This window comes from Garra rufa, chromosome 6, assembly GCF_049309525.1.
Source record: "Garra rufa chromosome 6, GarRuf1.0, whole genome shotgun sequence".
Lineage (NCBI taxonomy): Eukaryota > Metazoa > Chordata > Actinopteri > Cypriniformes > Cyprinidae > Garra > Garra rufa.
In genome coordinates, this window is record NC_133366.1 from 24,651,708 (window position 1) to 24,723,796 (window position 72,089).

General features: G+C 36.9%; 2 protein-coding genes across 2 annotated transcripts; one reads left to right on the forward strand and one right to left on the reverse strand.

Moving 5' to 3' along the window:
- Positions 1-6,810: 6,810 nt before the first annotated feature.
- chmp2bb (charged multivesicular body protein 2Bb) lies at positions 6,811-17,680 on the reverse strand. Its single transcript, XM_073841836.1, has 6 exons — positions 17,523-17,680; positions 16,980-17,071; positions 14,659-14,853; positions 13,820-13,922; positions 12,829-12,935; positions 6,811-8,108 (listed from the first exon to the last, which is right to left on the reverse strand). The coding sequence occupies exons 1-6, from the start codon at positions 17,554-17,556 to the stop codon at positions 7,995-7,997; spliced, it is 645 nt and encodes a 214-aa protein (XP_073697937.1). The 5' UTR covers positions 17,557-17,680; the 3' UTR covers positions 6,811-7,994.
- A 1,574-nt stretch (positions 17,681-19,254) lies between these two features.
- On the forward strand, positions 19,255-28,575 carry creb1a (cAMP responsive element binding protein 1a). The gene is made up of 8 exons (XM_073841837.1): positions 19,255-19,366; positions 20,725-20,823; positions 21,010-21,156; positions 22,120-22,220; positions 24,647-24,786; positions 24,914-25,096; positions 25,310-25,463; positions 27,403-28,575. Exons 2-8 carry the CDS (start codon positions 20,734-20,736, stop codon positions 27,545-27,547), a joined length of 960 nt encoding a protein of 319 aa, XP_073697938.1. The 5' UTR covers positions 19,255-19,366; positions 20,725-20,733; the 3' UTR covers positions 27,548-28,575.
- Positions 28,576-72,089: the final 43,514 nt, after the last annotated feature.

A 72,089-nucleotide genomic window follows, 5' to 3' on the forward strand; every position in this document is an offset into this window, starting at 1 on the left:
TTCCGCCACATTATCATTACATTATCCCTTACTTATTCAGTGGCAGAAACTGGCTTCCATGTGAGGGAAAGGACATTTTCAGTTTTTTTTTTTTTTTTTGGAATAACTATTACTTTAAATACAGCTAATTTGTTGGGGTTTTCTGATACAGCAAAACTGTCTCAAGTAACAGGGTGAGTTTGACAAATGCACATATGCCTCTATGGACCATCAGTTTTGACAATGTTATAAAATATAGCCCAGACACAAAACATTGGCTGTGCTGTCTGCTAAAAGGTTTTTTATGAGATCAAACAAGGATTTCTACCTCAAGTTGTTGCCAAAAAGGCATTAGCTGTATATGTTGCTCATATTTCAATGTCTAACAGTTGTTCATTGTTTTTAGGGTATGAAAGGTTCTTGCTTAGTCAACAGGAGTAACATGCCAGTTATTGATTTGTTTTCTCATTTCAAAAGGGAAATGGCTATTAGCCAACACAAATTATTTAAATGAGCACAATTTGTCTCGGAAAAACTGGGGGGGAAATGCTAATTAGAAATTCGTAGAAGTTGCATGCAAAACAGCCCAAATTGCTTTAAATAATAAATTCAAAGGAACAAACACATGGTTGCTGTTCTGCAGAAATGTAATTTAACCATTATCCATTCCTCTGGATAAGTAGAGGTGTGTGCAGTAAGTGAATTATTAGGAGTGTTTTGTTCAACATTAATTACTTTTTTCCCCACTAGGCTTTTTGTCTCTCTCACTTAGTGGCATCACATTGGCGCACCCCCTCACAGCCCTCATTGAAATGCTTGTGATGACACAGCCTATTATAACAAACTCTTTAAGACTGAAGATGTCTGATGCATGTGACCCCTATGACTCAGAATTTCCTGTCATTTGGAAGACGTTTCATCTGCTGCAAACTAAACGTTCTACAAGACCATTTAAAGGAAATCTTTGCATGTTCTTCTGTTAAAAATGGAAAAAGTCAAACGTTTACATACACCTTCCCGAATCTGCAAATTGTTAATTATTTTACTGAAATAAGAGGTATCATACAAAATGCATTAGTACTGACCTGAATAAGATATGTCTCATAAAAGACGTTTACATATAGTCCACAAGACAAAATAATAGTTTAATTTATAAAAACAACCCTGTTCAAAAGTTTACATACACTTGATTCTTAATGCTGTGTTGTTGCCTGAATGATCCACAGCTGTTTTGTTGTTGTTGTTGTTGTTTAGTTATTCATGAGTCCCTTGTTTGTCCTGAACAGTTAAACTGCCAGCTATTCATCAGAAAAATCCTTAAGGTCCCCCAAATTCTTTGTTTTTTCTGCAGTTTTGTGTATTTGAACCCTTTCCAGCAGTGACTGTATGATTTTGAGATCCATCTTTTCACTCTGAGGACAACTGATCAATTGTCCTCAGTGTGAAAAGATGGATCTCAAAATGGGGACTCATATACAACTATTACAGAAGGTTTAAATGCTCACTGATGCTTCAGAAGGAAACATTATGCATTAAGAGCCAGGGGTGTAAACTTTTGAAAGGAATGAGGATGAGTAAATTTTTCTTATTTTGCCTAAATATCTTTTTTTTTTTTCCATTTAGTACTGCCCTTCAGAAGCTACAGAAGATACTCACATGTTCCCCAGAAAACTAAATAAGTTAAATTAACCCTGATCTTCAAATTTCAAAAGTTTTCACCCCCCCTTCCTTCATGCATCTTTTTTTAACTTCTTTCCCCTTAAGACCAATGTCTGATCAAATTCATGTATTTTGAATTGTTTTTACTGCAAAACAAATTTGATTGAAAGGAGAAGTTCACTTCCAGAACAAAAAATGACAAAGAATTTATTCAGCCCCTTGTCCTCCAAGATGTTCATGTCTTTCTTTCTTCGGTCATAAAGAAATTATGTTTTTTTCGAGGAAAACATATTAGGATTTCTGTCCACATAGTGGACTTCTATGGTGCCCCCAAGTTTGAACTTTCAAAATGCAGTTTAAATGCAGCTTCAAAAGGCTCTAAATGATCACAGGCGAGGAAGAAGGGTCTTTTCTAGCTAAACAATCTGTTATTTTCAAAAAGAAATTGACAATTTATATACTTTTTAAACCTCAAATGCTCATCTTGTCTAGTTATGTGTGAACTCTGTGTATTCTGGTTCAAGACAGTTGGGGTATATTGAAAAACTCACATCTCATTTTCTCCTCCAACTTCAAAATTGTCCAACATCGCTGCAGAAGTACCAACCCTGTGTTTACAAAGTGAACATGCAAACAAGATCAAACAGCCTTTATAAAAAAAAAAAAAGGTAAGACAGCGATGTAGGATGATTTTGAAGTTAGAGAAGAAAATGAGATGGGAGTTTTTTGACCAACCCTAACTGTCATGAACCAGAATACACATGCGAGTTCAAGCAGAGCTAGACAAGATGAGCATTTGAAGTTAAAAAAGTACATAAATTGTAATTTTTTAGAAAATAACCAATCGTTTCGGTAGATAAGACCATTTAGATCATTTAGAAGTGGCATTTAAACTACATTTTGGAAGTTCAAACTCGGAGGCACCATAGAAAGTCCACTATATGAGAGAAATCCTGAAATGTTTTCCTCAAACAAACACAATTTCTTTAGGACTGAAGAAAGAAAAACATGAACATCTTGGATGACAAGAGGGTGAGTACATTATCCATAAATGTTTGTTCTGAAAGTGAACTTCTCCTTTAAGGACTAAGGGTGGGTGCAGTTTTTACATTAACAAATAAATATGAGATAAATATCAAAGCGATGTGGCTTATTAACTATTAATTGCAGATTAAATATGAATCAAGTTTTGAACCAAAATATTTCATGTAAAACATGCAAAGGGCAGAGGATTTGTTTCTCTGCAGCCTGAGATATGGCCATTTTCATGACATGAGATGGACTTTTATCTCTTCATATTGACACAGAAACATCTATCCATCATTTCTGTCTAGCTTTTGATTGTTATTTGGGATGAAGAACCAACCGCCTCCGGTGCCTGAGTGAATGATATAGATAGAAATAAAAATGTCAACTTATGAAGAAAAGTCAATATCAATTGCTTCTGCCAAACTGTCTGCAGAATCAGTTTGTAGCCTTGGGCCTGACTGACCATGACTACCCAGAAGCTGCACAGTTAAACTTCACACCAGTTCTGTTTTATGTCGACATCCCTGTTACTCTGTTTAATCACACTGCAGAATGTCATACACTCGCAATTGTGAGTCATAAAGTCAGAAATGCGAGATATAAACATGAAATTCTGAGAAATGAAGACAGAATTGTGAAATACAAAGTCACTATTATGACTTTTCTGAAAAAAAAAAGTCACAACTGCAAGATATAAACGCATACTTCTGAGTTTATATTTCACAATTCTAACTTTATTTCTCAGAATTGTGAGCTTATGTCTCACAATTTTACTTTATAATTCGCAATTGCATGTTTATATCATGCAGTTCTAAAAAAAAAAAAAAGTCAGTATTGCGAGTTCATATCTCACAATTCTGAGAAAAAAGTAAGAATTGCAAGTTTGTATCGTGCAATTCTGAGAAAAAAAAAAGTCAGAATTGCAAGAAAATGTGAGATAATAATCACAATTACCTTTTTTATTTTTTTTTATTCAGTGGCGGAAACGGGCTTCCATATGAGGGTGAGGACGTTTTCATACTGCGGAATATCAAAAAAATAAATAAAAACAGTAAAAGACAGAGTGCAAATGTTAACATGCAGTTGAAAGTTAATTTAAATGTACCTTTGGACTTTGAGTGGGATTCTTCTTCATGGCTAGTCTTGGCATGACCTGAATGAGATGGAATATTGAAGTATTTGCGAGTGGGAGGCCAGCGTTTGCCTCTGAGTCACGCGCACTTGTCATTGCGGCTCCAGCCGTTCAAAGAGGCTGGAAGGATTGTACTATGCGCATCTTGTGTCTCTCTGTGAAATGGAGTGAAAATGTGAGGGTGACACATTTTTCAGTAATCCTCAAAGGACTCCTACACTAGTGGCAGTTTTTGGGTTTGAAGTCAGTAAGCTGTTAAATTGAGATAAATGCTTTCGAACGACCGTAACCAAAAAAGTTTATACCATCTCAAACTCAAGTCTCCCAACTATTGTGTTTTTTTTGAAATGCAGGATTAAGGTCAGAGAAATATTTTTTCTAAACATATCCTAAGGAATATGTAAAAGACCATATCCCTTTAAAGATGGCAGTATACTGTCAATTCCGACCCACTGGAGACTTCAGTCACTAGAATTCTGGTGATATAAGGCTGAGAAATATGATCACAAATAATATTATTAACATTTCACAAATTTTCAGACATTTTACACACATACATTTAGATAAAACCACTGTTGAAGACAACGCTGATCTTAAAGGGATCATCGGATGTAGTTCGGGATCTGCGCTTTCCTTTCAAAAATGAAAGTAATGTTAATCCTATGCGTGTTTAGCGGCTCAGATGTTGGGAGTAAATGACAACTGCCATTTTCATTATTACATCCAACAACGAAACGCCTCAATCGCTCAATCTGAGACATTCTTGTCTTCCCCTGCACCTGAGTTGACACAATGGTGATCGGAGTCGGACTGTTTCAACTCGGTGAGAGCGGGTCTAAGGTAAGGCGCTCATGTCAATCAACTATCATGGGAGCAGCCTCTGTCTGACCTGATTTTAAAAAGGGGATATTACTTACAGCATTTATTAATCTTTGTTAATGTTAATTTCAACATTTACTAATACATTATTAAAATCGTGTTAACATTAGTTAATGCAGTGTGAACTAACATGAACAAACAATGAACAACTGTATTTTAGTTAACTAACGTTAATGAAGATTAGTAAACACAGTAACAAATGTATTGCTCATGGTTAGTTCATGTTAGTTAGTACATTAACTAATGTTTAACTAATGAACCTTATTGTAAAGTGTTACCAAAATGATCATTGTAGGATGGTTGTGTACACAAACTGCCAACACACATTAATGTTTAAACAACATGTAAAAGTGAGTTTTGCATCTGATGACCCCTTTAAATGTGTTACTGAATGCCAAGACAACAAATATAATTTTTTATACAGATCAATGTACCTTACCGTTTAAAATTCGGGTCAGTAAGATTTATTTATTTTTAAATCTTAAATATTAAAAATGCAAAAAATGCTTACCAACGCTGCATTTATTTGATTAAAACTTTAAACCGTAATATTTTGAAATATTATCACAATTTAAAATAACTTTTTTCTATCATAAAAAGTTTTAAGATGCAATTTATTCCTGTGATGACAAAACTGAATTTTTAGCAGCAACATGAAATCACTCTAATATGTTTTGCTGCTCAAAAACATTTCTTAATGTTGAAAACAGTTGTGCTGCTTAATAATTTTGTAGAAACCCAATATAAACCCAATATACCCCAACACTGCCATTCAAATGTTTGGGATCAGTAAAATTTAATTTTTATATTTTTTTAATATTTATATTTTGAATAAATGCTGTTCTTTTGAGCTTTTTATTCATCAATGAATCCTGAAAAAATATAACAATTTCTAAATAAATACTTTGCAGGGCAACTGTTGCAACATATAATCCAATATAGATCCAATACAGATCATTCTAATAATAAATCAGTATATTAGAATGATTTCTGAAGGATCATGTGACACTTAAGACTGAAGTAACAGCTGATGAAAATTCAGCTTTGCATCACAGGAATAAATTAAATTTTAAAGTATATTACAATAGAAACCATTATTTTATATTGTAATAACATTTCACAATATTACAGTTTTTTCTATATTTTTGATTAAATAAATGCAGCACTGATGAGCATAAGAGACTTTCTTTAAAAACATTACAACTGACCCCAAACTTTTGACTGGTAGTGCAATTAAAAATAACAGTTTTCTATTTTAACATACTTTAAAATATAATTTATTCCTGTGAAGCAAAGTTGAATTTTTTATTACTCATCATTACTCCAGTCTTCAGTGTCAAATGATCCTTCAGAAATCACTCTAATATACAGATTTATCATTAATGCTGCTGCTTTTTCAAACCTGTTTACTTTTTTTTTTCAGGATTCTTTGATAAATAAAAAAAATTAAAAGAACAGTGCTTATTCAAAATAAAAATGTTGTGTTACAATATACACTACTATTCAAAAGTTTGTGGTAGATACATTTTTTCATTCTTTTTTAAAAGAAATTCATACTTTTATTTAGCAAAGATGTGTTAAATGAATACAATTGATAATAAAGACTTACATTGTTAGAAAAGATTACTATTTTAAATAAATACAATTATTTGGCTAAACTTTTTTTTTCCCCATCAAAGAATGAAAGAAAAAAGTATTACAAGTTCCAAAAAAATACTAAGCAGCAAAACTGTTTCCAGCACTGATAGTAAATCAGAATATTAGAATGATCATGCGACTGGAATAATGGCGGATTAAAATTCAGCGCTGTGTCACCGAAATAAATTACATTTTAAAGTATATTCAAATAGGACACCAGTATTAGAAATAGACATCTATTGTAATGTTAAAATATTTAAAAGGTCACTTTTGATTAATTTTATGCATCCTTGTAAAAAAAAAAAAAAAAAAAAAAAGTATTCAACAAGGCTAACTTTAACTGAACAAACCCAACTTTTGAACAGCAGTGCAGCTTTCTTATAAATGCTTAACAAGTGTAAATATTTAACCATGTTTTGGCTCTGCCCTCTAGTGGTAAACTGACATTTAAACAAATATCTTCCCACTTGTCTATAAAAACAAAACACAAAGGATTGAGATATCATTAAAAACTTTATTTATGGTTAACGGGGTATACAATTCCCTTATATCTGAACAATACCTGTCAGTGAACAAATTCTAAAAAGGAAAATCATCACCCATATTCCAAAACTCTCACTGTAGATTAAGCAATAAACTAATCAACCTTCCATGCCTATATTATTTACAATCCTTACAATATATTGCAGTGCATAACCAACGTCAGCCTAAATACAACTTCTGTGGATAATTCCAAAATCAAGCTCAGTATGCCACTTTTACATGCCACTCAAAATAACAACCCTTACGTTGGTCAAACCCTGACTAGCTAGGAACCTTCCGAGCATCTCTAAAGTCAGAATAACTAACTTGATCAATGCACTCACACAACCTCAAGAGAAAACCACACACACTGTCAACCCGAGACCTCAGGCACATGAGAAATCAAGGAGAGCAACCATCTTGAGACATCACAGGAGGATAAACAATGTGTTCAACCTTACGATTTGGCATCGCCCTCTAAAAAGCAACTGAATAAAATATGCGCACTCAAAATATCCAAAATTAACCTAGAAGACAAACCGAATCATTTCCTATTCATAAACAGAGCGAAGGTGAGAACAGGAAACTAAAGTGTGACTCACACAAGTGTTTTGTCATGCGCCGGGAGAACAGCAAGGTACCGGGAGGACAAGACGAAACGCGGCTGAAACCCCGTCACGTCTTATGTTTACAGAGGTAGAGTTCTCCTGTCAAACTTGTTTACACCAACGTGATTTTCTGAGTTATCGATCAAAGAGACAGAAGTTGTAGATTTCAGGGGAACGCATCCGCCTTAGTCTGGAAGGCATTGTATGTGTTCATTTACAACATGTGTATTCAAACATTTTATTGTTATTTTCGTCATCCTAATGCCAGATGAAACGTGAAAGAGTCCTAATCAACCTTGATAGTCATCTCTCATTGTCATAAATAAATAATGAAAATAAAAAAAAATGCATTTGCCATCTGTGGCATGTTATCCCAGAGTAGGCAGGTCCGTGACTGTGAAAGTTAGCTTTTGGACTGTCCGTTTATCAGCATCTGTGTCTATGTGTTTGTATTGAGTATGGATGCATTCTAATGTGTTTGTGTGTTGCTGTCGCCTCCTGTTGCCAGGCAATAATCAGGTGTTAGTGTGCATGTGTGTGTATGAGCACTAGTCCACTCCAAGAGCTTTGAGCTGTCTCTCAATCTCCTCATCTGATATCCCATCTGCTTTGGATGTAGCAGCGCTTGGTTGCTTTCGGCCAGCTGAAGGGGCATGAGCCATCTGCAGGGGAAACAAAAAACCCATTATGGATAAAAATACGATGTGATGGTGCATCTGCAATCCAAGACTTAATAGTCATGACACTATACTGCATAGGCCGAAGGGTACAGAAAACATTAAACATCTATGGATCCTGTTCCTTAAAACTAAAAATGTATGAATGTTTACACACCGAAATTGAGATTAATTTGTGATCAATAAGTTCACAGTGTAGGGGTGGCCGATATACTGGTAGACTTAATTAACCGGTAGAAATTTGTTGTCACAATGCCCATCCTGCAAGTATCCTCGTGAATACAGTAATTTAGGTCTTAAGTGAAAGCGAACAGCTGAGAAAGAAAACACGTGTAACAGTATTGGATCTGGGCAGCTCTTAAAGTAATAGCAGTCTAATATTTCTGCTGCTTGTCATTCATGACAACAAATGAGAGAAATCTCACACTGCTCTTGACTAAATCACTTTTGTAACTTTGACAAGAAGTAATATATACATTTAGGTTAGTATTAGTTTCTTATATTGAAATTTCTATGGTATTATAAATTGAGATATCATAAAGACCTTATTTAAAGCAAAAATTACTATTGTGATATACAGTTGAAGTCAAAAGTTTACAAACACCTTGCAGAATTTGCAAAATGTTAATCATTTTACCAAAATAAGAGAGATCATACAAAATACATGCTAGTTTTTTTTTTATTTAGTAGTACTGATAAGATATTTCACATAAAAGACTTTACATATAGTCCACAAGAGAAAATAAAAGTTGAATTCATAAAAATGACCCTGTTCATAAGTTTACATATGCTTGATTCTTAATACTGTGTTGTGCCTTGAATAATCCACAGTTGTTTTTTTTTTTTTTGTTTTGTTTTTTGTTTAGTCATAGTTGTTCATGAGTCCCTTGTTTGTCCTGCAAAACTCTTCAGGTCCCACAAATTCTTTGGTTTTTCAGCATTTTTGTGCATTTGAACCCTTTCCAACAATGACTGAGGACAACTGAGGGACTCGTATGCGACTATTATAGAAGGTTCAAATGCTCACTGATGCTTCAGAAGAAAACACAATGCATTAAGAGCCAGGGGTGTAAACTTTTAAACAGAATGAAGAATAAGTTTTTCTTATTTTGCCTAAATATCTTTTTTCCCAATTTAGTACTGCTCTTCAGAATATACTTACATGTTTCCCAAAATACAAAAGTAAAACTTACCCTGATCTTCAAATTCAAAACATTTTCAACTCCCGGCTCTTAATGCACTGTGTTTCCTTTTGAAGCATCAGTGAACATTTGAACCTTTGATAATAGATGCATATGAGTCCCTCAGTTGTCCTCAGTGTGAAAAGATGGACCTCAAAATCACAGTCCTTGTTGGAATGGGTTCAAATACACAAAAATGCTAAAAAAAACAAAAACAAAGAATTTGTGGGACCTGAAGGAATTTTCTGAAGAACAGCGGGCAGTTTAAAGGTTGTATCAGCGATTTCTAGCCTAAAACATAAAGTGTCAATTTCAGCTGACCAATCAGCGTCAGGGGTTTGGTGTTGTGGACTTTCCTACTGGTGCAGGGATGTGAGGGAGGCGGAGCGAAAGTCCACAACACCAAACCCCTGACGCTGATTGGTTGGAACACTGTTTGTTTATCTGTGGAAAGGTTGGTAGTGCCGATTGTTTTTTTGGCATATCTCGGACCCTAGGCTGACCAGAGAGACGCGGTTTTTTCACAGACAATTTATGGGGCAGGCAGCGAGCCGATCGTGATGAAAGGTCAGCTGAATTTGACACTTTATGTTTCAGGCTAGAAATCGCTGATACAACCTTTAACTGTTCAGGACAAACAAGGGATTCATGAACAACTATCACTAAACAACAAAAAACACAGCTGTGGATCACTTAGGCAACAACAAAGTTTATACTACAGGGCCGTTGAATGCTTGAATCTGATTGGCTGACGAACGTTCTAGAGGTGTTTATTATATTCAGGGAAACGCACGGCGAACGTAGTTCCAGGCAGCTTTAGACCGCAGTGCATGTCTATATCACTTCGCCATACGATTTCAGTTATTTCAAAGGTCCTTACAGCCCAAAACAGCAAAATAACTAAAACCCACAATGACACTGGCCAAACTAATAAATACAGTAAACATCAGGATAAAAACGACAGATTATTTCCATGTTTTTTCCACAATATATTACGTTTTATTATGTACGGAAAGCACAAACTCTATTTCTCTCACCCTCTCTCACTCACCTCACAGACGCACACACATAACGTTACAGTTTGCACTCGCATTAGCATTCGCGCTAATGTTGTTAGCGCTGCTCCGACGATTAACAACTTAAAAACGACATGACAGCTCTCACACGCGAGGTAACAACGGCGTGGTCTTGAAGAAAATGAACTTAAAGTTTAACTGTTAGTAGAGACGATGCTGCCAGTCACCCTTGAGAGACACAGACGTGAGAGAGGTAAAGTCATACACTTAGTTTCTCTCCCTCACTCTTTCCGTCTGTCTGCTTGTCTGTCTGTTTGTCTGTCTAAAAACTTCATTATTAACGGCATTATTTTGCTATTAACAGCCCAAGCGTCGTTACTAGTTCTAAAATGACGTTTTGGAACTAGCAACGAAGCTGTTGAATGAGCTGCGTAAGAAATTAATCCTACTCACAATAGCGTTTTAAGGATAAAAACGGGACGAATGTCTAGAAATATATCATTTGATCGATGTCTTGAGGTGTGGTAACTGTAGTATAAGCGGAATAATTGACTTCGGGCCGTAGAATTCTACGAAAATAATGCACACCTCGGGTGTGCATTATTTTCTAAGAATTCTATGGCCCATCGTCAATTATTCCTTACATATACTGTGTATAGAATATACTGTGAAAGTGTATGTAAACTTTTGAAAAGGGTCATTTTTATTAATTCAACTATTTTTTTTCTTGTGGACTATATGTAAACGTCTTATGTGAAATATCTTATTCTGGTCAGTACTAAAAAAAAAAAGACATGTATTTTGTATGATCCCTCTTATTTTGGTAAAATAATTAACATTTTGCAGATATCGTTAGCATGAAATAAAATCACTACAATTGTGATATAAGATTTTGGTCATATTGCCCACCCCTAGTTCACATTTTAAATTTAGTGTTGTCTAAAAATGACTGGCACTTTGGCACCAAGTCAATACTGAAATGTTAACAACATTAATGAGACCAGCTTTTTTGCAGTATTCAGTACTGACTTAATTTGGGTCCTGCACACAGGCTGCTGCTTTTAAAACTTGCGGTGTGTATTGGTGTGAGCGCTCTGTAAAGTTTTCTATTTATGTGTTTTTGCAGTTAGGCCACTCACAGCGCATGAACACAAATTCGGTGTTTAAGTTAGTCAGAATCCACTCAAAACCACACAAATCAACAGTGTTTTGTTTAGCGCAAGCTTACTGACAGCTTCAGTGATTCTAACAGGAGTTCTCTTTTTTTAGCTTTCTGTATTTAACCCATGCACAACTTGAATAAAAGTTTTATTATCCATGCTGTAGGGATGAGCAAATCTGTTTTATTAAGATTTAGCTGTGTATGCTCTCAGGCGAGAGTGGAGAACATAAGGACACATTTGCAAAGAGTAAAGAATAGCTGTACAGATGATGTTGTTCAGAATACCCTTACTATTGAGATGGTTTTATATAAAGTTTACATGAAAAACTTGACTTGAACATTTACATAACACTTGTATGCAAATCATATTTCATTAAATTCACAGTGGTACATTTAGGGATTTCATAGTTACATGAACTTTATGGCTGCACGATATAAATGAAAAAAGTGATATGTGGTAAACTCGCTGGATGATTTGATGGCTATATATGATGTGATATAAGATTAGTAAGTCAAAACAGGTTTTTTTTTTTTTGTTCAAGATTGATATCTCTCCATTCCAGCTGAAGAAAATCTCTCGAAGCAACAGTAAATCCTGTACTGAAGTGACGTTCTATACAATGCATTATCTAGGATTACTGTAAATTAAACTTAAACTGAATGAAGGCTTAATCATAGGCTTATTTAAATTATGTGGAGATTGGAGCTTTGACTCCCTTTTCAACATGATCTTTTCTCATTTTGCTTCTTTAAATATAGTTGCATATCAATCTGAAAAAGCAAGCCTTCTGAACAAAGTGCAAACTTGAACCACTGGATAGTTGCTTTGATGATGTTTGGGAAGAGGGTTAAATCTAACCATGCTTGCAGACTTTCTTTCTACAGTTTTCATGCTCAGACAGAATAAAGAGGTTCAGCTTATTTCTATGAATAGCCATTGTGGTCTACAGGTTTTGTAACCACTTCGGATTAGGCATGGTCATCACTTTTATAGCCAAATGTGTTCAACACAACTGAGGTACTTCCTCATTTTGGCCTTATTTGAATGCAAAAACTCTTGTATGTTCAGTTGTAGGTTCTCTGCTTAACACTAGCATCACTGCTGCTTAGCTGCCATATGATACATATATGCCAAGCATATGCAATGTATTTTTTTCTCTGCATCTCCTTAAAGTCTACGGATTAATGCACTGAAATCATATTGCAATGCATAATGTTTTTTTTTATTCCATATACTGTGGAGCCTTAATGGACATTTGTCCTTAATGAAAATGGGTTTCAACACTAATGCACTACAGTAATAAGTCTGTTTATTGATTGATGCCCATATCCCTTTCAGTTCTTACCTTTCCTGAGATCTCAATTCCAATTTCATCCAACACCTGATTCACAATATCCTGAGAGTCTTCCTCATCACCAGAATCCTCAAAGATCTCATCCAGTGTGTCATTCACTGTAAACAGACAAAACAGAAAAAGGGTATAAAAAAAACATGCACTACAATCAAATTATGTTGGGGTTTGTTAAAAAAACTATATGGATATGTACAAAAAAGTATATACATCCATCTCAAGTTGGCTACAGGTGAAATGTCAAAAAGCATTGCACACATTTGCATTACACAGCCGTTCAAAAGTTTTTGCATCCATAAAGCAAGTCTCTTATGCTCACTAAGGCTGCATTTATCTGGTAAAAAGGTGAAATATTATTATTATTTAAAATAATTATTTCCTATGTTAATGTATTTTAAAATGTAATTTATTTCTGTAATGATAAAGCTGAATTTTCAGCAGCCATCCAGTCTTCAGTGCCACATGGTCCATCAGAAATCATTTTAAAATGCTGATTTTCAGCTCAAGAAACATTTTTTTATTATTATCAATGTTTTTGCTGCTTAATATTTTTGTGGAAAGTGACAAAACACGAATGTCTGTACTTTTTGATTAATGTAATGCATCCTTGCTTAATAAATGCATTAATCTATTTAGACAATCCCAAAGTTTTGAAATCTTTCACTGTCACATTTGATCAATTAAATAGATCCATCTTGTATAAAACTATGAATTTCTTTAAATCATAATGCCCCTAAGCTTTCAAATGGTAGTGTGTACAAATGATATTAGTGTGCAGTCATTTACTCTTTTTTTACTTTAATTTCTTTAGAAAACAACAAGCTATTCATCATAGGAGTCACTCTAGTAAAAAATAAATAAATAAATCACTAAATAAAAATGAAAAAACACGCTTGTCCAAAACATTTCCCTCCTATGATATGATCTTATAAAACCCACTAACAAAATCACCCACAATAACAATAAATAATTAAAAACATCTTACTCATCTCTTCTGTCATGTCCATCTTTGCTGTCTCTTTCTGGAAGTTCTGCAGGGTCTGCATTGTCTTCTTTGGATCCATCTTTTTGTTGACAGCTTGCATTGTCTGTAAGTTGTTTTGAGAAAGGCAAAGTCACAAACAAATGAGTCACTGTTTGATTCATGTCCATCTTCAAATTTTTTACTTTAGGCTACTTATGCAAAGAATAATGGCCGTGCATCAACGTGCGACTACACTGTGCCAGATATGCATTTATAGACCAACATATACACTGAAATTAGTACAAATACTAAGAAAACCAAAACCACACAGGTCGTAACATACATAATTAATGGAGTTGTTAAGTTGTACACAACGTCAATTTGCAGCCCTAACTGGACACAAACTAGCATTTTCGAGCCATGATTTCCCTTTGGGAATTTAGAATGGGGGTTTTGAAAAGTGGTTTAGCACTTCTGAGTAAAATAAGGTTAAGATTACTTTCAAATCCTTTCATATTAAAGAGAACTTCACAAATAGAATAGGAAAGTTACATCCGGGAATGTTTAACACAGTCCTATTTTACTCGTAAATCCAAAACCATAACTCAAAAAACCCATTAGAAATTCCAGAGGGAAACCATGGCTCGAAAATGCTAATTCTCCTTGGTTTTTAGGAGTACAAAATGAACAGCCCGATTTACTTAAATGTGAAATCACAGCAGTTTCACACAATATTCAACCTAACTTAGGAGTTAAGCTTTAGATCACTGTCAGGACTGCTTAAAATGAACTGATCTAAAATTCGAGGCGCCTGGCTGGGACAGACTTTTAGAAAGTTCAAAAAGACCAAAAAGTCTTACTTTGGTGGTTGTGGCCATGGCACCAGCCATCTTCATCTGGGAGTTCATTAGCTTGGTTTGTGTAGACATGGAGGTGACCTTAGAGCTGACTGCATATGAACGTGTTTTTTGTTTCCTCACTTGAATAAGCTGCTTGGCTAAGATTTTACAGGCGTCTCTGTTCCCTGTCTTTGCCATTTTCTTGATTTCCATTTCCTGTGATAAAGAAAGCAAATAGTTAACACGGTAACACAGTTTTCCAGAATGCCGCTTTGTGGTGAAAGTAGAATAAGGTGATTTATTTGTATAATACTATTAAAAGACAAAATGCAGCTCAAAGTGCTTCAAAGACGAGAATAGAAATGAAATGTGCATGTGAAATAGTGTATGTGAGATTATTTCACTGTGATTTTAAGTAATTCTATGTGATTTTTTGTGCATTTGTGCAAGAAGCCAAAGAAACATCTATTTGCAGAGGAAAACGAAACTAAAAAATGCTACAGTAAAAAAAAAGTTATCTTATCACACACACTTGCGAATGGTTTAACGTCAAGTTACATTTAATTTTACTGTAAATTTCAGTCACATTTATTTATTTACAAAAGACTATGTAATATTTTATATAAACAACTTTGTTTATTGATATTTTTTGTTATCAGCAATGCACATTAGGGTGATTATTGTTACGTTTTCTATTTTGTAGTTGTTATATTTATATTTATGTTATTTACACTACCAGTCAAAAGTTTTTGAACAGTAAGATTTTTAATGTTTTTTCAAGAATTTTCTTTTGCTTACTAAGCCTCCATTTATTTAATCCAAATTACAGCAAAAGCATTTCTATTTGAATATATTTTAAAATGTAATTTAAGGAGAATTTTCAGCATCTTTTCATGCTTTAGAAATCTTTGTAATATGCTAAATTGCTGTTCTATTTTTTTTTTACCAATATTTAAAACAGTTGTTTTTTTCAGGATTCTTTGATGAATAGAAAGATCCAAAGATCAGCATTTGTCTGAAATAATTATACACTATAATGATAAGCTTAGAGTCAGTATTTTTTTCATAGTCAGTTTTTCTTTTCTTTTTTTGGAAAGAAATTAATACTTTTATTTAGCAAGGATGCTTTAAATTGATCAAAAGTGATGATAAAGACATTTATAATGTTACAAAAGATTTCTACATCAGATAAATGCTGTTCTTCTGAACTTTCTAGTCATCAAAGAAACCTGAAACTAATTCTACTCAGCTGTTCTCAACATAATAATAATGGACCTTTTCACATTTCCAGTTTTCTTGGCAGCTTAAGTCGTCCTAGTTGGGTTAACTTCGAGAGCAGTGAATGGGAGAGTACCACAAATATATATTTTTTGCATTCCCATTTTGCTCAAATAGCAAAAGAAAAACTCCACGATAGTGTTTTCACGACTTTCAAAAAAAAAAAAGGAAAAACATTGAGAGAGACTGATAATGGCAGTCAGAAGAGAGCAAATCAGAATATTAGATTTTCGAAAGATCATGTGACTGGATGCTAAAAATTCAGCTTTGAAATCACAGGAATAAATTACAAAATATCACAAAATAGAAAACAGTTATTTTAAATAGTAAAAATATTCCAAAATGTTACTGTTTTTGCTGTACTTTGGATCAAGTAAATGTAGGCTTGGTGAGCAGAAGAGACTTCTTTAAAAAATCATATTGTTAAAAAACTTTTGACTGGTATTATGTCATGTTTATCGCATTGTTTTAGTGTTTCTATGAGTACTGGCCATGTTTTGGCCCCTTCAATTATGACAGCTTTAGAATTTACCAAATGTATTTTTATGATGTTTGTCAGCTCTTTTCAATGTAAAAAGCACATTTTGGTTGTTCAAGTAGAAAAATTAATGAATAAAAGATTAAATCTCTTAATGATATATATAGTTATAAGTCATAAAAGACAGTCACCAATTCGTAATTCCGTAACACCTGAAACACTGTCACAGTATTTCATATACTTGAATTTCTGGCAACTCCGCTGCTGCTTTTTAGGTGTAAATTTAACAGGATATTTTTACAGTGTGTTAGTTATGTTTTCACTGGTATGAGAGTATGAATGGTATGAAGGGTGGCGGCTATTAAACAAAACAAAAAAGTTTCCACCAGCACCACCATCACAATGGCATAACCAGGCCTTATCTCAGCCCGAAACAGAATCATGTGCTGTTAGTCATAATCTATTGACACAATTTAGCTCGGTGTGACATTAATGACATAACCTCGTGATCTCACACTCCTCAATAGTGAAAAAGGGGAACATATGGCATCATATTCACGTCACATTGATGGGTGGGGATTCTCACCAGCTGTTTTTCCTGTTTTTCCAGTGCTGTCCGGTCTCTTGTAATTTGTCTCTGCGTTCCCCGCAACTCTTTGTTCTGTTCTTTAATAACATCTGTATCATGAGAGGAGATTTACATTATCAAAGCCTGAGTCAGATAACAAATTAATGTATGGGCACAACTTCAATACAAAGTAATTAGACCACTTAAAGTTACAAGAATGGTACAGTGATTTGATAAACTATTAGATTTGGTTTATAGGCTATCTTTACCTCGATACTAGCTGTTAGACTCAATCTTGATCAAGAAAATTCTAAATATTTTCGGTTGCAGCTGTCCCAACACACATTTCAGAATAAAAGACACTTGTGTTGAATAGCACAGTGGACCAAAAATATCTACAATGTCCAGAAATGGCTTAAAGACATCTTAAATTAGACTTTAACGTATTAAACAAGTTAAAGGCATTAGTATTAACGAAACCAGTCGATGATTGACGTGAGAGTGTTGCTGGGCGGTTTTGACCAAACAAACAAGCCCTCAGACCAGCAGCCATAAACTTACCGTCTACCGTCTTTTTCTTGAATAACGATGCCATATCTGCTACAAACTCCGTCGACCACGAAAGTAATAGAAAGTAAGTATGTCACAATGACTAAAATCGACTGTGAGTCGCCTATCAAAATATCATAACTATTTCCTGGTTCTTGGCAAGTAGGCGGTAAACTTGTCGTCTTCTGCAGTGATTATTTAAGTTTGATTGGTGAACATTCCGTGACGTTCCGCTCAAGTTGTCCAATCTTAACCTCATGTTGACAAGACCCGCCTTACTGCAAAAACAGAGGTCTCTCTGTCGTTCTCATAAACAAAATACGGATTGTATTTTTTCCTTTTGCTTTTAAAAGTCCTCTAGTACAGGGGTTTTCAAATTGGGGCCCGTGGATCCCCAGGGGGCACAAGGGAGTAAGTAAGGGTCCGTGTAAATGTTTAGAGAAAAACAGTATTTTTTTTAAAGAACAAAGTAATGAAAATAAGATCAAAATAAATAAATCGATTATTTTTTTATTAAAATAAATAAACTAACAAATAGGATGTTAACATAAAAAAAAAATATGGATTAAAGTTTTTTTTAAAATAAAATAAAATTGGTAAAATAAAATACATATTTGATTAAAACAAATAAATAAAGTAATAATAATTGCTATTATATTCACAAAAATGCAGTAATAAAAGAAACTAAATATTTCAAATAATATTTTACACTACCAGTCAAGTTTTTGAACCATTTATTTATAGATTTAAACATATTTATAAATGTAGAAATATTTTTACTATTTAAACAAATAGTAAACTGTTTTCTGTTTAAATATATTTTAGAATATACTTTATTCCTGTGATTTTAAAACTTAAAAAAAAAAATAGCATCAGTAATCCAGTTACATGATCCTTCAGAAATTATTTTAATATTCTGATTTGCTGCTCAAAAAACATTTATTATTATTATTATAATGGTAAAAAGTAGCTAAGTGGATTTTTTTCAGGTTTCACTGATGAATAAAAAGTTCAGAAGAACAGCATTTATCTGAAATAGAAATCTTTTGTAACATTATACATGTTTTTATTATCGCTTGTGATCAATTTAAAGCATCTTTGCTAAATAAAAGTATTAATTTCTATAATAAATAAAAAATATATATAATACTGACTCCAAGCTTTTGAATATAATTTATAATGTTTCAAACACTTTTTATTTCAGATAAATGCTGAAAATGATGCTGAAAGCTTTGATCACAGGAATAAATTATATTTTAAAAAAGTAACCTAGTTAAAATATTTCACAATATTACCGTATTTTGGCTAAAAAAAATGCAGGCTTGGTGAACAGAAGAGACTTCTTTGAAAAACATTAAAAATCTTAATCACTTTTGACTGATGTTCATATTTTAATATTGTTACATACAAAAAAAACATATAACTGCCTTTTAACTTGTAGAATCGAGGCCCCTCCCATTAGTATGATCATATTTTGGGGGCCGTTGCATGAAAGATTGAAAACTTCTGCTCTAGTACATTTGAAAAGATGCATTCATATTTATTACGACAAAAGGCAGCCAATCACAGCGCGGAGATCTAACGCATGCTCGTGTGGGAAGACTTGGAGCGAGACCTCGTGTAAATCCGACTCCGTTCGATCGCTCTTCGTATATCTTCGTACGCAGTTCGGCATGTTCCGCCTACACATCGGATCCTGTCGATCGTGAATTAGGGCTGTATTCGTCCCCCTCGTTCTCTGTGTTGTTGTCCTCGGTGACGCGACGGAGGTGTAGCCTGACGCGGTCTCTTACGTGTCGGACTAAATAAAAGTGGAGCTCCGGAGGCCTGGGAGTGACGAGGCGAGTCTGTGTCGGGTAAGAAGAGACGCATTCGTGGGGGAAAGAGATAATGCACTTGCCGTTTTAGTGGACATGTTGCAATGCTCGATCCGTCTGTAACAAAGAGATCATGGCGGCGGTGGGCATGTTTCTCAACAGCTCAGACTTGGTTGCAGACAATGAGTCAGTCAGACAGTCGAATGAGGAAAGCGCGACGGTTCTACAAAGTACATGTGTTTATGCGAAGGATAAGAAATGCGTAGAGTTATGAATGCGATCGCCCGTCCATGGCACATTTTGATGGAAATACAGCACATGAAATGTTTTTTTTTTCTTGGCTCCAGCATTGCTTTATGGAGCGGTCGAAGCTCTCCGTTACATTAAAGATCTTCACTGCATTCTCGCCCATGCAGAGGTTTTGTGTACCACTCAAACAATTATTCTGTGTAATTATTAATTGGTAATAAAATCAGAGAGAAAACGGTTTGCTCTTGAGTATTATTTTCATCAAATTACACCATAAAACAGACTTGAGTTTGTGTTGCATACTTGCTTCATTCAACCTGGAACACTATTTTACAAGTCGAAACACGCCTGAAAATGCAAGCACTTGTGTTTATTGTTTTGCTTTATCTTAAATAGCCATAAATAGGCACTTGTACAAAAAAAGAAGTAATTTTAATAGCACCCTGTTTTTGTGTGTTTTTTTAACTAACGTTCTATTCATAAATCCTATAAAAACCAAAGCTTAAATCTGACTGACAGCTGTATACGGAAGTAAAAAGGCGGCAAATGGAGTCAACATGGTTTGTGGAGCACGATGCTTAGTGTGTCACTTCTAACATTATTACTTATGAAACAGTGGGTTCATCTAAATTAATTTCGTTAATATTAATTATGTAAATGTATATTCTCAATAACGTGTTAACGCTTGGTGGCTACTTTTGTTTCTATGTATATTAATATTTTGTATTTTTCACGTGAATTACTTTATGTACATAATTTTTATCATGTGAAAATACATTTAGACTATATAAATGCAAACATTTTAGTCCTGTAATGATGTCAGAAAAGAAGTTGGTATGTAATGCATTGTATTATTAATATTTTGTTTTATACCCGAGTAATTTTATTTAATTTTTAATTAGGTTCAAATGTAATGCCTATAAATACATACATACTTTATAGGACAACACTTCAGACTTCACAATTCTATAACTGTTACCCAAAATACTCAAAATGAAACTCGACTAACCCAATCTGTGGGCAGGGTGTTTTTGCGGCTCACCGTTTCCCTTGACATGAGGCGTTTGTGACCTACTCTCTATGTTCACAGTATATTTATAGTATTCTGTATATCTGCCAAAGTAAAAGATTTTAAATTACATCTCCAGGCAATCTAAATGACCATGGAGGCAGGAGCAGATGTCCAGCAGGGCGGCGACACTGCAGTCTCAGATACAGACACTCAGCAGATTGCCACCTTGGCGCAGGTGAGTTTCCTGGATCAACGCTTTTGGAAACCCATTTGTTAGCATTCCAAGGCTAATTGTAATCGATAGAGTTATATGTACAGTTATAGTAATTATGCATGTAGTTGTGGTTTGATATTTTGATTCAGTTCGGATCTATTTTAGTTTAGTCTCTGTGTCTTACCCTGCTGTGTGTCCCTGATGTAGGTTTCCATGGCTGCAGCACAGGCATCAGCCACTGCGCCCACAGTGACCTTAGTTCAGCTGCCCAATGGACAAACGGTGCAAGTTCACGGGGTCATCCAGGCAGCCCAACCCTCCGTCATACAATCCCCACAAGTGCAAACTGTACAGGTAAGCCTGATGTGATTCATTTCTGTGAGCTGTCTTAATTTATTATGTATACTGTTTGCTAGTCTAGAAGACCTAAAGGATTAGTTCACTTTCAGAACAAAAAATTACAGATAATGTAATCACCCCCTTGTCGTCCAAGATGTTCATGTTTCTTTCTTCAGTCATAAAGAAATTATGTTTTTTGAGAAAAACATTTCAGGATTTCTCTCCATATAATAGATATGTATGATGCCCCCATTTTTGAACTTCCAAAATGCAGTTTAAATGCAGCTTCAAACAAATTGGCAATTTATATACTTTAACCTCAAATGCCTGTCTTGTCTCTGCGATGCACATGCGTAGTCTGTGTAATCCAGGTTAATATAGTTAGGGTATGTTGAAAAACTCCCATCTCGTTTTTGTCTTCAATTTCAAAATCGTCCTACAATGCTGTTTTACCTTTTTTGTAAAGAGTGTTTGATCTTCTTTGTATGTTCACCTTGTAAACACTTCTGCAGCGATGTAGGACGATTTTGAAGTTGGGGAAGAAAATGAGATGGGAGTTTTTAAGCATACCCTAACTGTATTGACCCGGATCACACAGACTGCGCATGCGCATCGGCAAAATCGAGACAAGACGAGCATTTGAAGTTAAAAAGTATAGAAATTGTCAATTTGATCGTTTCGCTAGATAAGCGGCTTCCTCGGCTGGGATCGTTTAGAGCCATTTGAAGCTGCATTCAAACTCCATTTTGGAGGTTCAAACTTGGGGGCACCATACTTATTCATTATATGGAGAGAAATCCTGAAATGTTTTCTTTAAAAAACACAATTTCTTTACGACTGAAGAAAGAAAGACATGAACATCTTGGATGACACGGGGGTGAGTACATTATCTGTACATTTTTGTTCTGAAAGTGAACTAATCCTTCAATAGTTTAAAAATAATACCTGACTTTTTTTCTTTTGTTGCCTTTGTATTAGATTTCTACCATTGCTGAGAGTGATGATTCACAGGAGTCAGTGGACAGTGTGACAGATTCCCAGAAAAGAAGAGAGATCCTGTCTAGACGGCCCTCATACAGGTACCTGAATGGATTTGTAGTTTCGGTGCAGTGTTTCCAGTTAATTACATAGACTCTGGCAGGCAACCACAGTTTTATAAAAAAAAATCAAAAATATTTTACCTAATAACTTCAGAGATCTCGTTGAATGTTGTCTTTTGCACCATTGCTTTGGCAAAGCATCTGTGAGTTGATCTAAAATCAATATCGCAATATTCCTTAGTGCCTTAGTTCCTTAGTTTCTTACTACATCACAAGGCTGCAAGCTGTGTTTCAAAGCAAAGCGTGGTACAATATTTATGCAAGTAGCTCAAAATCCTGTTTTGAAGTGTCTTGGTTCACAGTGAATGCAGCAAGTTTTAACTTTACATGCACTGCGAGTTTAACATGCATCTGGGAACATGATGTTCACCAGTTTTGGTTTATTTTCACATTCGTTTTGCAACATTTATGTGGACAGATGATTACAGTATTTCACCAGATTTGTAATGAGATGTGTTTGTAAACCTATGTTCACTGAAATTAAGAGATGAAAATTACAATACTTACAAAAATATAAAAATTTTACTATGAAAAATAATTAAAGAGCTGAAAAGCTGAAAAGTATTATTATTATTTTTTTACTTAACCTCAAGTTGTTCTAAACCTGTATGAATTTCTTTCTTTTCTTGAATGCAAAAAAAAAAAAAAAACATTTAGAAGAATGTTGGTAACCAAACAGTTGCTGGTACCACTGAAATACTTAGTATGGAAGATAAATACTATAGAAATCAATGTCTACCAGCAACTGTTTAACTCCCCACTTTCTTCAAAATATCTTCTTTTGTGTTCAGCAGAAGAAAAAATTTCCTGACAGGTTTGGAACAAGTGAAGGGTGTGTAAATGATGACAGAGTTATCTTTTTACCTGTTGTTAAACAGTTTGGCTTCCTAAAACACCTTTGTGAATATAATGTGGACTGAGACACTGTCACAACTATAAAGAGGTTTGAGACCATTTAAGACCAGGTAAAAGTCAATGCAAAGACATTTCACTCTCTTCAAGTTTGGTCACTGACAAAGGGTTTGAGCTCTTCATGTTGCTTAGTACACTCAATTGATGCATTTTATAGGGCCCTATAAAATCAATTTTATTGTTTCCCCAAATTCAGTTTTTTTTTCCCCCATTTTAATTGTTTTAATGGGAACCCTGGGTTCAACCAAAAGCGAGAAATGTTGCATTGTATCCGTATTTTATTTTCCGAGTTGTGTTGTGTAAAATTAACAACCGATAGCATCAACAAGAGAAGCGATGTAAGTCTTCACTACTTTCCTAGTGATAAGAAGAGGAGAAAAGAATGGGAAGATGCCTTGTGACAAATAAAACTTCCTAAAGACCCGCATCTGTGTTCCCTCCACTTTTGCCCTTTAGTAGACCAAAGCTGTTGAAAGAGCTTACAAATGATGTAAACATGAGCCACTGAAGGGGTTTCTCAGCAAGGATTTCACTCGATATCCGGGTGTTTTTAAAATTTTGTGAGAAAAGTGCAAATAATGGCTTACCCCATAGTCCAAAATCTGTAACGATTTGGGTTATCTTCATAGGTTTTCTACCACATATTGCAGTAAGAGACATCATTAATGTGGCATTAAGCTATACAAGTCTTAATACTCAGGGCTACCTTTAAATTAAAAAATATTAATCAAAAAGCATGTCTAATTAATTGAAATCATGAAACGTGCACAATTTAACAGCAGATTTATAAAAAAAAATAAAATAAAAGATTTTTAAAAAACGTTAATGTTTTACATATTTCTTTCTTTTTTTTTCAGAAATACTGTGTTTTGTATTTACATTTTTCTAGTTAATAAATTCTGGTAAATGATTTTTCTGGTAAATATTCCTTTAAAAAGTATTTAATAAGTAGTAGTACTATCATCACATTAATTAATATATTTCTGTCACAGGCTTTTTTTAAGTTAAAAGTAACTTTTATTTTGATAAAGACCTTTTAAGTTTCTTTTTGTATATAATGTGACACAAGTTTTTACTTAAAAGAAACAGTAAAATGCTTGTGAAGTGAGCAGTTCTAGAGATTATGCTTGTGATCATGTACTCACATCATTTTTGTTTCAGTATGTGTTGTAAACACAATGCAGGATTCATGTTTAAATAGTATTTTGTGGCTTAATATCCACAGACATTAGTTTATATCGCATTTTAGTTTAAGTGTAACAACCTACTTTTGATTTATTCATCCAAATTCCATGACATTCTGTGTTATACAGTAAAGTCATTTTTACATCTGGATTCCGCAATTCCATCTGCGTTTTTTGAAATATTACTGCAGTCCTTTTTGTCCAGATATTAACATTCCTTATGGAAATTTTAAAATTAGTGTGCTAATTCTATTTTAGTCCATTCACAATCTATTGTTCACAAGCTTGATTTGACATTTTGTAACACAGAAAGATCCTGAACGACCTTTCATCTGATGCTCCAGCAGTCCCACGGATAGAAGAGGAGAAATCAGAGGAGGATTCCACTCCAGCCATAACAACTGTTACCGTGCCAACGCCTATCTACCAGACAAGTAGTGGGCAGTACAGTAAGTAATTTGTTTCTCTAGTGCAAATGCACTGCTGCTACTACTATACAACATTTGCAATAGCAGCTTGACACTGTTTGAGTTCAGTAAATATACAGTCAACCTCATGGCATTTGTTTTTCCCCAGTTGCTATCACTCAGGGTGGGGCGATCCAGTTAGCCAATAATGGAACAGATGGAGTTCAAGGGCTACAGACCCTGACCATGACAAACGCGGCAGGCGCTCAGCCCGGCACCACCATCCTGCAATATGCACAGACCAGCGACGGCCAGCAGATACTGGTGCCTAGCAATCAGGTGGTTGTACAAGGTGAGATTTCAACATTTCAGTTACACACAAGCGCATAAAACCTTGAATTAAATGGCAGAAGATAACGAGAGATAAGAGTAAGTGTACTGGTGTGGTTTCTGACATGTAGATTTAAATCTAGGCTAGGCGTAATCTATATCCTGCAGGCAGCCACACAAGGCATCTAAATGTCTCCTTGTCAAAATATAAATCTGTGCTGCTTGTGTTTTTCAGCGGCCTCAGGAGATGTTCAGGCGTATCAGATCCGCACCGCAGCTGCTAGCACCATTGCTCCAGGGGTGGTCATGGCCTCCTCTCCTGCACTGCCCAGTCAGGGAGGAGCTGAGGAGGCCACACGCAAGCGGGAGGTTCGACTAATGAAGAACAGGTATGATAAAAATAAAAAAAAAGGCACATCTGCACAATTAATGCACATGCTCATTTTGGAGTATAATCTATGACCCAGGTGAATTGCATAAATCTGAGAACAATTGCTGTGTATTCACATACATTTAAAATGTAAAGCCTTATAGTTTAACATTTGAAAGCAAAGAAAGTAAGATATACTTAATGTACCATAAATGTTAGAATTTCTTTATTGATTTGTTTAATAATACAATGTGTTATTAATATTATTAGTAGGATTATACTTGTATTATTATGTATAATGATATTGGATTAAAAAAGCTTTTTATAATAAAATAATTATTACTTATTATTATTGAAAGCACATTTTTACAGTACAATAATATTATTGCGTATTAATAGCATTTCTTTATAGATTTTTTTTTAAATAATGAAATAATTATTATTATTATTATTAGCAATGTTATTGTGTAATATTCAATGGGGGGAAACACGTTTTTATTATTATGATTATTATTGTAATGATTTTTATTAATTGTTAATGTGCATTATTATAATAATAATATAATAATTTTTATGTTTAATAATATTGGATTAAAAGCTTTTTAAAATAAAATATTACTTTGTAATAAAATTTTACTTGTTGTTGAAAACACATTTTTACAGTACAATAATATTGCATATTATAATATGTAATAATTTAAATAATTATTATTAATAAAAATATTTATGTTATTAACAAAAAATAGCAATGTTATTCTACAATATTCAATGTAGAGTTTTATTAGTTTTATGTTGGATTAAAAAGCCTTCTATAATAGAATATTACTATTATATTAAAAAAAGCACATTTTTCAGTACAATAATATTATTGCATAATATAATAATAATAATATAATTTCTTTGCTGTTTTGTTAATTTCTAATCATTTAAATTAAAATAATATTAATAATTAGCAATGTTATTCTGTAATATTCAAGGGGGAAAACAAGTTTTATTATTATTTTATTAATAATGTACATTTGTACAATAATTTTTATATATTATGTATAATATTGTTCAAAAAGCTTTTTATAATAAAATATTACTATTATTATTATTATTTAAAGCACATTTTTACAGTACGATATTGTTATTGCATATGAATAGAATTTCTTTAATGATCTGATTAATTTGTAATAATTTAAATAAATGTAATAATACAAATATTAATGTTAATAATAATTAGCAATGTTATTCTATAATAATGTTCAATGGGGGGCAATTATATACATTGTGTATAATAATATTGGATTGAAAAAGCTTTTAATAATAAAATAATTATTACTATTATTACTGAAAACACATTTTTACAGTACAATAATATTGCATATTAATCTAATTTCCTTTATTGATTTGTTTAATTTTTAATAATTTAAATATTATTATTATTATTATTATATTAGTAATTATACATTATTTTGTATAATATTGGATTAACAAGCCTTTTGTAGTATAATAATTATTATTATTGAAAACACATTTTTACAGTGCAATATTATTGCATATTAATATAATTTTTTAAATAATTTTTTTGTATTTTGAACTCGTTTGAACTATTTTTATTATGATTACTATTAATAATAACAATAAAATTATTATTATTGTTGTTGTTGTTAGTATTATTAATAATATTATTAGCAATGTATAGTAATATAATAATACAAGTTTTCCTTCTTTTTTGTTCATAGCTGATAACATTCCTGATTAAAATGCCCCTAATTTATGTATTATAATTTTACTTCAACTATGACTATAGCACCACTGCACTGTGTTCTCCCTTAGATCGCTAACCTAGAATCCTTTCATTTCCGCAATTAAAAAATCATTAAAGTGAGGAGTGAATGTTGCATTTTTACTTGGAGTGACTCATATGGTGTCCTCTGTAATCCTCTGACTGTAATAATATGTTTCCACCACAGAGAGGCAGCACGGGAGTGCCGCAGGAAAAAGAAAGAGTACGTTAAATGTCTGGAAAACAGAGTGGCCGTACTGGAGAATCAGAACAAAACGCTCATCGAGGAGCTCAAAGCGCTAAAGGACCTTTACTGTCACAAATCCGAATAACGGCCCCTCACACATACTTGCTAAACGGATCTCTTCTGGTGCCTCAAGAGACAGAGACTCTGAACATACCACAGGCACCTGCACAGCATCTCTGTCTCTTTTCATTTCTATTTCTTTTCCCTTTTTTTTAAATATTATCTTCTGTAAAAATCCAGTTATCAGGAATACATTGTAAGTTTGTAAGTGTAAACTTTTTTATTTCCTTGTTTCTCTTCGGAAGAAAGAGAGTCGGTTTCTCTACGACAAGAAGAAATATGAAATGCAGGGTACAGTTTCGTTATCAAACACGTTGCCCTACTTAAGGAGCGATGCGAACCATAAAGAGCACCTTTCAGCTGCGAGCGTGACAGGGAATGAATGTTTGTGTGGGTTTATCATGGAAACAGCCCAGGGTGCTGCTTCTGAGAGCTGCTCCTGTCACTCTGAGGTTCCCATTTGAAAGACTTTCCCACACTGCACCAGTCGTTGATGGCGCTGCCTGCGAGCATGATTAAACGGGGATGAACGGAGATTCTCACTTTTGCAGCATGGGTCTTTTATAATTGAGATTAAATCAGCTGTGCCCTTCCTGTTGTTTTATTGCTTCTGTTACTAATACATATACTCATATTTTTGTTCTTCTGAAGAGATGCGTGTATATATATATATATATGTATATATACATGCCTCTCTTATGACTTGGATTGATATATTATGCGCCATTGTCTACTTTTTCTTAAGCAGTGTTGCTTTTGTTACAAAATTAAGTGCTATAAGGAAAAAACTCAGTCACATTTGTTAACTAAAATAGGTGGATGCTTTGAAACATGGAATGATGTTTGAAAAAGTGTTGTAAAAAAGTAAATGAAATATACTATGTGATTTTCAGTGAGCATTTGATAGCCCATAATCAGAAAATAATTTTTTTAACTTGTAAGTGTGCTTATATTGTAATATATTGGAATTTCTTCATCTATGCCAGACTTTACATGTCATTTTGGTGCCATCTACACTGATCAGAGACTAATTGTGTTGAGTCCCTTATATTTTGGGCAGATTTTGATATACAAAACTGATCTCTGATCAGTGGAAAAGTGTTTTTTTTTTCTTTTTTTCACATTTCAGTAATGAAAATGCTGTTATTTTCTTTTGTCTTTTGCCATAACATGTCAACGTCACCCACAACAACAACGTCAATGTTATTTTTCCTTTTTTTTTTTTTACACATTTCTGAATTATTTTTGATTATGTATTGTATTTTTAAGATATGTTGCTTATGTGTAACCTAAATCAGTTTAAAAGCATTCTGGTGCAGTCTTTCATCAACAATTATATATTTGGCAGCTGTTCATAATCAAATGTGTTGAGGTAGTTTTTATTTTGTATTTAATGGTTGTGAAGATTAAATGCCATTATTTAATCTTCCTTCACTTCAGTCCAGGATTGTTCAGTCCTGCTCCTTGGAGGCCTGCAAAATTAATTTCAAACCAGTTTTCACTTCTCTGTAATTGTTGGTTAGCTAGTTAAGGTATGTTATAGATAACTTATCTCTGCAGAAAGGTCTGAACAACCTTGATCAGCATCAGGGTTGTGTTCAGAATAGCAGATTATTATTCTAACTCAAGTACAGTTCAAAATTTATTTTTATATATATATATATATATATATATATATATATATATATATATATAGTAGGTACGGAAAGTATTCAGACCCCCTTAAATGTTTCACTCTTTGTTATATTGCAGCCATTTGCTGAAATCATTTAAGTTAATTTTTTTCCTCATTAATGTACACACAGCACCCCATATTGACAGAAAAACACAGAATTGGTGACATTTTTGCAGATTTATTAAAAAAGAAAAACTGAAATATCACATGGTCCTAAGTATTCAGACCCTTTGCTCAGTATTTAGTAGAAGCACCCTTTTGATCTAATACAGCTATGAGTCTTTTTGAGAAAGATGCAACAAGTTTTTCACACCTGGATTTGGGGATCCTCTCCAGTTCTGTCAGGTTGGATGGTAAACGTTGGTGGACAGCCATTTTTAGGTCTCCAGAGATGCTCAATTGGGTTTAAGTCAGGGCTCTGGCTGGGCCATTCAAGAACAGTCACAGAGTTGTTGTGAAGCCACTCCTTCGTTCTTTTAGCTGTGCTTAGGTTCATTGTCTTGTTGGAAGGTAAAACTTCGGCCCAGTCTGAGGTCCTGAGCACTCTGGAGAAGGTTTTCGTCCAGGATATCCCTGTACTTGGCCGCATTCATCTTTCCCTCAATTGTAACCAGTCGTCCTGTCCCTGCAGCTGAAAAACAGCCCCACAGCATGATGCTGCCACCACCATGCTTCACTGTTGGGACTGTATTGGACAGGTGATGAGCAGTGCCTGGTTTTCTCCACACATACCGTTTAGAATTAAGGCCAAAAAGTTCTATTTTGGTCTCATCAGACCAGAGAATCTTATTTCTCACCATCTTGGAGTCCTTCATGCGGGCTTTCATGTGTCTTGCACTGAGGAGAGGCTTCCGTCGGGCCACTCTGCAATAAAGCCCCAACTGGTGGAGGGCTGCAGTGATGGTTGACTTTCTACAACGTTCTCCCATCTCCCGACTGCATCTCTGGAGCTCAGCCACAGTGATCTTTGGGTTCTTCTTTACCTCTCTCACCAAGGCTCTTCTCCCCCGATAGCTCAGTTTGGCCGGACGACCAGCTCTAGGAAGGGTTCTGGTCGTCCCAAACGTCTTCCTTTTAAGGATTATGGAGCCCACTGTGCTCTTAGGAACCTTAAGTGCAGTAGAATTTTTTTTGTAACCTTGGCCAGATCTGTGCCTTGCCACAATTCTGTCTTTGAGCTCTTCAGGCAGTTCCTTTGACCTCATGATTCTCATTTGCTCTGACATGCACTGTGAGCTGTAAGGTCTTATATAGACAGGTGTGTGGCTTTCCTAATCAAGTCCAATCAGTATAATCAAACACAGCTGGACTCAAATGAAGGTGTAGAACCATCTCAAGGATGATCAGAAGAAATGGACAGCACCTGAGTTAAATTTATGAGTGTCACAGCAAAGGGTCTGAATACTTAGGACCATGTGATATTTCAGTTTTTCTTTTTTAATAAATCTGCAAAAATGTCAACAATTCTTGTGTTTTTCTGTGTTTTCAAAAAAATGAACTTAAATGATTTCAGCAAATGGCTGCAAAATAATAAAGAGTGAAACATTTAATGGGGTCTGAATACTTTCCGTACCCACTGTGTGTGTGTGTATATATATATACACACACACACATTCTCACAGTAGTCAATATTTGAGATGGATCAAAAAAGGTTATCAAAGTATTAAGTTATTATGACAAGTACGGTTATCGTTTTGTTTTTGGAACAACTTTGATGAAAGGTTTCGATCCACTTCAAATGTTGACTATCTATATATTTTTATATATATTTATATATATATAGGGTTTCCACAAAAATATTAAGCTTTTTTTATAACACTAGTCATAATCATAAATATTTCATATTACTGCTTAGTATTACTAAAGGTTCAAGTGACACTGAAGACTGCTGAAAAATTAAAATTATGTTAACATTAAAATATAAAACAATTATTGTGAATTGTTATAATCTTTACCAAAATAGAGTTTTTGATCAAATAAATCCAGCCTTGGCGGGCATAAGAGTTTTCTTTCCAAATCTTACTGACCACAAACTTTTGAACAGTATATTGTTTTCAGTATGCACATTTTCTATGTATATAATTGAGATGAGCTATATTTACATCAAAATAAAAGAACAGAGTAAATTGCAATAAGATCGTATCTTACAATGAAATGCATTCACCTTCATATTTCACATTTTTATACAAAATATAATGCTTGAAAAAAATTGTATTTTTAAAAGATCGTTTAAATAAACAACTAAACATGCAATGCTATAGAGGGTTTGCACTTACATCATGATTTGGTAAGTTACCCGGATGCACGGCCATATTGGTGATACTCTGAATTAAACAGCATGGATTGCATGGTTAATGTACTACTGAATTTGTTCTGATAATTTATGCTGTCTAAACCACAGAGGGGGAAAAAATAAAAACGTGTAGAAGCATAAACACAGTGTTTTCGTGCATGACTCTTTAAATGCAAATAAGCTGTTGCTCCCGCCCCCTTTTTCATAATACAGCTTCTACCTCAGGTACTCTGCCAAAAACATCCATATTAATATGAAGACAATTATCATGTCTATCCTGCTAAAATCATGCGTTTTAAAGCCATATTATATATATATATATATATATATATATATATATATATATATATATATATATATATATATATAAAGCCAGTTTAAACTTCTGATATAGGATTTTCTGAGTGCACACATCCAAAGCACACGCACAGAAAGCAGCTGTCACATGGCATGTGAGTACTAAACTAAGTTCGCTTTCATGTCTTATTGCGCTTAAACTGTCAAATACACACCAGTTTATGTTAAAAACACATATGATTTGCAAAACAGTTTGTTATGCCTGTGAAGGTAAACAGCTAGGAAAAAATTAGCATGTTTGTATTAGATCTGTGTGGCAGCAGCGTAATATACAGTAAATAAATCAATTCATCCACTGCTCTTGTCTCATCTGAGGCTGGGAATCTAAATAGTGTTCTGTGCTCGTCTGTGCAGCCAAAGACAGAACAGTTAGCATGCTTCGCTCAAACTTTAGATGCTTCACAAACAGTTAGAACTGGTACACTGCTGTCTCTTGCAAAAACAAAATAGCGGTGCCGTGGGTGGAACGTGCAGATTAAGGGGTGCTAATATTATAATAAGATCCCCTTCCTACATCCTAAATCTGAGCAGCTCGCCTTTGGCTTACAGAAACAAAGTTACGGGTTGTCCTTTTTTTACATTTTCTAGGTTGGTAGATGCACCAGGGACCCGTTTATAGCACTTAAACACAGAAAAAGACAGATTTCAATTATATGTCCCCTTTTAAAAACATGCTACATTGTACATTTTAGAGAATCTAAATCTCAGTATGCAATTTTCAGGCTGTTTGTCGCTCAGCATCTGAATGAACTGAATGAGCAAGATGCTTTGAAATGTTGAAGGTTATTTGATCGAATCAGGTAGGCACTGCTTCAGCTATTCATTCGCATGCAATTTAAATGAATGAAAAATGGACGTGATGCCTAAACTGCGTAGTATTTGGCTCTAAGAGACACAAAAATCTCAATTTTATGCTTAAAGAACACCAGATTGCTTTGTGGCATTGCTTGCAACAGAATAGCACAAAGCTTTCTGATTGCTTGTATTCTATTACTCACAGCGTTTTACCTTCACGGTCGGTGATCAAGGTCTCCAGCAGTCTTGGATAGTAGCCGCAGGCAAACTTATTCATAAAACACATTAGGGTACTAAATGGTGCTAAACGGACCCTCGGTGGAAACCTATCGTCTCTCCCCCTTGTCTATGAATCTGTGGGTTTGATTGCCATTAAAACAAAATGAGAGGCTTAAATTGAAATGTTCTTTGATCAATGATTATAGACTCCAGTAATTAGCACTGATTCGTATTAGCGATACCTTAAATTATTAAAAATGATCATTTGTGTCAAGGGTTAATTACAGAGCTTTTTTATGCAGTCTAGAATTTAATGATCTTACTTGCCATGAAGTTATTCATCATTTGTTACAAGTTCTTTGGTTCTTTGCTCATTTCTGTCTATGGAATTAAAGACAGAGAGGAGTGTATGAGTATGAGTATCTTTAGCTTTACTCTTTTAAAGAATGAATAAATTCTAATTAAATTATTTCAGACCACAAACTACATTAAGGTAAAGAAACATTTCTTTTTTATTCTTGGGAAATAAAAAAAATGGATTTGTGGCACTAATCTGAGGACACTGAGGACAACTAAGGGACTCATATGCAACTATTACAGAAGGTTAAAATGCTCACTGATGCTCCAGAAGGTAAAACTATGCATTAACAGCAAGGGGTGTAAACTTTTGAACAGAAGGAAGTTGTGTACATTTTTTTCTTATTTTGCCTAAATGATGTTTCACTAACAAAGTTCGGGAGGAGCCCGTCAGATACTTAGCGTAAACATCACAAGACTCAAGTCAATCAATGCCATAGGTATAAATACAGCTGACTCACCTCTATTCACCATTAACTTGTAAGCACGAAACACAAGATACTTATCTTTTCTAATAAAAATATGATTTTATTGGATAAACCTAACACATACAAACTAATCTATCATAAACACACGCATTCACACAGGTTGCAGAAAGAGAAAGTGAGGAAAGAATGAGTTTAAAGGAATGAAAATATGAAGTCCCAAGTTTATAGCAATATGTGCAATTGCTTAGACCTGAACAACCATCAATAAAAGACAGAAGTGTAACGATCTCCTCATGTTTCCTTTAGAGGAGCAGCTGGCATGCAGGCCAGAGAGCGTTCAAGGAACGCTAACACCAGCGTCGAAACGCGGCGGCACGAAGCACAAAGAGAGTAAGAGTATAAGAGAGTAAGAGCAAAAGAGAGCGATTTGGTGGTGTCCTGAGTATTTAAACTCAGCTTTTGGACACATCCCAAATGGTGTCTTGACCAAATAGAACATTGTCCTAAGTCAGGGTACTGCTGGTTTCTGCTCCCAAAACATAAATCACAATGTTATCTGATCAGTCCCGTGGTCCCAATTTTCCTGCTCTTTGCAGAGATAAATTTGGACATGATTTCTATAACAAGACTATAATACATTTTACAAAGAATTAAATTACAGAAACATTTCGAGAATGCAATTTCGAGCTCAGGCATACCAAACACCAATATAAACCATTAAGCTATTCAATAATTATTAAAAAGGACATACACAATAAGTGATTAAAACATAATAGGCAAATGTATGGGTTACAACGAGGATAGGGAGTTATGCATAGAAATGATGAGTTGCTCATAAGTTCTTTTAGCATAATTTTAGGTTCATATATACATCAATAGGCAGTTTTCTGGGCCGTATTGGGAATGTGAGGGTCTGTTCTCTAAACTGGAAGGTCGAAAGGTTAGGGAAGGAATCTCAGGCTCTGTCCTGAGTGGGGGAGCATAAAAACCAAAATCTCTAATGATTGTCCTCACGTGATGTTCATGATGTGCATCTCTTTCTTTGGGATGTCAACAAGTGTCCTTTTGTGTTAATGTTGCAAGTTCCTAGTTGGTTAGGTTTGCTTCAAGCTTCAGGGTGTCAAATGACAAATTTTACGACAAGAGTCTTGTCATGCTGGGTCTCTTGTGGAATTTGGGTCTGTAGAAGCGTTTCAAAACTTCTAATTGAATCGCCTGAATTGTCTGATTCGCGCTGAGATCCTACATCTCAATCACCTCATTCATTTCTTTTCTCAACAGCGTCAAGGGCTATCGGGTCCATCAAGGGCTACCTGAGCGGCATCCAATTCTTCCACAAGCTGATGTTCGGTGCTCCCTCACCCGAAATAAGCAACTCACAAACCTCCCTACTGATCAGGGGAATCCAAAGATCCCGGCCCACCCGGCCCGACCCCAGACTGTCCATCACATTAGACATTCTCACAAAATGTATCCACACCCTCCGCACCAGCTACCAGCCTCTCAGTACCGCCCGCACACTCGATGCCATGTTCATCCTTGCTTTCTTCGGGTTTCTTAGATGCTCGGAACTCACCATCTCCTCTAAATTCGACCCAATCACCAACCCCACCATCTCCGATTTAACAGTGCTCGACAACAATACAATATCCTTTCTAATCAAACAAAGCAAGACATTCCAAAAACACCTCAAATCCGTCCTGCAATCGTCAGGCATCCCAGCAGGAAATTTCTCCAGCCACTCCTTTCGCATTGGGGCAGCGACATCAGCAGCCCAGAAAGGCTTCTCGAAGCAGCAGATCAAAACCCTAGGAAGATGGTCATCAGAAGCCTTCCAAAACTACATCAGAACTAACCAGTCCCACATCAAAGAAGCCCACCAAACCCTCATCGGCCGATAAACCATTCAAGTAACCCCGTCCCCCCCCCCGCCTGGTGCAACACCAGGAGTCTTGATCTCCCATCAGTTGCCGCGAGAGCCCTCCCAGGCGGGTTCGCTTCTCCCCACTGCCGCAAGCAAGCGTCGAACGTCGCAAGAGCCCTCCCGTCTGGGGGCCCCAAACCACACTTCTTATCACCCGCAGCAGGCAGGACCCACACCTCCGTAGCCACAAACGAGCACGTAGGCCTCACCTAATCGCTGTTTGGGGGGTTCTCTGGGCTCGGGACGCTCCCGAGCTCGGAGCCTTTTTCCGGACAGCACGCCAATCATGCACTACCATAATCCGGCTAATTATATTGTGACGGGGTGAAGAACCACTCGACAAGGCAGGCTTCAATAAACAAGGCCCCGGAGGGTGGATTTATTTACACTCAAATAAACCAAGTGAAAGACGGTGGGCCGGTGAGAAGTGCTGGCGTGGTCTGTGCTTCCAGTGCTCAAGTGTTCAATCCAAGTACTCTCAGAAGCTACAGATGATATTTACATGTTTCCCAGAAGACAAAATAAGTTAAATTTACCATGATTTTGTGAAAGTGTGAAAAGTGTGAAAAGATGGATCTTAAAATCATATAGTCACTGTTGGAAAGGGTTCAAATACACAAAAATACTGGAAAACCAAAGAATTTGTGGGACCTGAAAGATTTTTCTAAAGAACAACAAGCAGTTTAACTATTTAGGACAAACAAGGGACTCATGAACAACTATCACTAAACAAAACAAAAAAAATGAGTTGTGGATCATTCAGGTAACGGCACAGTATTAAGAATCAAGCGTATGTAAACTTTTGAACGGGGTCATTTTTATAAATTCAACTATTATTTTCTCTTGTGAACTGTATGTGAACATCTTTTATGAGAAATGTCTTATTCAGGGCAGTACTAAATAAAAAATAACATGTATTTCAATTAATCCATCCTATTTTGGTAAAATAATTAACATTTAGCAGATTCTGCAAGGTGTGTGTAAACTTTTGACCTCAACTGTATATAGAGCACATCAAACTGTCAATAGAAGGTAAAATGCTTGATACATATGGTTTGCTTTTATGATGTCTTTATGAACTTTTTGAAGCGTTAAAGTCTTGGTAGAATTTCAATATAGGGACAAATAAATAAATTTAAATATCTTAATTTGTGTTTGAAAGATGAAAGATGAGGTCTTCTAGGTTTGGAATAACATAAAGGTGAGTAAATGATGACAGACTTTTCATTTCTGGGTGAGCTAACATTTTAAGAGAAATATGTACGTAAATATATTTTAGAAATTTGGCTGTTTTAAGTCTTTCAATGCATGTTCTTAAATAATTAGTTCACTTCCAGAATAAAAATTTCCTGACCCCCATGTCATTCATGTTTATGTGTTTCTTTCTTCAGTCTAAAAGAAATTAAGATTTTTGAGGAAAACATTCCAGGATTCCCCATATAGTGGACTTCAATGGTGGCCAACAAGTTGAAGGTCCAAACTGCAGTTTCAATACAGCTGCAAAAGGCTCTACACGATCCCAACTGAGGAATAAGGGTCTTATCTAGTGAAACGATCGCTCATTTAAAAAAAAAATAAAAAAAAATAAATGTATATACTTTTTAACCACAAATGCTCATCTTGCACTAGCTCTGTGATGTGCATCTATGTCTTCACGCATTGCGTAATCACATTGGAAAAGTCACATGTGGTTAGTTTATTTATTTATTTATCTGGATCCCCATTAGCCACTACCAAAGTAGTGGCTATTCTTCCTGGGGTCCATCATACACACAACAAAATTACATTAATCCATAACAACAAAAAACCACATAAAAACTCAAAATTCATACATAGCATCAAGATCAACACTCCACTCAGTACTGTGCCATTAAATATTTTTTCAACAATTTTTTAAACCTTATTTTACTTATTAAAAAACATGTAATGTCCGATGGCAATTCATTCCATGTTTTCATTCCTCTATACATTACAGTCCGTTGCTTTGAATTAGTTTTTGAAACCGGAAGCAAAAAATATCCTTTTGATGCATGCCTGGTGTTAAAATTATGACTAGCATTACTATACAAAAGTTGACAGTACAATACACTTGGAACTCGTGATACAGAAATATTTCTTATAAAACACAGCAGAGAAACAATTACCCTATCCTTCACCAATAGCCAACCTAGAGTTGTGTGCATTTTCATAATATTAACCCTTCTATTGCAGTGCAAAATTAGTCGTGCAGCTCTGTTCTGAACTAACTGTAATTTTTCTAAGTCTTTATTTGATGCACTCGACCATACCACCGGACAGTATTCTAGATAAGTAAGAACCATTGCCTGCACAATTTTAGAGATAAAATACTGTGGCAAATTTTTTTACACATCTCTTAATAACTGATAAACCTCTTCCCATAACAATTACCATATTATCGATCTGTTTTGACCACTTTAACCTACTATCAAAAATAACTCCAAGAAGCCTAATTTCGTCTACTTGTTCAATAGACACACTCTTTACAGACAAATTTAATTGTGGTTTACATTTAAGTTTAAAATTTGATCCAAACACAATACTTTTGGTTTTAGTCAAATTTAAAACCATCTTATTATTCTGTACCCAATTTACCAATAATTGTAACTCCTCATCTAAATCAGCAGATAATTATTCAATTGATGTCGCTGGTAGATATAATGTTGTATCATCTGCATACATAACTGCCCTTGCATGCTTTAAAACCAAAGGAAGATCATTGGTAAAAATAGAAAATAACAATGGTCCTAGACAGCTTCCTTGAGGCACACCACATTGCAACTCTTTTACTTCCGAGAAACTTCCATTGTAAAATACACATTGCCTCCTACTAGTCAGATTACTTTTAAACCAGTGCACAGTGGAAGAAGTAAATTTATACCATTTATATGTTTCCAGCAATAAGTTATGGTCCAGTACATCAAAAGCAGAGCTAAAATCCTACAATACTGTTCCTACTAAATTACTATCATCAATCTGCACTAAACAATCATCAATTATCTGTGTTAATGCTGTTCCTGTTGAATGTCCTACTCGATATGCATGTTGAAAATCAGAGAATAAACTATTTTCCTTAAAGAATAATTGAATTTGTTCACAGACTATAAGAACTGGCAATAAACTTATTGGTCGACTATTAGCACAATTAAAACTTGATGCTGCATTTTTCTGTAAAGGAATGACCTTTGCTTCTTTCCAAGCTAAAGGGAAAATCCCTTCTTTAATACTCAGATTAAAAATGTGGCAAACTGGTCCTGCCAAACAACTGGCTGCTAATTTTACAAGACGACCATCTAAGTTATCCATTCCCGATGGTTTATCTATATTTATCATTAATAATTTTTGTACACTTGCTGTACATTTAGTTCATTCAATTCAAAACATAGGGCTGGGTTATCACTTACCATATTTTCAATTTGCTTTTCACTTGATGTAACATTATCAATTAACATTTCTTCTCTAAGCTTATTCACTTTACTTATAAAAAAAAAAGTCATTAAAATAAATGGCAATTTCATCTGATTTGGTTAAAAATAAATCCCCTGTCTCAATAAAAAAAAAGGAGTTTGACCTGATTTCCTACCCATTATTTCATTAATAATATTCCACAAATTTTTTCCATCATATTTATTTTCACTTATTTTTACTTTATAAAATGTCCTTTTCTTTTTTCTATTAATCTTAGTTACTTGATTACGCAATTTACAACAGACTTCCCAATCCTGTTTATTCCCAGTTCTATTTGCTATACCCTTTGCTAAATCTCTTTCTACCGTTATGCTCTTCAATTCATTATCAATCCATGGTGCCCTAATATTCTTCACTGTATGTTTTTTCATAGGTGCATGTTTATCCACCAAAGAATAAAATAATCTTTCAAAAGCTACTAATGCATCATCAGGATGACCTTCCTTGTAAACATCAGCCCAACATATATTGTTTACATCATTGCAAAATAAGTCCTGACAAAATTTCCTATATGATCTTTTATAAATTACTTTTGGTCTTCCTTTAGGATCGCTATTATATTATGATCACTACACCCAATAGGAACAGATACACCCTTAGAGCACATTTCCACAGCATTTGTATAAATATGGTCTATACAAGTAAATGTTCTCTCACCAAAACTATTTACATTAATTCTTGTTGGTTGATCAATAACTTGTGTTAAATTACATGCATTAATTACATTCACCACTTTAGTCTTTAGAGAACAAACCTGAGACATCCAGTTAATATTTAAATCACCCATCAAGTAAATTTCATTTCCAGTGTCACATACATTATCAATCATATCACACAATTCATTTAAATAACAACTATTTGCACATGGTGGTCTGTAACACCAACCAACAAATATTGATTTGACAAATGGTAACTGTACTTGTAACCACAGAGCCTCTACATCTACAGGCATTAAATCTTGCCTTATTTTTACTGGAATATGACTTTGAATGTATATGGCAACACCTCCACCATGTTTATTTCTATCTTCCCTATAAATATTATAACCATTTATATTTACTACATCATCAGAGAATGCTTGACCAAGATGTGTCTCTGTTACAGCTAAAACATGAATATTATTTGCAATCAAAACATCAGATATTTCAACAAGTTTATTCCGAAGGCTACAAATATTAATGTGAGCTAATTTTAATCCTTTCCTTGGTAACTTTATTAGTACTGACATAATTTATAAAAAGAAAATTCTCAATTTCATCCACTTTCCTCAAGGTAACCTAAGAAAGCCATAGGTCTACTTCGCTAACTTAAGGAGGCCATAGGTCTACTTCGTCTGTGTACTTTGGCTTAAAAAGGTAGGGTATAGGGCGAAAAACTCCATATCATTTTCTCCTTCAACTTTAAAATTGTCCAACATTGTTGTTTTACCTTTTTTTGTAAAGGGTGTTTGACTTTCTTTGCACGTTCGCTGGGTTGGTACTTGCATTGCACCTACGTCACGTGTGACATTTGTGAGCATTTGTGGTTAAAACGGCAGATAGTTTCACTAGATAAGACCCTTATTGCTCTGCTCAGATCATGTAGAGCCCTTTGAAGCTGCATTGAAACTGCAATTTGGACCTTCAACCCATTGGTCCCCATTGAAGTCCATTATATGAAGAAAAATTCTAGAATGTTTTCCTCAAAAACCTTCATTTCTGGTTGAAGACATGAACATCTTGGATGACATGGGGGTGAGTAAATCAGGATATTTGTATTCTGGAAGTGAACTAATCCTTTAAAATACTCTAAAGGTGTGTTTGAGATTATAAAAACTATGCCAGAAAAATTGATGGATTTGAAGGCAAAATTACGATTTCTAATCCAAGACAAGAAAATGTTTAAATTCAAAGCACAAACTAGGCAATCTGCAAAAATTTGCATTTATATACTAAGCACACTAAAACAACAATATGCCCTTCATTTGTTTCAGCATCTGATTAAGCATTATTGAAATGAACGGTGTGATTGCTTTCGCGCTCATACAGCTGTGTCCTGATGCGCCCATGAAGGATTTTGGGTTAGTAATGGCATGAACTCCCTCCTCATCTCTCACGCTCTATGCTATTTAACTTCATGACCCTGTCTGTTTGATTTCTGTTTTAGATTTTGATTGTTCTTCTTATGCAGCGAGGTGCTCCAGACTGATTGTAATGTGACACTAATCTAAATAAATTAAACAGTAAATGGAGTGTGAACTCCACTGCCAGTATGGATGGACTGATGTTACAATGTCTTTTGTAAGTTCATTTTGTCCTTGTGATAATTGTCTGTATATGTTTCTACTATGAATAGAATTCTATTCTATTCTATTCTTTCAGTTTCAACTCATACAGAATTGTAAAAATGCACCCATGTGGCAGCATTTTTCTGATCAAGGAGCATGTAAGGCGCTCTAATTATTAATGGTAATCTAATTACCATGTCTCTATGTTGCATTAACTGAGGAGCATGTATTGTCAAATTGAAATGAGACCTCCCAGGACGGCTACATTTTCATCCATTCACAAAAATCAATTCATCACTCAGTAAGGAGCTTAGCAGGTACGTCTACCCAAAGCCTTTTGTCGCTTTCAAGATGTTTCAATTATTCATCCAAAGAAAGCTAACAAAAATGGCAGTGAATCAGGAGAGTGCAATTGATTTGACGACTTGGTTCCTTTGGGCATCTCACTGTGGTACAATTACAATCTAATTACACAGAGGCAGGGCAGAGGGAACGGTTCGCTCTAGTGGTATTACTCATCTACCATTCGGTCCTGGAGCAAATCACTGAAAACTTGCTTATTTATTTTCTGTTGTCAGGCGCTGCTCTTTTTGCTACGCTGAGGAGATTTGTTTTTTATGCCAAGGATAGAAAGGGCAAAGCAGAATGGCAAATACATTTGTTGTAAATAAAGTTCTTTAAAGATACAAAATGTCTCATAGACACTCTTAAAAATAAAGGTGCTTCACGATGCCATAGAACAACCTTTTTTGTTGGGTTCCATAAAGAACCTTTAACATCTGAAGAATCTTTCTGTTTCACAAAAGGTTCTTTGTGGCAAAAAAATGGTTCTTCAGATTATAAAAAGGTAAGAAAGAGATGGTTCTTTAAAGAACCTTTGATTGAATGGTTCTTTGTGGAACCAAAAATGGTTCTTCTATGTCATCGCTGTACATTGAGCATAGACACAAGCTTCTCCAATAAAATAAAATAAAGCCTTTTCAATTATATTCTCTTGGCGTTTTTCATAAAACAAACTGAATGTAAGATATTAGTCTCATCATTTTTAATTTGAGAATAGCTGCTATACACTGCTAAACACATTTATTGGTATTTTTAATCAATCTCATTCAATAAAATAAAAAATCATAAGCTGAGACCCAGCTAAATACGAAAAAAAGATTCATTAAAAAATTAGAAATATTAGAAATCAAAAGATATGTTAAGGCCTGTTTACACCAAGAACGATCACTTTGAAGAAAATTTTTGTATTAGCGTCTACCAACATACAATAACTTTCTTTTTATTATAAGCTTGCTGCTTATAATAACATTGAAAGACTGGCAATGTTTTTATTGTTCATCAGCTTGAAAAACGACATTATTCCTCTATGTTGTAAGTAGACTTTACTGTTCTCTGAGAACTAGAACAATTATTAAAACGTTATAATTGGGCCATTTAATAGCATTAGTGCAAACTGCTGTCTCACAAGCCAAAAAAAAAAAAAAAAACACATTTCAAAAGCATTTAAGTATCTAAATCTCAGATGTTTACTAAGGTCATTCTATTATCTCTTGAACCCCACAATAATATTTAAAATATCAGTACGCTTAATATATATAAAACCATAATTTATTGGGTACTTTCAATTGGGAAGTGGCTGTCCCAATCCATAACTTCTAAATTTCAATTTATGTAAATTATATTGAGAGAATTTTTACATTTCATGCCATGGTTGTTTTTTCAAGGTTGGAGCTAAACTCTGCAGGGACACCAGCCTTCCAGGATCAATGTTCCCCACCCCTTATTTAACACATTAATATAACATAACTTTGTAATTTCTTTTGATTGATTACATTATTAAACTATGTCACTGGTAAACTAGTAAAACGTTTAAAGCATTCATCGGATACCCATTTTCCACAAGTTGATATGATTCTTTAGGGTCTTAATGAGAAGTCTATAACATACTTAGGCTAAAATTTCTCAGTGATTAAAAAAACCCCTCTCTTTTTACCTTGTCAAAATCAGCCCTTTTAGATCGAGCCATTCTGTTGAATAGTCCTTTAAATGCTAATGAGCTCTGCTCACCCTGCCCCTCTCTGCTGTGGGGTGACCAGCTGTAATGTTTACTTTAGCTGCATTTAGCCTGAAACTTGCTAACTAGCACATTATTAAGAAACATGATTTGCAAAGATAGATAATAAAAACCCTTATACTCACTTCTTCTGTAGGTGAAGCTGCATCACAAATGATTTGCACGAACATTGACATATTTATGTAGATCGGGGATCGGCGAATTTCTTTCAAAAACGAAAGTAACATTAATCCTCTGTGTCTTCAGCGGCTCAGATGTCTGGAGTAAATGATGACAGCTATGTTCATTACTACATCCAACAACAGAACACCTGAGAATTACCTGGTTTGAAAAAGGGTATATTTCTTTTAAAGTTTAAAAAAAAAAAAAATACCACTGGGTGGATTTTTATCATTGTAGGGTGGTTGTGCTCACACACTGCCAACACATATTTATGTTCAAACAACATGTAAAAGTGAGTTTGGCATCCGAGGACCCCTTTAAAGGAATTGTCTCCTGTTTCATAAGATCTGTACACAAATCAGTTAAACTGAGCTTGTGTACATTGCATAATAGGGGTTATGAGAAGAGCTCTTTTAATGGGACAGTTAATAACAACTAGATAATGAAAGTTCAAAACTTAAAATTGTTGTTTTTAAAGATTTTAATACTTATCTGGCGAGTCACATATGTCCAAATCCAGCTGTCAGTCAATGATTTCAAAAAGGCCACATAGTAAAAGGTATGTCAGTGCAGTCAGGACCATGACATATTATTGAAAAAAGTGACAGCATACAGTTTCAACAATTTTACTTAATTCAACCAAAGTCAATGGCCAAGTGCCCAACTAAAGGGAGCAACTATCACACAATGGTAACATACTTTAGTAATGTTTGTACAATAAGCAACATTTTACTACAGTTATGCAAATGTTTAGTATTTTATTATGTTTTAGTAATGTTTTAGTATGTGAGTTAAAATTCTGTAATGTGACGTGATCGCAACCAAAACATTGCTGTCACTACCGAAAATGTGCAGTCATGACCAAAACATAGGATGTTTTGTCAAAAATATAGAATGAATCAACTAAGATGTTATGATACAATGTAAAAAGTTTAGCAGCTGCAATAAAATTTAAGTTTAATCAACTTTAAAGTATGAGTAATTTTAACTTATAAGTTAAAACAACTTAAAAGTACAATTAATTTGAACTCATTTTATTGTTGTGAGTTGAAATGAATAGTAGTTTTAAGTTGATTTAACTTATAACTTATAAGTTAACTTAAAATTTTAAGGCAGCTGCTGAACTGTAACGCAGGACTCGACGACAGCGTGGTAGATCCAATTGCGAGCTTTATTACAGATCGTAGTCGAGACAGGCAGGGTCAAACACCAGCAAACAGTAACATCCAGGGAAAGACAAAAGCGTAAATCCAAAAATACATGCGAGGGTCAAAATCCAAGTGAGCAGTCCAAAGTATCAAAATAAACAAGACAATGAAGCAAGGCAAAACTATAGCAATGGAAAAATAACTATGACTATGACAATGAAAACAACAGGGGGTACAACAGGGGGGTGGGACGGAAGGCCAGGTCCATGCAGAGGAACAGGTTCAGAGTCAGGGCCTGGACCTTGGAGCAGAGGCAGACAGTGGAGCACTGGAGGTCCTGGGCCATGGAGCAATGGCAGACAGTGGAACAATGGAGGACCTGGGCCGTGGAGCAGGGGCAGACAGTGGAGCAATGGAGGTCCTGGGCCATGGAGCAATAGCAGACAGTGAGGCAATGGAGTACCTGGGCTGTGGAACAGTGGCAGACAGTGGAAACTTGGAGGACCTGGGCCATGGAGCAATAGCAGACCTGGATCATGAAGCGGAAGTGGGCCTGGACCGTGAAGCAATAGCAGACTGTGGAGTAGTGGAAGCCATGGCGGGGTCAGCAGAGCAGGAAGCCTAGGCAGTGCAGGCAAAGCAGGAAGCCATGGCGGAGCAGGCAGAGCAGGAAGCCTTGGCGTTGCAGGCAGAGCAGGAAGCCATGGCGGAGCAGGCAGAGCAGGAAGCCATGGCGGGGCCGGCAGAGCAGAAAGCCATGGCGGAGCAGGCAGAGCAGGAAGCCATGGCAGAGCAGGCAGAGCAGGAAGCCATGGCAGAGCAGGCAGAGCAGGGAGCCTTGGCGGAGCAGGCAGAGCAGGAAGCCATGGCGGAGCAGGCAGAGCAGGAAGCCATGGCAGAGCAGGCAGAGCAGGAAGCCATGGCGGAGCAGGCAGAGCAGGAAGCCATGGCAGAGCAGGCAGAGCAGGGAGCCTTGGTGGTGCAGGCAAAGCAGGAAGCCATGGCGGAGCAGGCAGAGCAGGAAGCCTTGGCGTTGCAGGCAGAGCAGGGAGCCTTGGCGGTGCAGGTAGAGCAGGGAGCCATGGCGGAGCAGGCAGAGCATGGAGCCTTGGCGGTGCAGGTAGAGCAGGGAGCCATGGCGGAGAAGGCAGAGCAGGAAGCCTTGGCGTTGCAGGCAGAACAGCAGGCCATGGCGGAGCAGGTAGCTTGGGTAGCCATGGCAGAGCAGGATCATTGGCAGTGGTTGAGCAGACAGTGAGTTCATCAATGGGTGGTACCCCCTTTTGAGGATCTGCAGTGGGAGCTGCCTCCTCAGGGGGTTCCGCCGTAAATGCCGCCTCCATAAGAGGCATTGGCGCAGCGTACACGTGGACAGACTCATGGACAGACGAGGCCTCTGGAGTGCAGTGTGCAGCCCACACACTTAAAATGGCGATGGCCATCACAGGTAGTGCAGTGGTTAATGGGATGCCCACCGGGCTAGAAGGTGTGAGGCTTGGGAGCGTCAGTTCTGTGTGGCTTGCTTGGCTTGGGAGCGTCGGCTCTGCGTGGCTTGCTTGGCTTGGGAGCGTCGGCTCTGTGTGGCTTGCTTGGCTAGGGAGCGTAGGTGTCATTGGTATACCTGCAGCCTGCACTGACATTAGAGGAGGGTCCGTTACACTGGTAATCATAACATGTAGCTCTGGCAGATTAGACGAGACATGGCATGGCCCTGGCAGGTCAGGCGAGACATGGCGTGGCTCTGGCAGGTCAGACGAGACGTGACTTGGCTCTGGAATAACAGCAGCAACTTGGCTTGGCTCATGAAGATCTGCTGTAACTTGGCTTGGCTCATGAAGATCAACTGTATCTTAGCTTGGCTCATGGAAACAGCTGTGACTTGACTTGGCTTTGAAGGAACCGTAGCTGTAACGTTACCGGACCTTGCAGGAACAGCGGCTGTAAAGGGACTTGACTTTGCAGGATCAACAGCCGTAAAGTGACTTGACTCCGCAGGAACTGCAGCTTTAACGTGACTTGCCTTAGCAGTGGGAAGGGCAGCCATCTTGTGAACTGGCTTTGGGATGGCGGCCATCTTGTGAACAGGCTTTGGAAGGGCGGCCATCTTGTGTGCAGGCTTAGGCGTGGCGGCCATCTTTTGTGCCGGCTCTGGCGTGGCGGCCATCTTGTGAACAGGCTTAGGGATGGCAGGAATGGTGTGAGCAAGCCCTGGAGCGGCAGGCATTGCATGAGCAGGCCCTGGAGCGGCAGGCATGGCGTGAGCAGGTCGTGGTTTGGTAGATGTGATGTAAGCAGGCTGTGGCTTGGTAGCAGGCTTAGCAGATGTGACATGAGAGGGGTTTGGCTTGGTAAACGTGACTTGAACAGGCTTTGGCTTGGCAGACGTGATGTGAGCAGGCTTTGGCTTGGCAGACATGACGTGAACAGGCTTTGGCTTGGCAGGCATGACATGAACAATTCCAGACGTGATGTATGGGATGTGAAAATGTTCTGGTGGTGTGGGTACTGTGGGATTGTGGGGCTCCTCATCCGCAATCCCAACAGCATAAGGTGAACCAGCCAACTCGAGTGCACAGTCAATGAAATGTTCTAGTGACCAGTATGGGGTATTGTGTGGCATACAGCATTTTATATTTTTGTCCAAACCAAAGCAAAAAATGTCCTTGAGTAATGAGTCCTTAAAGTCTACCTGATGAGCTCACAAAAGTCAGCCACATAGTCCTCAATGGGCAGGTTCTGTTGACGAAGACACACTAGACGATCTCCCGGGTTCATGACGATCTGTGGTGAAAAAGCTGCTGGATCTGTGGTAGGCGAAGTATTCTGTAATGCAGGACTCGATGACAGCATGGTAGATCCAATTGCGAGCTTTATTACAGATCATAGTCGAGACAGGCAGGGTCAAACACCAGCGAACAGTAACACCCAGGGAAAGACAAAAGCGTAAATCCAAAAAATACATGTGAGGGTCAAAATCCAAGTGAGCAGTCCAAAGTATCAAAATAAACAAAACAATGAAGCAAGGCAAAACTATGGCAATGGAAAAATAACTATGACTATGACAATGAAAACAAAACCGTGGCAAAAACAAGGCAATGAAACAAGAGAAACGCTTAGTAGAGTCCACACAGCAAAACAATACTTTGCAAGGGCCTGTTTGGCATGGCCCTCCTTAAATGGCTGACAAACAGGAAGTTACCACAGAAGGAAGCAGAGGGAGCAGTAACAGTCAGAGTGAGTAAGGGCTCCCTCTGCTGGCCTGGCGTTACACAATCCTTAACTTTGTAATTAGTATGATTAACTTTATGCCTTTTAAAAAGTAAGATTAGATTCAACATACAACAAATCTCACAAATTACACTTGACATATTGTAATTGTTATTGATTTACCTTTTAATAAAATAGCTAATATGTTAAATAGCTAAATGTTATTATGTTTCGGTAGTGCCAAATTTGGTTAGAGGACAAATACAATATGAGAATGAACTGCACAGATACTAGAAATTTGCAAACTGGATATTACACAGTTTGCATACATACAATTTGTGGAAAAAATATTTATTTATTTATTTTCAAAATGTTTCCAGCTCTGACTTTGAACCAGTTCTGTAGAATGGCCCAATTACAATTATCACTAACAGCCTTAATGTTATTTCTTATATAATGTTTGACATTTAAAATTTATGACATTAAATTCACAATTCCTCAAATGCTTTTCAGAATTTGAGGATGTTTTTTAGATGGTGGTTACACAAAACAAATCATTCACATGCAGAGTGACAAGCAAGACGTCCAAAAATAGTGCAAAGCTTGTTAGTTCACAAAACAGAAAATGATCCAAAATCTGGATTACCATTTTGGCAGCAGGGAGAACTAAGACCTTATTATACTGATAATTCTTGATGTCTCCGCGGCTCACACACGGATGAAGCTGGCTCGGCCTGTTACACCCTAATATGTGTTTCAACACCCCAACGAGACTGTGACAGTCAGCCAGCGATGATGAATATATCTATTCCCTCAACACTGACAAATCTCATTTTCACCGTACGGAGTCCAGCCTTCAAATATGTGTCCAGGCACATTCCATTTTCTCGCAATAAGGAGCTACACAATCCTCTGTAATGGGTGATTTTTGTGGATCATCTTTTTGTGATTGTCATTCAGCGGTGCAAGACAATGAGTGCTGAGCCATTGCTATTCACTTTGCATCTAATTTAGTACACATCCCTATATATCACTGTCTTATACAGGTAAACTGTAAGCCAAGGGCAATTGATTTTGACACAATTTTAGTTCATTTTAACTTTAGTAAACACATTTTTATCTAAAGAATCAAATTAATTTAAAAACAGGTTATTTAAACAATATAACACAAACAAAAGTGCTGTAGTTATAAAAAGCAGCTTGAACGAACTAACAACTTGACACTACTTAATTAAACAGTTCAATGAACGACCCTTCGCAGGGAGCTTGACTGACTGACGATCTGACCAATCATAACAGCGAATCCGCCATTTTGTCTGACAAATAAACCAGAGACTAGATTAACTTTGAAAACTTAATAGTGCGTATTGACATCTTTCCACATTTAAACAAGATATCTTCTAACTAAGGAGGGTGGGTCTTTGTGAAGGGTCAGTTAAGTGAATGATACAATGGCTCACTCATAAAGACAACCACTTATTTCATTAATCAATGAATTTGTATTTTTTTTATTTTATTTTTTTTATTGGTTGAGTGGATGAGTAAACTCATAAAGACACTTGTAAGGTCACTTTGTCACATTACTCAGTTAATCAAGTAATCTGATAATTAAGTTGGCTTGGGAAAGCCAACTTACTGAAATCCTATTTAAACTTATTATTATTCTTATTTTTTTTACCGAAAAATATTTAGACACTAACTCCTCCTAGACCGTTCAAGCTACATACTCCAAACTCGGGTCAGATCTTCATACTGTTCAGACTTAGTGTGCTATATCTTTTCAGACTGGTTTGAGTTATGGTTTTCTTAAAAATTAATATTACAAATCATAAAAAGGTCCCATAGACTTTCATTGACCAAAAGTCCATGTCTGTTTGAACTATGTTTAATGTAAACTGCTAGAAGCCATTGATACTCAATTAAGCTTTAAGCTATCTATGTTCTTTCTAACTGATAACTAATCTATCTATCTATCTATCTATCTATCTATCTATCTATCTATCTATCTATCTATCTATCTATCTATCTATCTATCTATCTATCTATCTATCTATCTATCTATCTATCTATCTATCTTCAAACCTTATCTATCTATCTATCTATCTATCTATCTATCTATCTATCTATCTTCAAACCTTATCTATCTATCTATCTATATTTCTATCTATCTATCTTCAAACCTTATCTATCTATCTATCTATCTATCTATCTATCTATCTATCTATCTATCTATCTATCTATCTATCTATCTATCTATCTATCTATCTATCTATCTATCTTCAAACCTTATCTATCTATCTATCTATCTATCTATCTATCTATCTATCTATCTATCTATCTATCTATCTATCTATCTATCTATCTATCTTCAAACCTTTATCTATCTATCTATCTATCTATCTATCTATCTATCTATCTATCTATCTATCTATCTATCTATCTATCTATCTATCTATCTATCTATCTATCTATCTATCTATCTATCTTCAAACCTTTATCTATCTATCTATCTATCTATCTATCTATCTATCTATCTATCTATCTATCTATCTATCTATCTTCAAACCTTATCTATCTATCTATCTATCTATCTATCTATCTATCTATCTATCTATCTATCTATCTATCTATCTATCTATCTATCTATCTATCTATCTTCAAACCTTTATCTATCTATCTATCTATCTATCTATCTATCTATCTATCTATCTATCTATCTATCTATCTATCTATCTATCTATATCTATCTATCTATCTATCTATCTATCTATCTATCTATCTATCTATCTATCTATCTATCTTCAAACCTTATCTATCTATCTTTCTATCTATCTATCTTCAAACCTTATCTATCTATCTATCTATCTATCTATCTATCTATCTATCTATCTATCTATCTATCTATCTATCTATCTATCTATCTATCTTCAAACCTTTATCTATCTATCTATCTATCTATCTATCTATCTATCTATCTATCTATCTATCTATCTATCTTCAAACCTTTATCTATCTATCTATCTATCTATCTATCTATCTATCTATCTATCTATCTATCTATCTATCTATCTATCTATCTATCTATCTATCTGTCTGTCTGTCTATCTATCTATCTATCTATCTATCTATCTATCTATCTATCTATCTATCTATCTATCTATCTTCAAACCTTATCTATCTATCTTTCTATCTATCTATCTTCAAACCTTATCTATCTATCTATCTATCTATCTATTTATCTATCTATCTATCTATCTATCTATCTATCTATCTATCTATCTATCTATCTATCTATCTTCAAACCTTTATCTATCTATCTATCTATCTATCTATCTATCTATCTATCTATCTATCTATCTATCTATCTATCTATCTATCTATCTATCTATCTATCTATCTATCTTCAAACCTTTATCTATCTATCTATCTATCTGCTAAAATCATGCTAGCGACTTGCTAGTCGTGCTAAAATCATGCTAGTGACTTGCTAGTAATGCTAAAATCATGCTAGCGACTTGCTAGTCGTGCTAAAATCATGATAGAGACTTGCTAGTCGTGCTAAAATCATGCTAGCGACTTGCTAGTCGTGCTAAAATCATGCTCGCGACTTGGTAGTCGTGCTAAAATCATGCTAGTGACTTGCTAGTAATGCTAAAATCATGCTAGCGACTTGCTAGTCATGCTAAAATCATGCTAGCGACTTGCTAGTCATGCTAAATAATGCTAAAATCATGCTAGCGATTTGCTAGTCATGCTAAAATAATGCTAGCGACTTGCTAGTCATGTTAAAATAATGCTAAAATCATGCTAGCGACTTGCTAGTCGTGCTAAAATCATGCTAGACACTTGCTAGTCGTGCTAAAATCATGCTAGCGACTTGCTAGTAATGTTAAAATCATGCTAACGACTTGTTAGTCTTGCTAAAATCATGCTAGCGACTTGCTAGTCTTGCTAAAATCATGCTAGCGACTTGCTAGTTTTGTTAAAATCATGCTAGCGACTTGCTAGTCATGCTAAAATAATGCTAGCGACTTGCTAGTCATGTTAAAATAATGCTAAAATCATGCTAGCAACTTGCTAGTCATGCTAAAATAATGGTAAAATCATGCTAGCGACTTGCTAGTCATGCTAAAATCATGCTAGCGACTTGTTAGTCATGCTAAATAATGCTAAAATCATGCTAGCAATTTGCTAGTCATGCTAAAATAATGCTAAAATCATGTTAGCGACTTGCTAGTCGTGCTAAAATCATGCTAGAGACTTGCTAGTCGTGCTAAAATCATGCTAGCGACTTGCTAGTAATGCTAAAATCATGCTAACGACTTGCTAGTCTTGCTAAAATCATGCTAGCTACTTGCTAGTCATGCTAAAATCATGCTAGCGACTTGCTAGTCATGCTAAAATAATGATAAAATCATGCTAGCGACTTGCTAGTCATGCTAAAATAATGATAAAATCATGCTAGCGATTTGCTAGTCGTGCTAAAATCGTGCTAGCGACTTGCTAGTCATGCTAAAATCAGGCTAGCGACTTGCTAGTCATGTTAAAAATCATGCTAGCGACTTGCTAGTCTTGCTTAAATAATACTAGCGACTTGCTAGTCATGCTAAAATCATGCTAGCGACTTGCTAGTCATGCTAAAATAATGCAAGCGACTTGCTAGTCATGCTAAAATAATGCTAAAATCATGCTAACGACTTACTAGTCATGCTAAAATCATGCTAGCGACTTGCTAGTCATGCTAAAATCATGCTAGCGACTTGCTAGTCATGCTAGAATCATGCTAGCGACTTTGCTAGTCATGCTAAAATAATGCTAAAATCATGCTAGCGACTTGCTAGTCGTGCTAAAATCATGCTAGCAACTTGCAAGTCATGCTAAAATCATGCTAGTGACTTGCTAGTCATGCTAAAATCATGCTAGCAACTTGTTAGTCATGGTAAAATCATGCTAGCGACTTGCTAGTCATGCTAAAAATCATGTTAGCGACTTGCTAGTCTTGATTAAATAATATTAGCGACTTGCTAGTCTTGCTAAAATCATGCTAGCGACTTGCTAGTCTTGCTAAAATCATGCTAGCGACTTGCTAGTCATGCTAATACCATGCTAGCGACTTGTTAGTCATGCTAGAATCATGCTAGCGACTTTGCTAGTCATGCTAAAATAATGCTAAAATCATGCTAGCGACTTGCTAGTCATGCTAAAATCATGCTAGCGACTTGCTAGTCATGCTAAAATCATGCTAGCGACTTGCTAGTCATGCTAAAAATCATGTTAACGACTTGCTAGTCTTGCTTAAATAATGCTAGCAACCGCATAGCAACCGCATAGCAACACCTTAGCAACCACCCTGGGTACCTTAGCAACCGCATAGCAACACCTTAGCATCTATTCACATTCAAACTATATATTCTAACTATTTATATCTATAAATCTATCTATTTTCAAACTATTTATATCTATCTAGCCTATCTATCTTCAAACTTTATTAATCAAACTAAAACTATTTCAAACTGAAAACCTTTAAAATTTCTAAACTAAAAGCTTTTAAAACTACTTAAAACTTACTGGCTAGGCTTTCTCAAGCCAACTTAAAGTTTGCTAACAAACTTTTTATCTAGTTATAATTAATTTGTTTGAGTTAATAAAAATAAAAGCAAACAATAGCCTTTGAAATTGCGTAAAATACATAAGATAGATAATAACAATAAAGCAATAATAATTAGTTACTAACAGATGAAGTATCAAAAGCAAGTAATCATAATACTAAAATATTGTCAGGATTATGGACCTGTGTTGTTGTGTTTTCCCTCGTGTGTCACTATGCCCATATTTGGTTTTCCTGTTCCTGTTCTTGTTTAGTCATTCCGTTCACCTGCATGTGTTTCTCTGGCCCCCCTGAAGTCGTCAGCCCTTCCTCCTCCATGGCTCCTCCCTCCGTCGGTTCCACCATGGGTCGTCATCATGGCTGCGGCCTGGGAACCACGTGGCTTCTCCTGCTCCAAGTCTCTCCTGTCTCTTCCCTGGTTACTCCAACTGTCATCTCCTCCATTGACTCCTTCGACTCCCATTTCCGGTGTGAAATACCTCCTCCTCCTGCTGGTCCTGGTTCCTGGTCCTCGCTAACATCACAAGCTATCCGGACAACGTGCCTTGACCGTAGTAGTTCCCCTTGCTGTCTATGGAGGGTCAGAGAGCTCTCGAATTTCATCAAAAATATCTTAATTTGTTTTCCAAAGATGAACATAGGTCTTACAGGTTGGGAACAACATGAGGGTGAGTAATTAATGACAGAATTTTCATTTTTGGGTGAACTAACACTTTAATACTGACTAAACAATATTTAACTCAAACCTTCACTTAATCTTTAATATTTGGTCATTTCTTTATGACAAAAATGCTACCACAGCCACTGTAATTTCTTGAATATATGGACATCAAAACATATAAAAGGCAACTTTTATTTTGAAACCACAATGAACATTTAGCATATTGAGAAATATACTGATGTATTCTCCTGTGTTTGCGTAGGTTTATAAATGATTTACCTTAAAAATCTGATAAAATGGCACAGTGCGTTCCCAGATGAATGTTGTAATAAACCCAAACTCACAGCAATATGCAGAGATGGAGTTTGAGATGCTCCATGCACAAGTAAATAATAACAGTTCATGTGGATTCTTGTCCATGGAAAAGCCAGTTCCAGTATTTTGCTGGTTACTTGACAGAATACTCGAATTGAAACGAGGAGTTGCGACAGCCCTAAAGCACATTGATGTTTGCTTATATTTGAAATTAACCTATTATCAGCAATATAGCACTGCTCAGCCAATCAAATTCAAAGATAGTAACAAATTGTTGTATAAATAAGGGCTAATTCACAGCTAAGTGTGCATTACACAATTTTATTGGAAACAACATGGAATCAAAAAACCACCTGACATGCACTAACAGTGAAGCTCTGAGTTTAATTACTTCAAGAGAAATATAATGTAGCAATTCTGTTTTATCTTCAAACTCTTTGTGGGAGTTAGTGTGTATGTTCTTCAGTGTAGACAGTGCATTAATACAGAATGTGATTAAAAAGACTGGAACTACCTGTGCACCTTCCAGCCAATCAGAATCAAGTATTCAGGCAGACCATGGCATGAATACAAATTAATGAACGCCAGATGTGTGCATTGTAGATAACCTGTAGAAGTGAACAGCAGTCACTGCACACAGATTGGAAATAGGTTATACTACAAAGCAATCACACAGCAAACCATCCTATTTCCACTTCTGTCAAAATGTTTGTAAGTATGTGTGTGTCTTTTAAGGCAGGGTCACAGAATGTGGCCACCACGCTTTCAACACTTGCTCAACCGCCCCTCAATCCAGTCGTGTTTGCAGTGGTGCTATCTACAGGAGCATTCCCATTTCGGTAAGGTAATAGTGATCTTCTTCTCCATTCTCCTGAAATAACGCAGATGCTGATCGCCTCTTTCATTTGCTCTCGGCTGTCTCTCACTTTGGCCTCGCTTATTGAAGAAAACAAATAATAGCTTGAGCACTGATTATTTTGCTCAAACGATATTGCTTTTCTATTGGGTTGACCTTATAAGAGCAGAAAATCTAAGGCAATTTCTATCAACGGTGTAATTTCAGCAACTTCAGAAGGTTATTGATGCCTTTAGCACACTTTTCCTTCAATCCCTCAGACGTAACATGTCAGCAGAATATGAGGCATCAACAGTCATCATGACTTTATAATCAATGCAAATCTTTTTTACTTCTAGTTTTATCAAGAGTGTGAGCTGTAGCATTGTATTATAGGCTAAGCTTTAATATAATACAAATACATGAGCTTTGACAACATCTCAGCACAAGCCCCGCCTCACTCTTTCTCTCTCTGTGCTCCCTGCCCACTTTTGTAATTACACTTTGTGAAACACATTATTTTTAATTGTTAGCGTGAAGTGGAGATTCAGAGGTCAGAGAGCAGTGTTTCTGATTACAGTGGGACTCTCTTGTGTCTATGTGTGTGTGTGTGTGTGTGTGTTTGTGTGTTTAGGTGGGTACTTCCTTTGGCCTGTGATTAATAGCTGCAGTACTGTGCTGTTGACCTTGAGAGCTCTGTCATTACAGGTGGTGGCTTGCAGGGTGGGAGGGAGAACAGATGGGACATATTACCCCTGAATTTCCACAGACAGGGAATATCGCACAGGCCAGTGCACCTACCTAAATCAAAGTTTGGAATACACAGAGGGGGATTTGATAGATACGATACATATGAGGGCAGATTTGGTCATTGTAATCCGCAATTCATTGTGCTCTTTCATGCGAACAATGGACATCTCAGTGATTGGTTACACAGCTTAGCTGCAGGGGGGGGAAATGTATGCCATGGGGGTAAACCTAAATAGAATACTGTAATCATTATGTGTCACAATTAGTTAATCGCGGCAGCCATAATAATAATCTCAATATATTTTTTGTATTACTTGTTCAACCCTAGATGTTAGACCTTATGATTAATTTTAAATCGTAAAAATAATTAAAAACAAAAACAAAAAAACTCCCCACCTCTGGTGGTTAACTGAATAAAAATTATAAAAAAAAATTTATACACAAGCTGTTTTATTGATGATTTTCAAACACTGATTGATTGATTACATGAGACATTCGTTTTAGGTTGTTCAGATTTTTTTTTCCCACTATGTCTTCTGATATTTATTCCTGCTTATTTCATGCTGTAACTAGTAGAACAAAAGATAACTAATTCAATACTGCTTGAACTAAGGCAAACTAACAGTGATCTCACGCCACATTAAAGAGTGGAAAAACTAATTTATTGTTTATTGTTTGTGCTGTGTATGTTTATATGTATATGTATTTGTATATGTATATATAAATACACACAAGTTACTATAGAAAATCATCATATCCCGTGAAAACCTTGACCTTTGTTCACATTACACCCTAGAAAAAATAAATTAAGTCTTTTTTGAGCTGCATGTACACTTTATAACCCACTTCATATAAATATAATTAAAATTCTTTTGAAAGATCAATAAAAATGAATCAGTGAATTGCCTGGTTTGGTAAACTGATCTGCCCCTTAGAGTATACCATTATAAATTCAATATCAATTTCCAGATTTAACACCAGGCTAATTGCCCCACCTGACATAAATACTAGTGCTGTTGATTACTTCAGAATAAAAAAAAGCTGTTTCTTGAAGATTCCACTGTTAGTAGTGCATGGTACGGCAGAATTCACCATGGTTGGGAAAGTGCTTTCAAAAGACCTCCGGGATAAAGTTGTAGAAAGGCACAAGTTAGGAGGAGGCTACAGAAACATTTCAAAGGCTTTAGATATCCCTCAGAGTACTGTTCAGAGCATCATTAAGTAGTGGAAAGCGTATGGCACCACCAGCACATTGCCTAGATCAGGCCGTCCATCCAAAGTAGATGACAAAACCAGGAGGACATTAATAAGAGAAGCTACTAGGAGGCCAAATGCAACTTTGTAGGACTTACAAGGCTTTATGACTGGGTCTGGTCAGTCTGTACATGTAACAACTATCTCCCAAGATTTACACAAAGTAAAGCAGGGTGGCAGCATGGCACAAAAGAAGCCTTTCTTGTTTGTGCTATGCAAAAACACATTTGGAAGAGTCTGATACCTTCTGGCAAAAGGTGAGAGAGGTCCGAGAGGTCACAGACATAGGAGGCATGCGCGCTAACAAGGAAGCTAAAGACAGCAGCCTCTAGCGTCTGTCACTAGTGCGCCTCTTGAGCTCAGGGGAGTGAGGTTTACCTGCACAGCACCTACAGCTGGCCTCTGTTACACTCACCCCCTAAACCTCACTCCCTTCAGGGTCACGGCACCAATGTAACCCCTACACCTGGGTCCTACTTGCACCCGCTCCGAGCAGGTCTTGGGCATGGGAGGCGTGCGTGCTAACAAGGATGCTAACGAATAAGACTTCCAAAAGACCCGCATCTTTGTTCTCTCCACTTTAGCCCCGATGCCTTTGAGGCTTTTAGTAGACCACAGCTACTGAAGGAGCTTACAAACAGCAGAGACAAGAAAATGGTAGATGCTATCCAGGCAGGATGTAAACATGGTGCTTGTCATTAGGGCCACAGCCACTGAAAAAGTTTCTCAGCAAAGATTTCACTCAAAATCTAGGGTGTTTAGGCTCCTTGTGGGACAAATCGATGGTACAACATTTGGTTTTAGCCTACACTTACATCCATTGCCACCTGCAAGCTGTTTCAGTAGCTGTGGTCATCATATCAGTATTTTATTTTCAGAGTTGTATAGTCTGAATTGTGTAAAAATAGCAACAGGTGGCATCAGTAGCTCACCGTGTGCAACCATTTCACGTCATAATGGCATCCCCCATAGTCTAACATATGTATAAAACTATGTGGATTTTTTAAATAATGTAAAACTTTCTTGGGTTTTCTACTACATATTTCAGTAAGAGACATCATTTCCATCCCTGTTGAAAAAAACAGCATATGCTGGTTAGGTAGGTTTTGATGCTGGGATGCTGTTTTTAGCTGGTTTATGCTGGTCCTTTGCTGGTTTATGCTGGTCCTTAGCTGGGGATGTTGCTCAAGGACCAGCATAAACCAGCTAAGGACCATCTTAAACCAGCATCAAAACCTACCTCACCAGCATATGCTGATTTTGTTTCAACAGGGATTTTATTAAGCCATACACGACTCAATACCCAGGGTTTCCTTTAAATCGTGCCAGTGTTAAAACCATTCAGGCTTCAAAAAGATCAATATCGGTGATCGTATTGGCAGATGATCAACGATCGGTGATCAGCTACAAAAATCCTGATCGAAGCAACCTTAGTGTGTAATGCACATTCTAAGGTTTTGTCCACATTTTAAGGTTGCGTTCGTCTTGTTTGGTTGACAATCTTGTTTAATTCAGATGATAATGTTTACTGTAATCATCTTAGCTGTTTATTTACCGCCTCACTGCCCCCAATGATCAGATCAATCGCAGCACGAACAAAGTCACACGTTTAGCTGCAGTCTCTTGTCCGTGTTTTTATGCTGAGACTTGCTGGCCCTGCATTCCTCTTCCTTCTCCTGCGCTGCAAACTCCATTTGAAATGCAAATCAAAGCCTGGTGATTATGGAGAGTAACCCAGACTCCTTCTGTTCTCTCTGCTGAATGCTTACGTTTGTGTATGCTCAAGCACAAAGACATGCATGCTCACACACACCAACTCATCTAATGATACGCTGCTGTTCTCCAGAGCTCTCAGGATGGAGCAGGATTTATGGGAACATGTCTAAATTAACGCCAGTGTGCCAGTCATACATCAATCCAGATATTTCTTTGCCAACACATTACCAATTTACATTAAATAAGGTCATTTATCACTAAGCATGATATGTGAATGCATGAAAGCATGTGTTGACTAAAAAGGATTTGGTTTGTGGTGTTTCTAGTGTTCACCCAAAAATGAAAATGTGCTGGAAATGCGCTCACCCTCCGATGTTAATGAGTTTGTTTTCATACAACATATCAAAAATATGATATTTAGGCAAAATAAGAAAAATCTTTATTCCGTGCAAAAGTTTACGCCCCTGGCTCTTAATGTATTGTTTCCTTCTGAAGCATCAGTGAACATTTGAAGCTTCTGTAATAGTTGCATATGAGTCACTCAGTTGTCCTCAGTATAAAAAGATGGATCTCAAAATCATACAGTCATTGTTGGAAATAATTCAAATACACAAAAATGCTGAAAAACCAAAGAATTTGTGAGACCTAAAGGATTTTCCTGAAGAACAGCAGGCAGTTTAATTGTTCAGGACAAAAAAGGTACTCATGAACAACTATCACTTAAAAAACAAACAAAAAAAGAGCTGTGGATCATTCAGGTAAAAGCACAGTATTAAGAATCAAGTATATGTAAACTTTTGAATGGGGTCATTTTTATAAATTAAACTATTATTTTCTCTTGTGGACTATATGTAAATGTCTTTTATGTGAAATATGTTATTCAGGTTAGTACTAAATAAAAAATAGCATGCATTTTTGTATGATCCCTCTTATTTTGGTAAAACAATTACATTTTGCAGATTCTGCAAGGTGTATGTAAACTTTTGACTTCAACTTTCAACTTTTAAATGGTATAGTGCATAAACTAACTGATAAATTTTGTGTAAATAGTAATTAAGGCTAATAATTGTAATTAATTATTGCTTAATTGGAATTTTACAGTTAGACCTAAATAACCGTCTCCAATCTAAAGGAACAGTAAATAGTAGATCTAAGTGGAAATATATACTGTATTCAACGTCTTATTGGAGAGCTGTGACCTTCTCTTCTGAATCTCGTTTAGCACAACTCAGCGCTCTCTCAGCCTAAACAAATGCTGTCAGGACCCTGACAGATCTCATCTGGGACGTAATTGAAAACAGTCTTACCACAAAAGGGGCCATATTGATTATATTCAGGGCTCCTTCTGTCACCTGTCATTCAGCTACAAACATATCTAGGCAGCCACCTATAGGGATTTGGTGATGACATTAATGGATAAATTCAGTACATTTGAATTTGTCAGAAGGCTGAAAGAAGGATGATGGTATATTGCTAGGGTAAAAGCTGGCTATGTATGCAATCGTTGCAAGACTTTGATGAAAATGAATGCTGAAACCATGAAATTTAGTGTCCATCAAATTAAAATGTCAGCACAAAAATGTGTCATGAGAAAATGAAGAAATATCAATCTCATACACACATTCAGAGTTATCTGCATACTTCTGAATAAGATATTTCACATAAAAGACGTTTACATATAGTCCAAAGGAGAAAATAATAGTTGAATTTATAAAAATTACCCTGTTCAAAAGTTTACACACACTTGATTCTCAATACTGTGTTGTTACTTAAATGATCTACAGCTTTTGGTAACACTTTATAATAATGTTCAGTTGTAAGTCATTTATAAGTGGTTAGTTAATGATAAAATAATGATTTGCAAAACATTCATAAATGTTTAATAAGTGATATGCTAATAATTTGTGTATGTTTTGTTAATTCATTTACAAGTAATTTACAAGTAATTAGTTAATGATGAACTAATCATTTACAAAACATGACTATGCATTCATAAATGATTAATAAGTGATATGTTAGTATTTTTATATGTTTTGTAGATTAAGTTATAAATCATTTACAAGTGATTAGATAATAAACTAATAATTTATAAAACATGATTATACATTCACAAATGATTATTAAGTAATATGCTAACAATTTACAAATCTGTCATAAGTTAATTTAAAAAAAATAGCATATCATGAAATTGTAACAATGGGAGACTGGAGAGCGACGTGTGGATCCAAATGCAGGCTTTATTGGAAGATACGTGGTCAAACAATGCAGGGTCAGAGATAGCAAGCAACAATGGCAGAGATAATCCAGAGAGTAATCCGTAAAACAGGCGTGGGTCGAAATCCAGAGGGGCAGTCCAAAGTAACAAACAAACAAACCAAAACAAACAAGACAGAACTATGATTAAACTAATACTCAAAATAAAACAAGGAATTAACTAAGAAACTAGGAAACACAGAACAAGGCATGGAGAATCAGGGAAAACGCTTGGTATGTAGCAAGGAGCAAACAATACTTTGCGGTGTGTGTGTGTGTTCTGAGCATGCTTTATGGCTGACAAACAGGAAGTAACCAGCGAAGCAGCAGAGGGAGCAGCAACAGTCAGTGAGGGGCAGGGCTCCCTATGCTGGCCTGGTGTGACATGGCCCCCTCCCCAAGGAGCGGCTTCCAGACGCTCCAACGGAAACAACAGAAAAACAGTCCAGGGGAGCGGTGGGGGGGAAGCAAGGGAACAAAGGAGGGCCAGGTCCATGCGGCGGTAGAGGATCCAGAGGCTGAGGCAGGACCGGCAGATCAGGAGGAGCTGAGGACCCCCACGGCGGGAAATGTGGGAGCGAGGGTACCCATGGCGGAGCAGACGACCACCAAAGCCAGACCGTAATCCTACAGAGTGGGGCAGCCCACCAGGGCAGAGCAGAGGAAGCAGGAGCCCTCCAGGGCGGACCAGGCAGACGCGTCATGGACTGGGACCTGGGGAGAGCAGAGACAGAGGAGGCAGACAGAGCAAGGAGAGAAGCAAAGAGTTCATGGGAGCACGCCGCCTCCATAGCCATGACTAGGCAGACGAGGTCTTCAAAGACGGCTTCCATAGCCATAACAGGGACGACAGGAAGTCTAGGTGGTGCAGGCAGAGCGTGAAGCCTTGGCGGAGCAGGCAGAGCATGAAGCCTTGGCGGGGCAGGCAGAGCGTGAAGCCTTGGCGGGGCAGGCAGAGCGTGAAGCCTTGGCGGGGCAGGCAGAGCGTGAAGCCTTGGCGGGGCAGGCAGAGCAAGAAGCCTTGACGGCGCGGGCAGAGCAAGGAGTTCCGCTATGCACGCCACCTCCGAAAGAGGTATAGGCGCAGCGGACACGTGGACCGATGAGGCCTCTGGAGCGCTGTGTGCAGCCCACACACTCAAAATGGCGATGGCCATCGTGGGCAGTACGGTGGTTAATGGGAGACCCATCGGGTTTGAGGGCGTGTGGCTTGGGAGTGTTGGCTCTGCGTGACTTGGACGCGAAGGCTCTGGACGCTCGGACGAGACGTGACCTGGCAGTGAAGGAGCAGCTATGACCTGACTCTGCATGACAGGAGCAGCAGTGACTTGATTTGTCGTGACAGGAACAGCTGTGACTTGACCTGGCTCGGAGTAAACAGCTGTGACTCGACTTGGCTCGGAGGGAACAGCTGAGACTTGACCTGATTCGGGAGGTGTTGTAGTGTCCTGATGTGACTCTGCAAGTGCTGCTGTAGCTTGCTTGAATACAGGAAGTGGTGAGATGTCTTGACTTGACTCAGAAAGCGCTGCTTGATTTGAATCAGGTAGTGAAGCTGTTTCTTGACTTGGCTCGGGAAGAGCTGCTTGACTTGGCTCGGGAAGAGCTGCTTGACTTGATTCAGGGAGTGAAGTTGCTTGACTTGATTCAGGAAGAGCGGCTTGACTTGACTCAGGAAGTGCTGCTTGACTTGACCCAGGGAGCTCAGCCCTTACGTGACCAGACTTTGCAGGAGTAGCAGCTGTGGCGTGCTCTGACTTGGCAGGAGCAGGACCTGTACCATTACTTGACTTGGCTGAAACAGCAGCTGTCATGTGACTTGACTCTGCGGGAATAGCAGCTGGTGCAGGCTCAGGAGAAGCAGACATGATGTTCACAGGCTGTGGTCTGATTGACGTGACGTGAGCGGGCTCAGGCCTGGCAGATGGGACATTAGCGAATGCTGGCTTGGCAGACGTGACATTAGCAGTCGCTGGCTCGGCTGACGTGGCTTTAGCAGACGCTGGCTTGGCTGACGTAGCATCAGCAGTCGCTGGCTTGGCTGATGTGGTGTTAGCTGATGCTGGCTTGGCTGATGTGACTTTAACGATCACTGGTTTGGCTGTTTGTGCTGACAGCAGTGGTGGGTCCTCCAAGCTTGATATTAGCCTCTGATAAGCCACGAAGATGTGAGGGTGTGATGCTGCAACCACCCTCTGGGCGACAGACTCGGGTGTGGCGGCCATCTTGGTGACAGGCTCTGGCGTGGTGGCCATCTTGCGAGAGGACTTGGGCGTGGCGGTAGCCATCTTGAGTGCAGACTCTGGAGTGGCGGCAGCCATCTTGTGAACAGGCTCAGGAAAGGCGGCCATCTTGTGAGTAGGGTCTGGAAGAGAGGCCATCTTGTGAACAGGCTTTGAGATGGTGGCCATCTTGTGCTGTAGCTCTAGGCTGGCAGACATCTTGTGCTGAGACTCTGGGCTAGCAGACATCTTGTGTTGTGGCTCTGAGCTAGCAGACATCTTGTGCTGTGGCTTTGGGCTAGCAGATATCTTGTGCCGTGGCTCGGAGCTAGCAGACCTCTTGAGCTGAGGCTCTAGGCTGGCAGACATCTTGTGCTGTGGCCCTTCGAGTATTCCCACAGTGAACGGAGATCCACAATATAACATCACAAAGTCAATAAATTGTACGAGGGTCCAACTAGGGTCCTCATCGGGTAAACTCAAACTGATGTCAGTGTCCAATCCGCTCCAAAAACATTCCTTCATCATCGATTCGTCACAAGGTGCCAGGTGACTGTATGTAATAAATTCCTCTGCTGGCCTGGTGTGACAGAAATAATCGAACAGATCCTTAGTAAGTGGTTAATAAGTTACAAGTTAATATATTATTTGTCACTTAAAAATAATTAAAATATCAATCATTTAAATGTTTATCCTTCACTGAAGATCGCATCATGAATAAATCATTTACAAATCTTTCTGCATCCCCTAATCTAAAGTGTAAACTTCTCATCAGTTGTAAATGTTTTATTCATTATTCAAAGGTCTTTCCCCCAGTGTGTATACCCACCTGATACCCACACAAGCTGTAACCGGCAGGTTTGTAAAACATTTACAACTGATGAGTAGTTTACACTTTAGATTAGGGGATGCAGAAAGTGTTGTAAATGATTTATTCACGCGTTTACACAACAGCTTTGTGTACCGCAATGTAAGGGCTGACTGGTGAGGGTAAAGATGTCTTCTTTGGTAAACATGAGCTGCGGCCCAAATGATGCACTATACACTCTGCACTTATTCACTATGTACTTATTGTCACGATCAGGCTGGTTGAGGAGTGGAGAAATGGACAGGAGAACCGGAGTAGAATGAACGAATAAAGATTTATTAAAACAAAACACTAAAACTAATACAAACAAACAAAAACTGGGAGCAAGAAGGAGCACATGAAACATCAGTAACATTAACATCCATAGGGGAAAAAACACTCGGGAAACAGAACAGAACAGGACAAGACAGGCAAAATCCTGACATTACCCCCCCTCCCCCAAAGGCGCGTCTCGCGCCTAATAACATCCATAGGGGAGGGAGGGTGGGCGCCCTGGAGACCGCTAGGTAGGGATACAGGGGACACAGGATACATGGGTGGTCTCCAGGGCGGATCAGGGAGCTCAGGTAGCCATAGCGGGTTAGGAAGCTCAGGGGGCCATGGCCGGATAAACAGTCCAGGAGACCATGGCGGATCTGGGGGTTCAGGGGACCATGGCCGGATAATCAGTCCAGGAGGCCATGGTGGGTCTGGGAGCTCAGGGGGCCATGGCCGGGTAAACAGTCCGGGAGGCCATGGCGGATCTGGGTGCTCAGGAAGCCATGGCCGAGTAAACATTCCAGATGGCCATGGCGGATCTGGGGGCTCAGGAAGCCATGGCCGAGTAAACAGTCCAGGTGGCCATGGCCGAGTATACAGTCCAGGTGGCCATGGCCGAGTATACAGTCCCGGTGACCATGGCCGAGTATACAGTCCAGGTGGCCATGGCTGATCAGGGGAGTAGCCCCCCCCCCCCCCCCCCAAATTTTATTGGGGGAACCTAGGGTAAAGTCCACCCAGGAGAGCACGGAAGGGCACGTAGGCTCTTGAGGAGCGGGCTCTGGACAGCGCTCTTGAGGAGCGGGCTCTGGACGGCGCTCTTGAGGAGCGGGCTCTGGACGGCGCTCTTGAGGAGCGGGCTCTGGAGGACTGGACGACCCCAGCGGAGACTCTGGAGGGCTGGGCGTCTCCAGCGGAGACTCTGGAGGGCTGGGCGTCTCCAGCGGAGACTCTGGAAGAGCAGGCTCTGGGCGAGCGGTCATCTTGGCCGGGAACTCAGGAACGGCGGCCATCTTGGCCGGGAACTCAGGAACGGCGGCCATCTTGGCCGAGAACTCAGGAACGGCGGCCATCTTGGCCGAGGATTCAGGAACGACAGCCATCTTGGCCGGGAACTCAGGCTTGGCTGCCATCTTGGCCGGGAACTCAGGCTTGGCTGCCATCTTGGCCGAGGAATCAGGAACGGCGGCCATCTTGGCCGGGAACTCAGGAACGGCGGCCATCTTGCTTGCAGAATCTGGCGTGGCGGCCATCTTGCTTTCAGAATCTGGCGTGGCAGCCATCTTGCTTGCAGAACCTGGCGTGGCAGCCATCTTGCTTGTAGAATCTGGCGTGGCGGCCATTTTGCTTGCAGAATCTGGCGTGGCAGCCATCTTGCTTGCAGAATCTGGCGTGGCGGCCATCTTGTGAACTGGCCTGGTGGCCATCTTGTGAGCTGGCGTGGCAGCCGGCAGACTAGAACGCGGAGTGGCTGCCGGCTGAACTGGGCTGAGGATGACAGGGGGAAGCGTGGGAGGTTTGGAGGGGTCGAGCTCATTGGAGAAGCAGGTAGAGGATACTGGCTTGTGGTGAGCTGGAGTGTTTGCTTGCTTTCGGATGGGAGGAGAATTGGAATTCTCCACTTGGAACTTGGAATTACAGATATTGAGGACGAAATTTATAAAATCCGCTAGGGGTTGGCGGCAATCGTCCGGAGTGATTAAACAAAACAGGTGATCATCGGAAAGTCCCATCTGAAAGCAAGCATTGATCATAGAATCACTCCAACTCACCAGATCAAAAAATCCTCTACAAATTTCTCCAATGGCCGTCCTCCCTGCTGGAGATTGAACAGATATTCCTCAGCCCAGTTCATCTTTGTGTTGGTCCGTCAATCTGTCACGATCAGGCTGGTTGAGGAGTGGAGAAATGGAGAGGAGAACCGGAGTAGAATGAACGAATAAAGATTTATTAAAACAAAACACTGAAACTAATACAAACAAACAAAAACCGGGAGCAAGAAGGAGCACATGAAACATCAGTAACATTAACATCCATAGGGGAAAAAACACTCGGGAAACAGAACAGAACAGGACAAGACAGGCAAAATCCTGACACTTATGCACTATGCACCATGTAGTGTATGAATTATATAAGGTTATTTTGTATTTTATAACACCCTAAACAAACTTTCACAGGAACCTTAATTTTTTCATATCAACTTCAAATTTGGAATAACTTATTTAGATGTAAGGCTTCAAATTGATATCAAATTTAGGATAAAACCTGTTATGTAAGATATGTATTTTATATAAAATATAATAAAAATTGTACAGTGTATTTTCTTTACAGTAAATTTAAACTTCTGTAATTTGTTAATACTTTTTTTTAAAATTCCGCTTCTGCAATAATCTGCTGATTGTTTTTTTTAAAAAAAGAGACCTACCTTACATCCAAAGTGTTCATGAATTACAACAATTTATGTTTGGATAGCGCCTATTTTAAAAAATGGGGGTGACAGTTAAGGGGTTAACTAGTAATTTTTTAACCATTTACTAAGGATCTGTTTGATTATTTCATGATATGCCATTTTTTAAGATAATTTACGACAGATTGGTAAATCGTTAGCGTATTACTTACAATAAAATGAACACATCACTTATTAATAATTTATAAACACATAGTCATGTTTTGTAAATAATTAGTTCATCATTAACTAATTACTTGTATATTAACTTGTAAATGAATTAACAAAATATACACAAATTGTTAGCATATCACTTATTAATCATTTGTGAATGTTTTGTAAATGATTATTTCATCATTAACTAATCACTTATAAAAGATTTACAATGGAACGTTATTATAGTGTTACCCAGCTTTTTTTTTTAGTGATATCTGTTAATGAGTCCCTTGTTTATCCTGAACAGTTCTGCCCTCTGTTCTTCAGAATTTTTTTCAGCATTTGTTGTGTATTTGAACCCTTTCCAACAGTGATTGTATGATTTTGAAATCCATCTTTTCACACTGACTGAGCACAACTAAGGGACTCATATGCAGCTATTACAGAAAGTTCAAACACTCACTGATGCTTCAGAAAAAACAAAAAACAAAAAAAAAACAATGCATTAAGAGCCTGAATTTGAAGATCAGGGTAAATTTGACTTATTTTGTCTTCTGAGAAACATGTAAGTATTCGCTGTAGCTTCCGAAGGGCAGTACTAAATGAAAAAAAACATAAAATATTGAAGCAAAATAAGAAAAATGTACACATCTTCATTCTTTTCAAAAGTTTACACCCCTAGCTCTTAATGCAATGTGTTTACTTCTGAAGCATCAGTGAGTGTTTGAACCTTTTGTAATAGTTGCATATGAGCCCCTCAGTTGTTCTCAGTGTGAAAAGATGGATCTCAAACTCATACAGTCATTTTTGGAAAGAGTTCAAATACACAAAAATGCTGAAAAACCACAAAAAAACTAGATTTTTTTCTGAAGAACAGCAGCAGATTTTCATGACAAACATGGAACTCATGAACAATTATCACAAAAAAAAAAAAAAAAAAACAGCTGTGGATATTAAGAATCAAGCGTATGTCATTTTTATAAATTCAACTATTATTTTCTGTTGTGAACTATATGTAAACGTCTTTTATGTGAAATATCTTATTCAGGTCAGTACTAAATAAAAAAAAAATAACATGCATTTTGCATGATCCCTCTTATTTTGGTAATATAATGAACATTTTGCAGATTCTGCAATGTGTGTAAACTTTTGACCTCAACTGTATATATATATATATATATATATATATATATATATATATATATATATATATATATATATATATATATAGAAAATACTATGGAAGTCAATGGCTACCGTCAACTTTTTGGTTAGCAACATTCTTCAAAATCTTCTGTGCTCAACAGAAGAAATAGACTTATACAGGTTTGAGTTTGGTGACAGATGTGATGACAGAATGATGACATTTTTTCATTTTTCGGGTTAACTATCCCTTTAAGTTCTCAAGTATCCAGCAGAAATACAGATTACACATATAGCTGAAGGAGATGTTCACAGTGTAACTAATGAGAGGACTTCCTGCTTGAATGGTTTAGATGTTTTGATCTACCAATACCCTGAAGCAGGAAATGTTCAGATGTGTGCCCTCCACTCATCTGTTTCACACACCTAATTTCAATCCCAATGCACAATATTTTTTCCATAATTTCTAAGCAGCATGCCTCAGTTTCTCAGTCATACATATGAATTTGAAATATTAGGGTACAAAAATTGGTAGAGAGAGGCACTTAAGTAATTATGAGCATCAGAAATGTGCAAAACATAGTATTTTATTTGGCCTTTTTATTCGGCTCACAGCATTTACCTCTAATGAATGTACAAAATGAGGATATATGGAAGGGATTTTTGCAAAGTGGCAACAAAAAGCATTTCCAATTTGTTTTGGCAATGCTTGTTTGGGATTTACAAGTACTGACATAATACATCAGTTAATTTGATTTAAGATGTAACTACAAAACCATGTTATTTTCTTGTTATATGCTTAATAATGCTGCTGGCAAGCATTCAAACCTAAAACTATCAAAGTGGTTTCTCAAGAGTTTTACTGTTTTTCCTTATTTGCTAAGACAATTCCAAAACAATGTTTTTGTAACATATTTCTCAAACTAATAAGCAGAAGCTAACAAACTTTAGAAGTTAAAGCAAACATTAACATTAAAGGGATAGTTTACCCAAAAATGAAAATCCTGTCATTAATTACTCACCCTCATGTCATTCCAAACCCATAAGACCTTCATAAGATCTTTAAAGAAGAGAAGAAATTGTTGAATAAAGTGGTTGTCACATGGACTATTTTAATGTCCTTACTACCTTTCTGGGCTTTGAACGTCTCAGTTGCATTGCTGTCTATGCAGGGTCAGAAAGCTCTTGGATTTCATAAAAAATGTCTTAATTTGTGTTCCAAAGACGAACGAAGGTCTTACAGGTTTGGAAGTTGTTAATTGTTGTTACTAATGTAGTAATGTCAACAAATGAATCCTTATTGTAAACTGTTACCAAATACATACCATTACTGGTTTAAGACTATGCGTGATAAATGGAATGGATTTTATTTGAGAACTGTAGTGTATATTTGACCTCTGACATGGAGTGAAACATGCCTGAGGGAAAGCAAGTCTGCTAATAAAAATTCAAAGCATGTGTCTCTTTCTTCTCCTCCCCCTTCCTATAAACAAAAAAGCCCAGAGGGGGCAAGATACTGTTCCACTGAGGCTACCTTGTCTCTTTACATTTTCATTACGAAAACTGCTTATTACTACAAAATTGCTAATCTGAAAGCTTACACAAAGGGTAAACAACCACTGCAGCAGTCAAAACGATTAACGCCCTATAGCATTTCTTCAAGACTTACTAGGGACCTTGAATTTTTTTCTTTTATTCTATCTACATAAACTAGCTTGATAGGGTAAAAAGGAATGCACACATTCACATTCATAAAATGCAAAGCACAAAAGTGTTTTTTTATTACAAAGCTGGCAACCGAATACAGACTCTGCTTTTCTAACTTGTGAAAGTTATTAAAGTTATAAAAAATGAGAAAATAATGAATTAAATTTCTGCCTGTTCCACACAGAAAGCATTTTAAAAACTTAGTATATACCACAGCCTGTACCAAATAGACTACTAAAGGAATAGTTCCCCCAAAAATGAAAATTACCCCATGATTTCCTCACCCTCAAGCCATCCTAGGCGTATATGACCTTTTTCTTTCAGACAAATACAATCGAAGTTATATTTATCTGTCAAGCTGAATGGGGGTCGAGATTTTGAAGCAAAATAAAGTGCATCCATCCATCATAAAAAAGTACTCCATACAGCTCCGGGGGATTAATAAAGGCCTTCCAAAGTGAATCAATGTGTTTTTTTTTTTTTTTTTGTAAGAAAAATATCTACATGTAAAACTTAATAAACAGCAATCTCTACACTCTTAAAAATAAAGTTTTTTGCAGTGATACCATAGAAGTAATACCCAAAGAACCTTTCAGTGAACAGTTCTTAAAGTCCCCCTGTAATAATTCTATCCCTTAAAACTAATCTTTGATAATGAAAATTACATATTTAAATGTTTTTTCTAATTTTCATGCCTTAAAACAGCTTGAATGTAACTCTACCCCCCTTGCCTCATTTACTATACGCGGATCTATGAATATGTAAATTAGCCCCGCCTCCACTCACTCACACCAGCCAGAGCCTCCTGATCCCTCCACTAACTGAACTTAACTGTAGTAAACGCGATATTATGACGATACACAGATAACTGATAAAACTATGTTTTTAGCGGACAACTACAGTGGATACTGTAACATTTGTTAAAATTACTTACTTGATGATATTGTGTTCTTGAAATGCCTCAAATGCAGCCTAGATAGTGAGTTACCGCCCGTGAGCATATGCGTCTGAAGTGAGGAAGAGGTGGTTCTGACTCCGGACACTGTTGCGCAGGTTATTATTCAAGTTAGCGGTTAGCGGCTAGCGGTTTGCTCTATTAAATTTTTGGTCTTGTGCTGGTAATCAGTGTTGACAAGTCCACGGTTTTCCCGCAGAATTGGGCTACTTTAATCCCTTTTATCCCCTGGAATGCGAACTGTACCGGGGAACCCCTCCAAAAAACGTGTATTTTACTCCCCTCAAAATGCCATTGGGCTAGTTTTGAGTAGCAATTGGGCAGGATTTGTTGTGAAAACCTGGCAACCCTGCTGGCAATCCTCTTGGTATATTTTGCATGCTAATGATATGAATCTACCCATTGACCCATTGAAAAAAAAGGCTGTTTCAAACCCCATTTCTGGGACAGCCTTTCGGAAATCAGTTTTAAAGAAAAAAAACCTCAGCAATGATGTTGATTAATAGATTGGCACATGGTTTGTCTACAAACATATTAAAATCACCACATAGACAAATAAACAACATTAAAAAAACTTGATTTTAGAATGCATTGATACAATATTTTAAATTGTTCTCTGATATCTACATAGAAGGTATATGGCATAAGCAAGGGCAAATATTCTCCAGAAATGGTTTTACAAGTCCATTTACAACTCTAGGATTTGTCCCTAGAATGAAATGGTCTGTTATTACCTTATTTGGAAGGTTCAATAATAATAATGATGTGCTTTGCTCTGATTGGCTGTTTCATAGAGAGGCTGATTTCAATAGCTTACACAGCAGGAAGGAAACACATGGAGGAAAATATATATTTAATTATGGAACTCGAGCCGCTATTAATATGCGGGGCTTTGAAACTGCACGATCATTTTACTTTCGCTTTTGAGATTTGCATTGCACATGCTCTGTGTAATGTTATACTACAGCCGCAGTACTTAGCACATTTGATAAGTTTAGATGCTGTCAGGGGTCAGGATCTGCAAAT

Bases quoted from the DNA above. Each gene is read 5' to 3' on its own strand.
- chmp2bb (XM_073841836.1), bottom strand. From the start codon at position 17,556: ATGGCATCGTTATTCAAGAAAAAGACGGTAGACG. The intron at 17,072-17,522 runs GTAAGTTTATGG...CTCATGATACAG, and splicing joins CAAGAAAAAGACGGTAGACG to ATGTTATTAAAGAACAGAAC. The intron at 14,854-16,979 runs GTGAGAATCCCC...TCTTTATCACAG, and splicing joins AAAAACAGGAAAAACAGCTG to GAAATGGAAATCAAGAAAAT.
- creb1a (XM_073841837.1), top strand. From the start codon at position 20,734: ATGACCATGGAGGCAGGAGCAGATGTCCAGCAGGGCGGCGACACTGCA. The intron at 21,157-22,119 runs GTAAGCCTGATG...CCTTTGTATTAG, and splicing joins CACAAGTGCAAACTGTACAG to ATTTCTACCATTGCTGAGAG. The intron at 24,787-24,913 runs GTAAGTAATTTG...GTTTTTCCCCAG, and splicing joins GACAAGTAGTGGGCAGTACA to TTGCTATCACTCAGGGTGGG.